Genomic DNA, 72089 nt, shown 5'->3' on the forward strand with positions numbered 1-72089 from the left:
ATCTATCCATCTCCGCCTTTGTCTTCCAGGTTTTCTTCTAGCTCCTCTTGGGTACCATTCTGTTATTTTCTTAGTCCATCTGTCATCATGTCTTCGAGCTATGTGTCCTGCCCAAGACCATTTTAGTTCTTTAGTTTTGATAAGAATGTCCTTTACTTGAGTTTGCTGCCTAATCCATGTGTTTCTCTTCTTATCTAACAGTCTGATTCCCAATATAATTCGTTCCATTCTTCGCTGTGTAGTTCTTAGCTTCTCTTTCATTCTTTTGGTGAGTGCCCAAGTACGATATCGGAAGGCCGATATCGTACATTACTTCTTCAGAACAATTCGGATAGATTTTGAGAAAATATGTTTTAATGTGCACTGGTGTGCAAAACTTAAGGACCAACACTATTTCTAAAGGTTACAACCACAAAATCTTTACTTAAAGTACTCTTTACTGATGAGAGTAGATTCATTCTCAGCAGCGATTCTGGACGTCAGCTAATCTGGCGAGAGGTTGGCACACGGTATCACCCTGCAAACAACACTGAAAGGGATAGATATGGCAGTCGAGGTGTTCTCGTCTGGGGAGGCGTTATCTTGGATGCACGTACACAACTCCAGATACTGGAAGGCGGTACTGTAACCGGTGCACGCTACTGTACTCAGTTTATCCTTGGCGTCTGTTCCGAGGTGCCATTGGCCCAGATTTCGTATTTATGGATGATAACGCCACACCCCATCGCACTGCAGCTGTTGATATGCTTTTGGAAAGTGAGGATATTGTTCGTATGGATTGGCCTTCCCGTTCCATCGATCTAAATCCCATCGAACACATATGGAACGCTGAGGGGAGACGCCTAGCGGCACGTCCATACCCACTAGAAAATGTTCACCAGCTGAAGATGGCGCTAACAGAGGAATGGACGATGTTACCGCAAGAACTTGTCAACAACATTGTTCTAAGTATGGACAGGCGGTGCAAAGCCTGCATCAACATTAGGGGTGGTTATATCTCCTACTGAGGATCACCTCTTCCCTTTGTTCCATCTTTGGCAGTGATGCATCTGTATCATGGCAGCCAGTGCTATGTTGCCATTTTTGAATAAAGTCCCTCTGTACCGTTTTGTTTCTGTTGTTGTGTCGGTGTTGTTTCCTTCATCATTTCTGTACCTCATGAGGTTCCTTTGGTATGATTTTCCCATATCCAGGCCACTCCTATGAGAAGCTACAGGTGAAAACCTGACTGGTCCTTAAAATTTCCACACCAGTGTAGTATAGTGCACTCATGGAACATCAATCCCTAAATAACATACACTTGGAAGGACTGAATTAAAAATTGTGAGAGAAGAAAGGGATTTGTGTGTTACGAAAAGGTCGGACATAAAGTTCTCCTAAAAGCGTAGACCGGCGACAATGCAGGCCGTGGGTCCTATCGATAATTTATCGAACATTTACTTGTAGAGACAGGGAGTTCATAAGCCCACTGTAATGGCAATTGTAAGAGGGTAAGTGGGATACTTTGTCCAAGCCTGAAGACCGCATCTATAAGACATATCGAGCTTCTTAAAGCATCCAATGACGGGAAAACCGCCTGAGAACAGCAAAGGGATGTCCATGTGAGTAAATGACACTAGAACTAGGGAACTTAAATTGAAATTACGGGAAAAGAGATTTAGACTGGATTGTAGAAATTTTCCTTTTAGTCAACTAGTTGTTATATACTGGAAAAAGTTACATCTGTGTGTAGTAGCCACTCCCGAGCAGCACAGTGGTTCTAATTCATAACTTTTCCACTTGGTGGAAAAATCATGAGTTAGAATCCAGTCAATGACGAGAGGAATATTTTATACAAGGTGGCTGAATTAGTCGGTCTCAAGTGAGGGCTTCATGATTTTTTCTCCCGAAAACTAGTTTTTTCCCAAATAAACAGGAAACAGAAGCTTGGGGAAATTTGAAGGTCAACTAATAGGTAATTACTGTAGAAGGAAAAAGATAGAATAAGCTATTTTGTTTACTGGCGAGTGCAGCAAACAAAATAGGCCACTTTATACTAATACCCTTGTGAGTAGCACAGCTGGTAGAATCACCTTCCTCCCCACAAAAGACCCGAATTCGACATACTGCATCACTCTAATCTCCATATAAACTTTCCTACCACGTGAGATAGAACCACTTTGGTCTAGGTTTAAAGGGATCCGACCGTACACATTACTTATAGTTCAATGCCACAGTAGTTAAGATTTGAGTGACAAATAACTACGAGAGTTCTCAACTGCCTTTTTAAGAAACAGTAGGTTTTTTCTTTTTTTAAAAACAAAGTAAAACGTTTTATACAGGGATACATATCACATAAATCATTCTATTATTAAAAATATGATGCGTCATTGTCTTGTAGCAAAGCTAAGAAATCCCGCCTAGAAATAAATTTACAGTCCTTTGAAGGTCTCGGTAAGAAACTGAAAACAGTTGACGTCACGACATTGCGTAGTCCTCTCTAAACTGTCATTTAAGTAATATTCCGTGATAAACCAAATAAACAGACTCCCCACTATTATTAGTTTTCCTGACAAGCCATTCACAATGATACCTTACTTCCTTCTGTTTGCTGTCTGCATCGGATTTGCCGTTTCTGCAGATGTAGAAGAAAGAGAAGATTACATGAACGTCTTTCAAGCATGGTGCAGTAAGTACAGTATTCGTCTACCAAGAAAAAAAATTCTTTCCATTGAATCAAAAATGTTTAACAGTAGAGGGATTATTTTTATTTATTCAGTATGTTTCAGAAGAGCCAGAATATTAATATTCAGTTATGTTTATCCTTTTAACATTGTCATGCTTTTAAATTGTGCCTCCAATGATCGTATTATTACTAGTTTTGTGTATACTGTATATACATATACATACAAGATGTAGCCGTATTAAAGGGGCCTAGGTTTAAAAGAGTCTGAAAAGTTGTACACTTGATATTTGAGTTACGGGGACAATAAATTAAATTTGGCAGTCAGCTAGGTATTACATGAAATGGATTTGAGGTCGATTTTCTGGTTTCTGGATGCAAATCCCAAGTTTCCGAGAGAAAAAACCATGCTACCCTCGCCTTAAACCGACTAACCTTTTGATAAACCTTAAACCGTTTTGATAAAGGCCCCTAAAAATCCCTGACATCATTGTTGTGACTCGAACTCAGGTCTTTTCCATCCTGTGTGGGGAGGACGGCGATTCTACCAACTGTGCTACCCACAAGGACCCACGAGGACCCTCGCAGAGAGAACTGCGAATATGATCACCCTCTTCCCCACATCCAGTGGGAAAGGCTTGAGTTCGAATGTCTGCAATTACTCGAGCTATTTTTAATGGCTTTTTTCACAACTTGTCTAAGTTACTGTTGTCTTAGGCGAAGGTTGCGTGGTTTTTATCTCCCGGAAGCTTGGGAGGAGAAGAATGATGGATTTCCCCATTACTTTGGAAAGAGAAGAGGTACAAGTACAATGGAAGGATAAGGAGAGGAATTTATCGCTTTTTAGGAACTGACTGGATATACGCAAATGCCAAAAGAAAAACGCCAATAGAAACAGAAAGTATAAAATTTAAGTGTAAAATTTATTTTTTTTAAATTAAAATTTATAAATGATAAATAATACTGATAATTGTATAGCTTTTTGAATTTCTGGGTTAGCTAAGAAGATAAACCTATCAATTATATATAAAGAAGAAGAATAAACTGAGCTCTCCATAACAGAAAAAAATGAATTCATCATGAAATACGTAATATAAAAATAAAGCTTTTCAGAGATATTCCAATGATTGTTAACGATGCAATAATAAATTGTTTTTATTTCCTTCCACGACCTTCAGAAGAATTTTAATAAATATATTTAAGAATTTTTTTTTCTTCAAACAAATGACAAATTATTAAGAAATAAACTTCTGAATTTCCTGACGTTTGTTATATTTTGTTCTAGTTAATGATACAGATAGAATCCAAAGAGCCAAAAATTGCAGTGCTAATGACTGGAGAATGCCGGTGAGTAAGGAATATAACTGAAAGAACAGTTTTTCTTTGGTTTTATAACAACAATAATGATTCTTTTTAACACACCGAATTCGTCAAACAACTACCCCAAATGATGTCAGATATTATAATGGAGATCCTAAAAGACAATGTCATACACACGATATGAGAAGCATCGAGAGCGATGATATAAAGGCATTTTGTTAGATAGCATTAGCATTAGCATTAGTAGAGGCATATGATGCAAGAAAGCAAGCTTATGCAGCATCAGCCAAAAAAAAAACCCACTCCCATTTCACCCCACCGTTCTTTCAAAATACCTGTCCAGCTATCCAGATAAAGAATAATTAGATTAGGTTATGTTATTCCTGTAAGCTCCTGTTATAAAGGCCCAGAGAGCAAGATTAATTTTAACTTTGGTGGCCTAAATTTCTTTGAGGAGTTTAGTGTCATCCAAAATTATTCCAAGATCTCAGTGAGAAGTTTTTCGGATGGCTTCGCTTTTGATTATATAGTTCTTAATGTTGTTTTCAACACGTTTCTTGGATAGACATTTGATTTGATTAAGTAAGACCTAAGTATTGAAGAGAATTTTCAAAGTTTGCGATAATTTTGGAGATTAGAACAACGCTGACGCTTCAGTATACTGCCCATGTCCTCACAGAGCTCTATCCAAACCAACACCTTCAGAGGGGGAATTAGCTTGTTGGCAAAATGACCAGCCAGACTACAATTCAATAGCATATACTTGGATACCCAAGGAAGAAGAATTGATAACCATACACGTCTTCCTCCCAGAGACATCTCTGAGTTTGCTCCAGCACTTATGGAAGAATTGTTTCTCTTTCTAAACATGGAGACGATTTGACTCCCATCATCATCATCATCATCATCAGCAGCAGCAGCAGCAGCAGCCATTTTCAATCCACGGCAGGATGAAGACCTCTCAAGCAACTTTCCAGTTCCTTCTGTTTTGTGCAATGGCCATCCATTTACTACCCACGAACTCACGAATTTCATCTGTCCATCTCCGTTGTTGTCTTCCAGGTTTTCTTCTAGCTCCTCTTGGATACCATTCTGTTATTTTCTTAGTCCATCTGTCATCATGTTTTCGAGCTTTGTGTCCTACCCAAGACTATTTTAGTTCTTTAGTTTTGATAAGAATGTCCTTTACTTGAATTTGCTGCCTAATCCATGTGTTTCTCTTCTTATCTAACAGTCTGATTCCCAATATAATTCGTTCCATTCTTCGCTGTGTAGTTCTCAGCTTCTCTTCCATTGTTTTGGTGAGTGCCCAAGTTGCATTTCCATAAGTCATGGTGGGGAGTATACATTGGTTCATTATTTTACGTTTCAGACAAATTGGGATATTGCTCCTCAGTATGTGGCTATATTTCCTGAATGCTATCCATCCAAAAATTATTCTTCTCTTGACTTCCAGCCATTTATCATTGTTACAGCTAATAACTTGTCCCAGATATGTATATGACTCCACCTTTTCAATTACTGCTCCTTCAATCATTATTTCCTTTTCCGTGGCATACTTGTTCATCATTACTTTTGTTTTAGCCATATTCATCTTTAGTCCAAAATTCTTACTAATTCTGCATAACTGATTGAAATTTTCCTCTAATTCTTTGGGATCGTGGCTTATGACCACAATGTCATCTGCAAATCGTAAATGGTTTAGGTACTTTCCATTCACATTGACTCCTTTCTGCGACCAGTCTAATTTTCTGAAAGCTTCCTCAAGGGCAGCAGTAAACAGCTTCGGAGATATTGTGCTTCCTTGTCGAACTCCTTTCTCAATTTTAATTTTACTACTGTCTTTGTCTAGTCTAAGAAAGGAGGTAGCATTCTCATATATTTTCTTCAAAATCATAATATATGGGGTATCTATGCCTTGTCTTTCCAGTGCCCAAAACATTGCTTTATGCTGTATAGTCAAATGCCTTTTCATAATCTACAAATGCCAGGCATGGTGGTGTTTTATATTCATTTGCTTTCTCCATTAGCTGTGATATTACGTGAAGGTGATCCATAGTTGAGAATCCTGTCCTAAAGCCAGCTTGCTCTTTCAGCTGATTCTCATCAAGTATTCTTTCTAATCTGTTAGTAATGACCCTTGTGAACAACTTGTAGATGTGGGATAACAAGCTAATTGGTCTATAATTTCCAATTTCTGATTTATCTCCTTTCTTATGCAGCAGAACTATGATTACATTATTTCACTCCTTAAGCGTCTCACCTTTTCTAATGCATTTTGTGAAGAGTCTTGCCAGTTATTGTGTTATGTCTCTTCCTCTCAATTTTAACAACTCTACAGTAACTTCATCATCTCCCGGGGCTTTCTGATTCTTCATTTTCTTCAATGCATGTTCTACCTCATTAGGAAGAACATCGGGTATGTCGTATGTGTTGCTAATTTGGAATCCATCTTCCCCACTGCTGGCATCATTCCCTCGCTCCTTGTATAATTCTCTATAGTAGTCTTCTGCTATTTGAATTGTGCCTTCTCTCCTATTTATAAGTACGCCATCGCTATTCTTCAGTTTCAGTATCATTTGTCTTTCTGTATTACTGCTCATGGCTGCTGATTTAAATCCTTTGTTTTCCCTTAATGCTTGTTCTACTTTTCTTGTGTTAAATCTTCTTATGCTCTCTGAATCTCTCTCTTTCTAATGGCTTTGCATAACTCAGTATACTCAATTTTCTCCTTGTCAGTGTTTTTCTTGCTCTTCATTTGTCGTCTTCGGTTCATCATGACAAGTGTTTCTTGACTATTTTTTCTTCTTTGGATTTCTTTTTACCTATAGGATTCTTGGGCTTTATCACTTTCAGAAAGTTGTAATATTCCTCGTCGATATCTAGGTCCTGAGCAGTCTGCAGAAGCTCAAACTTGTTCTTAAGTTCCAGTATATCCTGCTTTTCTCCTCTTCTGTTATCTCAAAGACCTTTGCATTATTTACTCGAGTCTGTTTTTTCCTTTCTTTTCTTACATCTGCGTTTATTTTATATTTACCTTGTTCAGGACGGTAACACCATTCACGATATATCTTTTGTTAGTGAGGATGAAGTCGATTTCATTAGTTGTTAATCCATTTGGGCTCTTCCATGTCCACTTTCTGTTCACCCTTTTCTTGAAAAAAGTATTCATTACGGACATTCTTCGAAATTCTGCAAATTCCACAAATCTTTCACATCTTTCATTTCTTTCACCAGTTCCAAAATTTCCTACAGTTCCCCTTTCTGCGTTGTTTTGTCTCTTTCCAATCTTAGCATTGAAGTCCCCCATAATGATAGTGTAGTGGGTTTTCTGCTCATCTAGAAGACTCTCAATTTCTGTGTACATTTCTTCAACCTCTTCATCGTCATGGATCGATATTGGTGCATAAATCATTATCCTTTAGCTTATACCTCTTAGAAACTCCACCTTCACTCCTTTCACCATTTCCATTGGTGTACAGCAGATTTCCACTTGATAAACTTATAAGTGATTCATTTCTTCTTCTTGTTTCAGCCTCTACTGGCGTCAATAAAAATTATAAAAGATCAGTAAAAGAGCTTTGGAACATGCAAATGTCCGGTCCGACGTTTATAAAGCAAAAAAGTATTTTTGGCTTTATAAACGTCGGTGTTATTTCAAATTTGTTGTAATATTTATTGCAATAATTTTCAAAATTAATTATACTTTTAAAAATGACACTTTCTTGTATAAAAAAATTTTGTTGTATAGATTTATTTTCATATTTTTATTTTATATATTTATCCTTCGTGTTATTTATTATATAAAGTTATTTTTATGCGTTTATTTTGGAAATGCAGTATTTCACAGAATGTTCCACGACTCACATGCCTGAATCGGGGGAGTCCATAGATGCAATCACGGCGGATATATGCAATGACTGTGAGAAAAGACAAAAGGCAAGTGCAAAATTCTGGAATTATTTCTTATATTTATTTAACTATTTGATTTTAATTATTTTTTAATTCACTGAAAAATCTTAAAGTATATCTTTCAGCTCAAATCCTTCGAATTATGTTTCCTCTGTGCTATACGCGGAGTTGCCAATTCATTCGGGTACATCAAAACGATTACAACTATTAGTACTTCCCTTAAGGCCTCAGAACAGCCTGAGTTCCTCGTGGCATGGACTTTACCACAGCGAAAACTTGCCACAGGGATGCTGGTCCATGTTGATTCAATTACTTCTCACAGCTGTTACAAATTGGATGATGCCAAAAAGTTCCTGCCATCTCATCGCGCAGTGTTCAGTTGTATTGAGATCTGAAGACTGGAAAGATTCACTCTCACATTCCTGAACTACGGCTGTACATTTCTAGCCTGGTGACGTGGTGCATTATCTCATTGAAAGACCACACTTGCAGATGGATGCAATGCATCCATGAAGGGATGCGCCTGGTCGGGAACAATTTCAGAATTCCAGATAACCTTGGCATCCAGGGACTCAATGTGTCCCAACAAAACACTTCCAAACTGTTCAAATATTTGGAACAGTGCCGGAATTTGCTTTATTTGATATTACAAATAATCATAAAGTGTGATTTGTTTAAGATAAGCAAAAAGCACATCTAGATTGGCATTGTTTCCCAATAGGTGGGTTAGTGATAAAGGTTGTTGCATTTGTGTCAGAGAGAGGAAGGTAGTATTTCTGATGTGGGAATAATATGAACAGTCTAAGAGGATATGTCGAACTGTAAGTTGTGATGAACAATATATGCATAGTGGAGGATCATCGCCTCTAAGCAGAAAGAGGTGCGTCATATTATAATGATGCCCCTCTTTCTGCTTACAATATTTGCCAGTATTACTTCTTCATGCCTGTTTTTACTGAAGCTGGAGTTCCATAGTTGTGGTTCGTGTTTAATTTCAAATAATTTATTGTTCGTATGTTTCGTCCAAATGTTTAACCCACTGGTCTCTACAGATATGTCGGATATGTGTTTGGAAATCTATATAGGGTACTCGTTAAGATGGAGGTGCGCTGCTGTTTGGGTATTTGGTTGCCTGGTCTGCTGTTTCGTTACCTGCGATGCCAGCATGCCCTGGAAAATGACGAGAGGAATTTTCATGAGCATATTTCAAGTGGGTGAGTTCGTCCGGTGATGGTTGCATGGTTTTAGTCTAGAAAACCGACCAAAGAATCCAGAGATAATATACTGACACTAATAGCCTCAGTTGCTTTGGCACGTAACATGCACACACAAGCCTCTTCCCCATCAAGCGCCAAATTTTCCTTTCTTGATCAATGATCGCTGTCGCATCAGGTCACTTTAATACAGAATTAGAAAATGAGAAAATCATAGCAAGGAAAGCAATTTTCTTCATGTAAACTAAATTTATTTTAATGTAGTCATTTCTCAAGTTTTCTTTATTCGCAATCGTTCTATTATGGAGTTGGTAAAAAAAAAAAGCAACAGGGCAAAAGAAGGGAAGATTTTTCGAGTAAACACGGCATATAAGTCGTAAAAATTATTTGATTCTTATTTATTTATATATTTACTTTATTTATTTTTATTTCAGGTCTTCATGTGCTACACCTATAAATTAATGAGAGTGGTAAGCAATATTAGCTTAAATTTCTTAAATTTTTAATTGGAATTGTTTCAATTTTATCGTAGCTATGTAATAACACTTAACGAGTATTTGTAGGAGACGTAATTAACGGATATAATGAAAACTGTAACTGATGCATCATAAACTGTAGTAATATTTTGTAAACTCTAAATAAAAGTTGCTCTAATCTCTAAATATAGTCTAAATTTCTCTAAATTAGTTATTTATTATTTACTTCAGAACGTGACAGAAGAAATGAAAGCCCAATATGCAGAATTTTCGGTAAGTCGAACACTTATCTTATTTGCTGCAATAAATACATTAGTCAAAACTTCCCAGAAATATAATTAAGATATTACTCTCGTGTTACCCTGTTACCCTTGCATTTTGCCGCATTAAAACATGGCTGCCACTTTTCTGACCATCCTTGAAGTCTGTTCAAATGATTCAAATTTAGAAATCATAAAATTTAAACGATAATGCTCTAACAATTTTAACATCAAATTCAAAAATTTCAGCCTGAATGTGACAAAAAGGCCAGCCCCCCTATTTTCTTGGAGTATTTTTAAGGAAAGAGTTGGTGAAGAATTTAAAGAAAATTAAAGTATAGTAAAAGAATACAAAATTTCGAATAAGATTTCATAAACTAATAATAATTCCCCTTTTTTCATTCTAATTCCATCAGTCCTATGACTGCAGGACTGATTGAATTAGTGCGGGGTTATTCATAAATGCTGGCGAATAAAATACTTCAGATTTAAATACAAATATAGCTTAATACCAGGTTGTTCAATAAAGATTTTGGAGTAAAAATGTTGGTGTTGATCTGTCATTGAAGTTTTCAGTTTTAACCTTTTTTCTTTTTCTTTTCAGAAATGCTATAACATGGCATTATGGGATAGAGAGTCTTATTAGAAAGGTTTGCACTTTTACGTTTTATGAGTACGTATGGTGTACCAACCCATCACATGCGGGGGATGCTGTAATTGGACTTTTCAATCATTATTTGAATATAATTCGAATTGTTTTCTTGCCTATGCACAGTGAGAGAATGTTTCTTAACATATTGTATTAAACTTTTGCAAGTTTAATAAAGATTTTCAATGTTTTTCTTCAAAATCTTGTCAATGATTCCTTTTATAATAAAATTTGATTTAAGTTGACTGTACCTTCCATGGGTACACTTCATTTTGATATAACTAAAACAATGGATGCAGATTTATGAAATGGAATGATAGCCGGATTTATAAAATTAATCGTAAAATGTTCTTAAATCTAATTTAATATCGAAAAAAAATTTCACAAAACATAAAGGATGTGCGTTACATATTCGAAGACACATTTCGAGATGACAAGGTTCTAAGATCAATAATTGTAATTAGAGCAATCCTGAGTGTTGCAACTAAAACTCTGTATACTTCAGATCAATCCGTAATGAAAAGTTTAAAATTATGGAATTTATCGAAATTAATGAGTATTTTATGAAAATAATTCTCCGTAGTTTGGCATCATATTAGCTCGTACATTTGTGAGAGCAATTTTTTAGCAGCGAAATAGAAAATAAACGAATAGAAACCAAACTGACAATCATAATTGTGACTATTGTGGAAAAAAGAATGGTAAATATACCACGATACCAAGGGATTAGCTTTGTGATATACGTATTACATACAGCAAAAATGAGTTATGCTTGTAACTCTCGATTATCCTATGGTGAATTAACCGGGGTTTCTCCAGTCTACCAAATTAATAAATCGAATAACAAAATCATTCCGTTATAGGTTGTTTGTTTACATTTTCTAAAGTTCTTTGCATAATTATTATTACATCTTTTTACTACAAATATAAATTAATCGAAAAATATCTTTTGATTTTTATATATTTAGATTTAGAACAAAACTACTATTGGTGAAATTCTAAGTAGACCACACGCACTCTTCAAAAACTTTATTTTTATGATATACTACGCAGTACTTCATATTAAAGTCCACCCTACTCCCCACACTCACTGCCACCACAATGGCCATCGCTACTATCGTTACAGTAGAGGATGGAAACCTTTCCTAAGTAGGTTACATAGGTTCGTCTTCACTGAAAAGATATACTGAACAACAGAACAGGACAGGTTTCTTTCTTTTCCTGTTTTTTTTTGACGTCTTTAGAGTAAAAAAAGAATAAAAAGTCATAGCAGGGGGGGGAGTTCGAAATGATGTTATTGGGACTTTGCTTCTGAATAATGTTTCATGGCGCAGACACTGTAAGAATGATTCATTGTGGTGGAAAGCGATGGCCACAATCGAAGACGAAAAATCAGATCCTGAATGCCAACTCAAATACAATATCACAATTGCAGAGAGTTCCCAGAGACAGAAGAACTACTTCGAAAAACTGCACATGGTCGACCAAAGGTTATACAGCAGATGACCAATTGTCTCTAATTGTCACTAAATATCAGTAAGTGACAACACAGCAACTCTTGGGGGTAGAGAGGGGTTTGTATGCAAGACGATCCAAAATTTGTGTTCCTCCAGCCTCGTCAGTAAAATAGCTTGTTTCTGTCGGTGACGTGAACATATCAATTGGAACTAAGAGCGATGGTCAAAAGGAAAGTTTTTTTAAAATGGCGTTTGAGGAGCAACTTACATCTAACTTACCAATGGTATGAAAAACAAAGAGATCAGTATAAGGACAGTTTGTTTTAACACGCAAAAATGCAATCAAGGTTATAAATAAACTACCTAATAGACCAACTGTTGGGCCTGATTGGTTTCCTCTTTTTATTATTAAAATTTGAAAGTAATGACAAATCTCATTGCAACGTGATCTTGCACATCAAATCTGCCTACGACTGAGTCTCGACCACAGTCTTAATTCACACTGAAAGTAGGAACACCACTTCAGAATCACAGAGAAGCTACTGCGGATGTTAAAAAGAATCTTACGGCCCTGACCTCATTGCCTCACATCACTAATTACATCGTTACTAAGAAGGTCTTCTATAAGAAACTTTGGAAGAAACTTTGGTCTAACCAAAGTTTCTTCCAAATTTATCGACATTGTCCTCAGTGTGCTGGACTACATATGGAATTATAAATAATTGTTTTTATGAAAATTAAATTTTTAACGAGTTGTTTACAGTTTCCTTGTTCTTTCCACATTAGGACTGAACGTTAGAAGATTAATAACAGTCTTCATTCCTCAGTTATATACCCTTGAACATTGCATTAATATCAGTTGATGAGGAAACTCCCAGAACTTAACACTTTTGAGAATTTCTCGAACACATTTATAACAACAACCAAACAGTGTATTTTTTAATGTTTCTGAGAGAGCACTGTATAAAAAGAAGATATTATCTTCCACACTATATAAGCATAAGGGGGAAAAATTCTTAAATCTTTTAGTAGGTCTAGGATATGAATGAAACCTGAAGCCCTATACTGCTGACTCATAATGTTGCAATACTGTTTCATTTAATGAGCAGTATCGTAACGTTCAAGGATATGTTTTGCTTTGATACCTACTCACCTCGTCTTTTCGAGCAAAACGAACACATGGAAACTCGTTCCGAATATTTTAAGATATGCTAATCACCGATATTTCTTCAACAAAAAGGAATCCAACCTTTATTTAAAGTTACCTCAAATACTTTATATTTTGAATATCAGGTTCCATTCTGGGTCATCCACAAATTCTTCATACGATTCAAAGAGAAATTTCGCATTACATTTAATTAATTCATTCTAATAAATTGTAATTATTTCTCGACTCTGCTTTAACTGTTATGTACTTATGCCCTTCTAAAATTAATGTAAGGCATTTTGCAGAAATCTTAATAACTCTAAACTAAATTCTGGGTTCGGTTCTCAGAGGCAAAATGAGGTACATCTACGCCCGGGACAGCTAATCAATAGTATCCTTGCTCCTCATCTAAGCATACCATATGAACTTACACCATTAAATCCTTTTAAATTTTGAACTCTTTCTAGATTTGTGCTTGAGGTAGATGCACCAGTCTAGAGCAAAAATGCCTTTGTCCCGGCAATTCTAACGAAGCTGAGAAATTAGTATTTATTATTAATATTAGTATTGCTAATGGTAATATGATGCAATTTATAAAGAATCAGCCATAATAAAATTATGCACTTCATCCTTCCATCCCCTCTAATAATCCTTCCTCAAATATAGAAGAAGAACTCTTTATTGCATACAAAACGCACACGCCGTACATAATACTCTTCATGGCTACAAGCCAGGGGTTATATTCAAAGTACCCACTTCCAACAACATCAGATGGAAGTTTGTTTCAACAATCAATCACTCTCCGGCACACTGAAAGGAAATTTTCGCACAACCATCTTTTTTTTTTCCAATTTCAGTTTTTATATATCTTTCATGTGTTTCTTAGAAAAAGTAAGATACCATCAACATTTAGTTTATCAACAAATTTAGGCCTTAAACACTTCAAACAGGTCTTCTGGCACGTGCCTACTTTTCGGAAATAAGTCTCTTCGCAGGTGCCTAGTTTCCAGAAACACGTCTCTTCGCAGGTATCTGGAAACAGGTGCTGGCAAAGGATATTTTTACCAAAAGTACTGTTCAGGCACTTGCTAAGGGTACTTTTCTGCTAGCAACTATTCTAGTGTACATCCGTTCCAACAGATTCACATCCTTCTTGAAATGAAGTTTTCCAGACCTGTAGGAAATACTGATGATGGGGCCTTACCAATTCTTTATACAATGTAATGGCCACATATCACTGACAGAGCTCCGTGAGCTGTCCTAGAAGCCTATCAGCAATGATCGGAGAGTTTCACGTCGGACTGTATGATTATCCCTAGGTCTCTTCCAGTCTACACTACCTTCAATTTGATATCACCCAAATGGTCTGTTGTTCTGAGATTATTGCATTTATCACTATTAAACCTCAATTGCCATTTTTCAACCTATATGTCTGCTTAACTGATCCAGATCTTGTTGGAAAAGCATAGCATACCCCCATTTCTACCATTCTACCCTTCCTACGTTTGTTATCATCGCAAACTTAGATATTCATCTTGATATATCTGCATCAATATCGTTAATAAACATGGAAATCATTAAAGAGCTTAACACTGAACCCCTGAGGGACTCTACTAATAGCAGTTATCTATGAAGAACGGCGGCCATTAACAACCACACTGTATCCTGTCACTTACCCATCCCTTTATAGCAATGATTTGCTCCTAATGTCACACGGCACCAATTTGTACAGCAATCCATCGTGTTGACCAGTATAAAAGGTTACAGAAAGCGAATTATATGGTGAAAAAATTATTTTTTTGTATCGCAGATATTTTGTTACTGCGTTATAGTAGCTAATGAGATTGGTCAGAGAAGATTTGTCCTTAACAAATCCATGCTGTGACTGCAGTATAGCTGCATTCCTGTCAAGATGATTCTGCATAACCTCTCTGACCACTGACTCAATTGTTTTCCTGGAACATAAATTAACCTCAGAAGTCCATAATTACTCACTTCGCCCTCTGATCCATGAACAGGGTAGACATTTGCCCATATCAAATTTGCAGAGACCTGTCCGAATCCAAGGATGTCCTCGTAACGCTGCCAAAGGTTTCTATACCTATTTTGCTGCTTCTTTTAATATAACTGGATAAATTCTACCAGCTCTAGTTCCCTTATCCACTTTCAACTTCGATAATTTCTTTTTCGCTTTCTTCTGTTATTATAAAAACATTTGGCTCTCGGTTATAACTTGATGCGCTACTGTTAGTATCCCTGCATCTAAAAAAACACCTTCAAGTGTGAATGTGGATGCAAAAATATTTATTCAGTTTCCCAGCAACCTGATCATTAATAGTTTTACCATCTATATCGATCGTACGAATGTGCCTCATTCCTTTCATTCTAGAATATTCCCCAACTGAAGAAACTCTTTTGAAATTTTTCACACTGTAACCGAGTTAGTCGGCCTCGAGCGACAGTTTCATGATTTTTTTCCTCAGAAACTTGTATTTCTCATTAAACAAAAAAAAAAAGAAAAAAAAAAAACAGACAAACCGATCGTAAAATAAACATAATTTCATGCAAGACGCACTAACACCTCACAACCTGAACTGTCTCGGTACATTTTCGAAATAACGCTTTCTTCAATTTAGTAAACATGGACTGTACTTGATACTTATTTATATTTCATAGATGAGAACCACACCCTCGTGGATGGCACAGTTGGTATAACCGCCTTGTTCCACACGCTGGGTGAAAAAGACCTGAGTTCGAATCCCGTCAATGATGCAAGTAGTTTTTATGGGCGTTTTCACAACGTGGCTGAGTTAGTCGTTCTCAGTCGAGAGTAGTATTGTTTTTCCCCAGGAAACTCGGGATTTTTGTCCAGAAAACAACAAATCGACTACAGGACATACACAATTCAGACATATATACGATGCAATACAACCTAAGTTGATGATGCGCCTAAAACCGTACAATAACAGCATGAGAAATACTTATTGACATCGCCTTGTGTTATTTCAGAAGTGGTGAATCATGCTTGCATCAGATATCTGCATCTTTTCATTTGCCTTCCGTCAATAGAAAAGTCTGGACAGACAACACGTGATTCAGAGAGACATCGAGGAAAGAAAACAAGCGTTATTATAAATTTATTTATTATTATTTTTTTATATATATGCAAAAATGAGAAATCTGAGTACTGCATGCAACATTATTATTATTTTTTTTATTCATTACGTAAAGCCAGTGCTCTAATGGCCACGCCTTCGATAATACTGCATACGAGTATTTCTTATTTTAGAGAATAACATCTATTGATTATAGAGGGCTAGTCATAGACACAAAAAAAATCTAAATTTCGCAGTCTTTACTGCCAATTTTGGATTTTTTTTAATTTACACTGCTCGACAAAATTAAGAGAACACGTAGAAAAATGGTGTAACTCGGGAATCTTGCGATGAAGCAGGGCAAAATTTGGGAAGGTGGTGTACCGTAGAATAATGATAAAATGAATAGACACCGAGAAACTTCGGACAGGTATAAGGGACATTGATAGGGGTTGTATAAGAATTACCAAAAAAGGTCACATTACAGAAGTCGATAAAATATGCTCGAAAATATAGTCACATGACATTAGTAAAGGGCCTGACAGCGGTGAGCCATGCTCCATATCAGGATGTCTATCAGATTCTGCGGCAGAAAATTCCCATTCTTCCACCAATGCTGACCTTGGCTCACCAAGTGACCGAGGAGTTGGCTGTCGGCGTGCAATGGGATGCTCAAGGGCGTACCACACATGTTCGATCGGATTTAAGTTTGGTGATCGTGCTGGCCACAATAGTCATTAGATATCTTCAGTTTCAAGATATTCCACCACCATTGGATATCTTCATTTTCAAGACGTTCCTCTTTGAGCTCTAGTTGCAGTGGCGTTGTGTATGAAAAGAAAATCTGGGCACTGCACACTTAAAAAGAGTCGCACATAGGGTTCGAGTATCTGTTCTCGGTACCTTTGAGCAGTTAAGGTACCCCTATCAAAAACATGAGAGTGCGGGCGTTGATCATTATTTCACCCCACACGAGAACCCAGCCTCCACCGTAACTGTCCCTTTCTCTGATGTTGGAGGAATGCTGCCACATTCCTCGTTGTCTCCAGATGAAATAATATCTGGAATCTGTTTGACGACTAAAACGGGGTTCATCACAAAACGGAACTGTATCCCTTTTATTCAGGGCTCCAAGTCACATGCTCATGGCACCAGTTTCGACGAGCTCTGCAGTGGTTTCGGATTAATGGGATACAAACCATTGGCTTCCTTGCTTAGAGTCCACTTGTATTGAGTGTTTTTAACACAGTCCCGTTGGAAATGTTTTCATCGTGACCGCATCAACCTAAAGAGACAGTTGATGACAGGACATCGTAGGGTTCCGTCTTGCTGTTAGAGTCAGACAGCGATCTGTTCTTGTTAACGTAACCCTCGAGCGACCTTGGCCAGCTCTTCTTGTAATGATTCCTGCGTCCTGAAACGGCTTCCATAGTGCCCAAAGGACATTCCGTGACCAACGTGCCACCTCCGCCTGCCGGGCTTTAAATCGTCCAACTGCTCGCCATCTCAAAGAATCATCTAAACGACGATGATTTACCCTCTTGAATACAAAAATTTGGCTGTCCCACTGAGCAAACTAAAAATCGGGAATGAAGTGATGTGGTCGCAACCCGTGTTTTTATAGGTATGAATAATTTGCATAATGTGCGACTCTGTAAGGTGGTAGGACAATTTCTATTAGATACTCGGAATTCGCATGCCAGGATGCAGATTATATCAACTATTCGCCTTCAGTGACACTGTTCGCAATAAAATATTCATGAAAAACATTTTGTTTTGTTAATTTTGTCAAGCAGTGTATTAAAGAGGTAAAGTAATAATTTGGCTCTATCACCAACATCTCTATTGGGATGTTGGTGATAGAGCCAAAAGACTGATCAAAATTCTGCAACTTGGAGTAGGTCAAGTGATGATTTTGTCTGTTTAATGAAGCCAAAGTTCTTACCAGGCGAATAACTGGTAAGGAATTTGCTCAATTCTCATAAGTTTTTTTTAATGAATTATCAGATTAAACAGTTTCATTACGAGCAAAAATTTCTGCTAACTACAAAAGGTCATACCTGTGAGGTGTCAATGCTACCTAAAGTCAAGAAATTATTGAAATTAACAAAATTAGACAAAACATGAAACTACAAAAACAAAAAGTAAATTTAAATTAACAAGCAAAAGCCGATACATGCCCAGAGAGAGCAGTAGCACAGAATCCTGCAAAAATAAGGCGCAATTGGTGCCCGGAATAACGCAAAAAAGTATACCCAAATACCAGAAAAAAGAGAAAATACTGACACTTACTATGAGAATTAAAAATAACCAAAAAAAAAGTTTTGTGGAGTCACGGTGTCAACTGTATCGTGGGGGATATCTTCTATTACGAATTCCTAAACGTTCGCCTTTCTGTCTAGCCTGCTAAGTGCATGCGACGCTGAATTCTAGAGGTGCTTCTAGAGGTTCTGGAGGTGCCAAGACAAGATCTCAGTTGTAATCTAGTAACACAGATACGTCTGATAAAAATATTTTTAATAAATAGAAATTTTATTATTAGATTATGAGTCTCACTATACTTCTAATACGAAAATATTCCCTGAGTTCCATTGCTTTTTTTACAGAAATTGGGAATTCAGTGCGAAGACAATTGCAAATTGGAGACAGCGTTGCAAGTGCGCTAATTATAAGATAGCTAATCACATTGTGGGTTACAAGTAGACAATCCAGTAGCGCTGTGACCTTGTCTACTTTTACATTCTGGCTCTCTAATAATAAACAAGAAAGTGAATTTAAACAAATCAACGATAAAATAATTTGATTCCTGCGGACAGAACTCATGTGGACTTCAAAAAATCAAACATGTCCATCCATATCGCTACTATCCGTGCTATTGCGATCGAACAAAAAACAATCAAAAGTATCAGAATTAAGGTTACTGCGATATAGAATAACAGAACCGCTACCATTACTTCTTATTCTTTCTTCATCCTGCTCGATGGAATTATTTTTTTGCTATTTAACTTAATCCAATGGAAGAAAACTCTGGTTCTGGATCTGAAAAACTATTGCCAGTAATGACTAGTGGGGAATTCATTTACAGTTAACAATATGATCATCTAAAGTATTGTTGACATTGGGTATTGTCTTTTCTAGATGGCTGGTTAATAATATACAGGGTGGGAAATGTAAATAATAATGTTCTTTATTGTTTGTTTGGAGGAGTTATTATGCTATAGGGTTTAGGTACATCAGCAACTGAGGCCATATTGCGCTGTATATATCATGTCTGTAATATGTTCTGTGGTCCATTTGCTGTTTCTGGGCGAACGATCCCAGTTTTCGGGAGAAAAAACCATGTTTCCATCGCTTGAGACCGACTAACACAGCCACATTGGAAAAGACTCATAAAAATTCCTCGCGTCATTGACGGGATTCAAACTCAGGATTTTTTTTTTTTCCATCCGTGGGGGAGAGAACGGTGATTATATCAACTCTGTTACCCACGAGGGCGTTTGGAGGGTAAAAAAGGGTAAACATACAAAGATGGCCGTTCATACAAATATGAAAATATAAAACAATTACAAAGATTAGTTTTGCGGTCCAATTGGACGAACTTAACGTGTTCTTTGAATGACAAACTGGAGTCTAATATCACTGGCAAGAATTTCACAGATCCAGTAGATGGAATTGTGTGTAGTGATACTAAGATGAACTTGGATGTTTTTGGGATCTCATTACATTTGGTACGGTTGACTTTGCGAGGTTAAAAAGAGGTCCCATCGAATAAAAAATTGTTGATATGGCATCGAACGATTAAGCCTCTCTTAATTACTGTAATTGCTGCGACTCATTCTGCTCGTTTTCGAAATGTCTGCTGTTGTCTGCACAGCTTCAAACTGCATACATCTCGTTCACTACGTTGGGAAGAGTATCCGGATACTTTTGTTGGAGTACTGTATAAGATGTTCTAAGAATTCAAATCCAAATTTTTTTTTTTTTTCAAAGTTATCGACGGTTATACGATATATAGGTGTCCAAAAACTGTCATGCTGCAATAAAACTACCACTAATTTCTTCTTTTAAAATGTCAATAATTATAACTAAAAATTCATTGTCAGAGAACTTAGCTGTTTCTTGTATCGCGATGACTAGGTACATCTCCATTCCACTGATGGCTTCTGAGTCATACTCCACCTTTCTTTTCTCCCACTAATAATACGACATGGAATTCATCAACGCCTACTTGAAAAGGTTTCAAAAGATGTTTGCAAGCATCGAAGCGTGTTTCTCTTTGTTGCTCAGTCAAAAACGTTGTGATTCACAGAGAACAAACCTTTTTTGAAGTAATGCCTCTTAAGAACAGCGAAATATTTCCTTCACTAATATTCAACGCAGCCGCTGTTTTTTGCAAAGAGAATTTATATTTCCCAAAATAAGATCCTTCATGTTCACAATCCAGTGGTCCGTAATGGAAGTGGTAGGCCTATCAATATACTGCAGTCCTCGCGGTTAACACAGTGATTATAATCACCCCCACGCCTGATATCAGAGGCCGAGTTCAAATCCCATCCCTTCAATGACACCAGGAACCTTTAAGTCCTTTTTGACTCCGTGGTCGAATTAGTCGGTCTCAAGCATGGACAGCAAGACAAAACAAGCAAACCGACCAGAAAAAAAAAAAACGCAATTTATAGACATAATATGCATTGGGGGATGAGGTTGTTCTTTAGTAATCCTAACATTATAATATGTTTCATTAAGATGCTGCAGATCTAAAGTTGTTTGTCCACTTTTAACCACCTGTACCCATAAGTTACATTTTGTTTCTAAAACGTATGATCGTCACATTGCTTTGGCATTCTTCCGTGGATTTCTGAAGGCTTTAATCTGTCATCATTTATAAAACTTATAAAATTTTGATAAATAATTTATAAGTTTTAAATCTTATAAGGAAGATTCCATCTTTATAAATAAACTACTCACGTGACAACAGCTCAATTATAAAACTGACGTTCAATTATCGAAAATAAATGAAATAAATAGTGTTTAATATCCATAAATTTTATCACAAATACAATTCCTTTACTTTTTTTGAATCGCCTTTGTATCTTTGTAGTTAAATCATCACACCTGGCCTTCATCTTTTCAAAACGTACTTGCCACCAATTCTTAAGTATTACTATGTTATTTCGGAACCTTCATATTGTAGAATGAAATGATTCAATACATTAGTTCAGCTTCGATGAAAGACAGCGTGTATTTTGTTTCGTTTAAATACCCTTATTCATTGTATACAGGGAAAATACAGGCCTATGCTTTCTACAGACCGGAACAACTCCTCCAAGAACATAATTCTTCCACGAATGACGACACTACCATTGAAACGCACTAAACGACGAAAGAATAAATAGTAAGAATAAATAGAAAGAATAAAATAAGCACATAAGAACTTGACATTTTCTTTTCAGACAGTGACGCAATTTCTTTTTCTTTTTTTTTTCTTTTTAATGATTTTAATACTCTTCTCGGTCATGTGCCGGTCCTAGAACTAAACAACATAAACGTTAACAGTTAACAAACTTATTTTTGTTATTTCCATTTCAAAAAAAAGCTTAGAGAATACTTTTACGTAATATACGTAATATTTTTGTTTAAAAATGGACATCTGAAATTAAAATCTGAAATACGATTTTCATTGGAAAGATCACATGTTTCACAAGGTTAGTTCACGTTCTGACTGAGTACAAACAGCAAGAATGCTGTTGATAAAGTCTTATGTGCTAAAAAGTTTTATAAGCTAATACAAGCCTTCTTCTTATAAGCTAATATAAGTCTTCTTCTTGTAAGCTAATAGAGTCTTCTTCAACATGCACGCAATCTTTTCTTCGAAATCTCGAAATTTAACTCGTTCTTCCAAACAAACCATTTTAACATTCGATTTTCGAATTGTAAGACCTTGCAGATTACAATTCGATCTTAATTGTATAAGATAAGATAAGATAGGATAAGATCTGTAAGCTATCGATAAGTTCTTGTAATATAATCCCATCTTACGTTTGTAAGATGTGCAAGATCTTACACGCAAGATCTCTTAGTTTTAGTGGGGAAAACCTCTTTCATCTTTTTCAAGGGTAATGTGCCATACTTCAATGATTCCTCTAATATCTCATTTCCCGAGGAGCAGCTCTCAGTTAAACTTACGAAAGGATGACTCGGCGAAACGACGTATCCACTCATTCTGGACGGCATTGTGTGACGTATGACTTGAAGAAACATCCGTTCTACAGTAGACATAAATAAGGTGCAACAACACGCATCCCTTTACTTTCGAAGATAATCTAAATTGACAAGATATGAAGCTTTATTTTGCACTACTTTTCCTCGTCTTCGTGGGGTACTGCTCGGCCCAAAACATTGAAGAAAGAGAGGACTACCTCAATGTATTTGCACCGTGGTGTCGTAAGTAGGATACGAAATTTTATTACTATAAATCATTGGCGAACGTAAGTTGCTGTCGTTGTTGTTGTACTAGGGTTTTTAGGACATAATTAGCTTTTTTTTTTCGAGACTAGCGTTCACAATACACTGTCACCTCATTACCTTAATCACCTCATTACTTTGTATGACCCTATAAGCGTGATAGCACTAAAACCACAAGTTTCGGGTCTAGTATTCTGCCAAGTAAACTTTAAATACTGTTATTCTGGTTTCAGTGATGCATGAAGATGTTCAGCTGGATCAAAACTAAAACAACAAATCACACTTTAACTCAGCAAAAACCATCTTTATGATTTATTTAACGCTGCTACATTAATTTGGAGAAACACCTTATTTTTAGGCAAAGCATTTCAAGTCATCAGCGTTTGGCTACAGAAGTGGCTCTCTTCAAATCTGTATCATGAATTTATTTATACAAAACAGAATTCTAACTGAATTGACTCAAATTAATGAAGAAACTTATTCAGCTGCTAGACGTTAAGGACGTATGCGTACTACTGAATTCAACTTCAGGTCGCGAGAAGTTATGGGTACATTAAGACTAAACTAAGTAAACATAAGTTTACGAAGTCATATGAAGATCTAAGAAAACTTTTTCTACTAAGGGAAAAAAATCATAGATAATTTAGAATTTGAAATTATAAAACTGTTAATGCTATTTCGGTGTTTTTAAAATCGGGAAAAGTAGAACTTATTCTGTTGTGTATTTTGTGATGTTGTTGTTGTTGTTATTAAGGGGCTACTAAGGCCAAATTGTGTATGTTCATTGAAAATTCACAAAAAACATATTGTTAGGTTAAATTACATACTTCTGTACAAGCCACTATATTTTAGATATAATAAAAGTTCTTCAACATTTGCTTCATTTCCTAAGAAATGAGATAAATCAGGTGATAGATTCAACGTGGAAAGTGACTGAAAACTGTTTGACCTGATGGTTGAATGTAAAGGACAGTCAACCAGAAAATGACGGACCGTAAGTTGCGTCTGACAGGATGAGCACTGTGGTGGGTTTTCTCCGAATAATAGAAACAGGTGAGTATGATGAGTGTGCCCAATTCTGAGTCTTGCCAGTACCACTTCCTCTCGTCTGTTTCGTCTGAAGCCAGACAGCCACAGCTTTGGATCTTCTTTTATCTGGTAAAGTTTATTGTTGGTGTCACTTTTCCCGGTCTGTGACCATTTGTTGTAGCACGCTTTGCGTATGACAGACTTATAGATAGAGAAAGGAACCTGAGGATGTTGTGAGAGAGCTGGTTGAGGATGTTTAGCGGCAAAGTCAGCACTTTCATTTCTCGGAATGCCAGAATGGCCAGGGATCCAGCAAAAACTGATTGACTGATTGGACACACTGCAAGCGAATAGCTGGGAATGAATCTGTTTCAATGTAGGATGAGAAGAGGAGAAATTCTTCCTTGTGGCAGCACTAAGAGAATCTGTGTAAATTATGGCAGATGAGATGGAAAGCTCAATAATCTTACTAAGCGCTAACTTAATGGCATATAATTCAGCTGTGAAGACGCTGCAAGCAAGCGGTAGTGTGGCTAAACTTGTACATAAAGGAAAAACTGCCGCAGCACCTACTATACTCTCAGTTTTGGAACCATCCGTATAAATTTTACAAGCATGGTTGTTCATAGTAAGCATGAGCTGAATGTAACTGTCTGATATTGCAGGGAGGTATAATGTTTTTCCCCCACTGGAGGAAGTGTATATCTTGAGGGACAGACACATATGTCCAAGGAGCAACAGGTGTAGTTGTGTCTTGGAAAATTTCATTTAAATTGACATTCCAAGTTTGAACAAGCTCTTTGATCCTGAGCGAGGCAGGTCTATTTTCATTTGGCTTGCTCTCATAGAAGGATTCCCAACGAGTATTATAAAGATACTCCCAACTTGGGTGCGATGGTAGACTCTGGATCTTAGCAGCGTAGTGCAACAGTAATGTTTTCTACGCAGGTGTAATGGGGGATCATGAGCTTCAATATATAGACTTTGGATCGGAGAAGTCCTGAAAGCTCCCAGCGCAGTCCTCAGAGCACTGTGATGGATCATATTTAGCCGTTTTAAAATAGTGCTCCTGGCAGAGTCATACACTGGATAACCATAATCTAGCCGTGAACAGATTAAACTTCTATAAAGATGCAGCAAAGTATACCGATCAGCTCCCCATGACATAGATGAGACCGATCGAAGTAATTTCCAATTGTTTAAAAAAGTTCTCAAATAAGTGATGTGTGCTTGGAAATTAAGCTTACTGTCTAATATCAGACCAAGAAATCTGATATTAGTAGCATGTGGAATTGGAGTATTGTTTATTTGTAGTTCAGGTTCGGGATGGAGAGATCGTTTCTTACAAAAGTGAGTGACAGTGCATATCTTTTTTGATAGTTGATAGCCATTCCGTGAAGTCCAGGATTCTGTTTTGGTTATGGCAAGTTGGAGTTGCTGTTCGATGGTATTCATACTTTGAGACTGACAGGAAATGGTAAGATCATCTGCATATGTATAAGTTTGAACAGTTTTTGAGATATCTCGTGTCATGCTGCTAAATTGGATTGAAAACAGTGTTGGACTAAGTATTGATCCCTGCGGGACTCCCTCTTCCTGAATGTGACATGTAGAGAGTACGTTTTTATATCGGACCTGAAAAGAACGCAACTGCAGGAAATTTTGAATTATTTCCGGCAAATGGCCCCTAAACCCCAGATGGTAAAGGTCCATAATAATATTATGACGCCATGTAGTATCAAATGCCTTTTCAAGATCTAAATTGACCATGACTAGATGTTGTTTCATGGCAAAGGCATTGCGGATATGAGACTCGGCTTTAATGAGCACATCTAGGGTTGATCTATTTTTTCGAAAGCCAAACTGATAGTCTAGAAGGAGATTCTCTGACTCCAAATTAATGGATTTAGGACCAGGTGGGAAAGTGGTGATGTTGGAGCTGTGACGAGGAAATATATTCCCCAGGTGAACTATGCATTGTCAAAAACCGTGGCATCTTGGTTTGCGCTTTCTGTGTATACTTCTTTTTTGTTAACAGGACATGGCTTACTTAGGGCCAAATTATATGAGAGAGAGGATTGGAGATAGATCCTTGGAATCATGTAATTTTTTTATGTCGAGAGTATGAAGACTAAAGGCAGACTTTGATGGCGCATGTTCCTGGCTTATCGTTTAATACAGTACATTTACTTATTGCAAATCGTGACTGTTTTAATTCATTTCAGGAGTTTTCAGCTGCTGTTTTTTTAAGAAGAACTGTTCTTAGAGCCTTTCTTTGAGAGGCAAACATGTTGACTGGATTGTCTTCATGGACTTTCACTATTGGTTTCTACCTCTGGCTAGCAGCTGGAGTGCTGGACCTGATTCATGGTGTTGTGTCTGGTGCTCTGGTTAGTTGTCTTTTGTGCTGCGATCATGAATACTCCCTTCTGGATTCTGGGGTGCTGGACCTGATTCATTGCATCGGGTCTGGTGCTCTAATGGTTCTATTATCCATGACGTATAGTTGGAGATTTACTGGACAGTACCTTTATTGTGTTTGGAGGTTGCAGTGCATGTAGAACAGCAAATGAAGAAATATTCAGTCGAACTGTGATTTTTGAAGTTTATAGTTGTGCCATCCAGACTATTGAATATTATTATTGTTTTATTATTTTTTTTCCTGTTGGCTCCCTGGTATGGGCAACCCGGGGACGGGATTGCTGGCATTCACTGGTATTGCACTACCTCCAGTCGGTGCCGGATTTCGTGAGCGAATTGCGCTACAGTAAAATGAGACCCAGGAAATTCAACATACTTTTCCAGGCCTGCTTTGTAAAGACTATATATTTACAAGTTCTCAAGGTAGAGTTGGCCTTATGCCTGGGAGTTACCCTGATTAAAGAACACACTTACACAAACACATACATGAGTGTTTAATGATATGTACAGAGCATATAATTATATGTAAATATATCTTTTATATAAATCACGTATATACTTTGATGTACATAATCTTGAGACTGTATATTGTGTGTAATTAATGAATTAATGAAAAAAAAATTACTCCAGGATGCAAGTGAGCCTAGTATGAACCATTCTTTCGGAAATTTTTCCCATGCAGCTCGTAAGAGATATTGGCCTGTAATTTTCAACACAAGAAGGATTTTTTTCCTGGTTTTGGTAAGGCGATAATGTATGAATGGCGCCATGAAGAAGGATAGGCATTTTCAGAGAAGATCCGATTATAAAAAATTAATAGGGTTCTCAAGTCTTCTCCAAGTAAATGCTTTAGCATATGTAATGAACTCCATCTGGACTTGCAGCGCTATTGGAAGATCTGTTTAATGATTCTTTAAATTCGATTAATATAAACGGTTGATTGGTTGTACGGGAATGAGCGGCGCGTAAAGAAGTTGATTTTATACCGTTCTGCACTTACTTTGATGTTCTGGAAGGTGGACGCATAGGTAGCAGAAGCTGAGATTTTTGCAAATGATTCTGCTGATGCATTTGCAACTTCTTCAGAAGTAGAAATGTCTTTCCCTTTCCAATGAAGTACCAGAGAGGGCAGCCGAGCAAATTTGCCATTTAATGCCTGTATTCTTTTCCAGATGGCCCGTGTATCCGCGTCTTTGGTGATGGTTGAGACAAAAGCAATCCATGAATCCCGTTTCGCTTTCCGCCTAACTTGTCTAGCTTTTGCTTTTAGTATTTTAAAAGCAATTAGGTTACTAGTGGTGGGATACTTGCGGAAATTATCTCGCTTTGTTACCATGCATGAAATCATGCATGGTAACAAAAGTAAACTGCATAACTCGTACTACATATACAGCGACGAAATTTTTGTAAACATCTTGATGGAAATTGGCCATTTGGAATGATGACATCCCACTCCACCGTGGACTACTTTTGCAATGAGGAAGTAAATGCATCCGCTTTTTAAAGTCCTACTAGATAACTATAAGATTAATTATAGATGGTAAGAACTTCGCAATTTTCTCATGATTCTGCAGAGTAACGGGTATTATTTTTCTCATCCTGCGACGCAAGATGACGGTTTACGATGTCAATCCATCCACTTGCCAACCTACCCGTATAGAAACACAACCCTCTTTCAAGGATATCAGTCATTTATGATAACTCAGCACAAAATTCAGCTAAACGTCTTCATGCATCACTGAATCCAGAATAATAGTATTTCAAGTTAACTTGTAAGATTACTAGACCAGAAACTTGTGGTTATAGTGATATCACCCTTATAGGGTCATACATACAAAAGCAATATAGAAAATTAAAAAAAAGAGAGACAAAATTATACAAGAATAATTATTGCACTCTCATTTAAAAATATAAATGAAGTACCCTTTTAGCTAAAATTTTAATTGTTGAAATGTATTTAGCTTTTTTTAGCTTTCTTGCCATTTAAAAATTATCGTAAATCAAACTCAATTATTTAATATTTTCATTGATCGCATAATAAATTATTAATATCACTATGTTTTTCTTTGCCTTCCTATAGTAAACGATCAGGTGAAAGTCCAAAGGGCCAAGAATTGCACCAATAGCTTTCCAGAAGAGGTCAGTAAATCATTTAAATGAAAAATTAAATTGGTCGAAATAGATTTGTTAACAGCCATTAAGAAAATTATATATTCATATGTTTTATAGTATTGTTTGGTGAATCCAAAAACAACACCCATTTTTGTCCATCACGTAGGACGCTTTTTATTAGTTATTTAATTGTGTATAACGTTTGCATGCACCCATTTATGTCCTTGTATATTAATCATTCCTCTCATACTATATTTACACTGACGATTTTTTATCAGCTTCACATTTTTACTGTTATGCCATCAAGTAGATTGGTTAGGGATTTGTGCCGAGCAACTAGTGACAGGAGCCATCAGTATTAGCCTCTAAAAATTTTGTGTACTATATGGTTCGGTTGACAGTTTTGAGTTCATGAAAAACATGAGTTTAGAGGAATAAAAACCCATGCAACCCTCAATCAAAACTAACTCAATCATAATGTGAAAAATCCCATAGTTCCTTCCGTCTAAGTAAAAAGTACTTCTTGACTTCGGCCGATAACGGGAAGGAAATTTTTGCCTTATCCACTGTGTGAGAGAACCCAGAGACACTATCAGTACGCTGCTCTCAAAGACATGGCATCAACAGGGCACATAAAAGTAGCATCCAAAGAAATAGAAACAGAATTAAGAGGATTTTTTTTAGGCGAACATGGAGTGGACCCGTGGAAGTTTATTGTAATTAGGATAAATATACATATTCTAGCCAAGTGACTTACATCTAGATCTGATATGCCAGTACTTTCCGGCATCATCACACTTCAAAGAAGAGACATCTCAACGATCTACAAAATGGGCAACTAGGCTCCAATCTAACCTCTTTGAAGAATCTAAACAGGATGTTTTCGTCCATTATAATTGAAATCCTAAACAGATTTCAAATTTACTATGAAAAATTATGTTTAAATTAATTAGAATTGTTAAATGTAGAATTGCCTGTAGAATTGTTAAATTTCAACAAGCGATGCAGTTACAATACTAACTCCAACCCATACACTGGTAGCATCTAACCAGGAAACTGTAAGCTAACTCTTGTATCTACGAGTATGTTCATCACAGCAGACTCGCCACAACTGTTTTGTGCGTGCAGTGTCATATTGTCATAAAAATTGTGTAAGTACGTTTGTTTTATTTTTTATTCACCATTCCTCTCGAGTGTACTATGCTGTCAAGGGATGAGTCCTGTTTCTTTGGGCTGCTTGTAAATATCTTCACAGTATATGAAGTTAAAAGTACTCAAACATGAATAAATAAATCAATAAATAAAAAGAATATCATATGCATTATGCTTACTTCAGAATGAAACTCTAAGTAACTTTATTATAATAGTCTCGGGAACTCGGAGACTTTTTCTTTACTTGACTTTATTGTCTTCAAAGGTTCAACAGAATGCAAACAGCTCCAAGTTTGCAATGAATGATGTTTGCAGATCTTTCATTAACCCTTTTCTCTCAGAGATTTGTGTCTTATGAGATGATTCTGTTCAATTTTAACAAAAACAAGTTTCCGGAGAAAAACCATGCTACCCCTCGTCTGAGACCAGATAACTCAGCCACGTTATGAAAAAGGCACATAAAAATTCCTCACATCATCGGCGGGACGCGAACTGGGGTCTTTTCCACCCAATGTGGGGAGAATGGTGATTCTACAAACTGTGCTACCAAAGAGGGCAGGATTTACGAAGTCTTCAAACCTAATCCTCTGGAAAATGCCTGGGATCTTTTGTTTTGAACTTTACGAAGATGACTGGGATGTTTTGTTATGAACTTGGTCAAGAACTTTACGAAGCCAGATTTCTTCCTCAAAGAGAAATTGTGTTTATTACCTACTAAGCTGCTGAACAACTTTTTGGCAGCATGACGATTCGATGTGAGAGTTGTATAGCAGTGAAAGGTGATCATACTCCCCATAATTGCTTGTATAACTTCTCATTAAGGATGGTTATTATTCTTTGATGAAGCACGTTCATTATGTTTTGATGGGTTTATGAGTTGTTCATTTTACTGAAATCTCCTCAGCTAGTAATGAGATTGTTTCTAAATATGGGTAACTTTCTTAACTTTTTTGTATACAAAGTATATATGAAAATGGATTTTAATTATTCAATTGCAGTTTTATGGAACAAAATTTTAAAGTTATTTTTGTAAACTAGCATTGCTAAATATGGAAAGTAAATTTGCAAGTTTTTATTAGAATAAAAGCGGCGAATTTTTAATTTTAATATTTGCTGACCAATGTAATTAAAATTGTAGAAAAGATGTCCTTCCAATGCATTTATAGTTGATACGTTGCTATACAAATACAAAGCTGGAACAAAAAGGCTGAATATTTTTGTTTTCTTCCAGGCAACTCAATTTTTAAAAGACTGTGGAGCCAAATATATGCCTGACTCTGCAAATGACATGGATACGCTGGGTACTGAAGTATGCAAACAAACTTGCGACATTAGAGAAAAGGTAAATAATCAACCTTGCAAAAAATACGCGTAGCGCCATTTTATAACAACATGGCTACCTTATTCTTTTTTTCATATTATTAAAACTACATCTTTGCAAATTGGCTTTGATTAGCATCAAATGTCTAGTTTAACAACACACGTTAAGCATTAAAACTGAAATAATTCAATTATATATCATATTAAAATGTAAGCGATGTTCTAAAAACAAAAATATTATTTTTCTTTAATTTCAGATGTACATGTGTTTCATATATAAGATTCTGAAATTGGTAAGTTCTGTCTTTTATGCTTCATTTCATAGCACTTACTCATACTAAGTTCAGTTAGCACTAGGATCACGAGTACCTCTGCAAATCCTGGGGATCCGCACAGGTACTCGGAGAATCCATGAGTAATGTTCGAAATTTATTATAAATAGATTTATTATATAAAGATTTAGAGATACCAAGATTTATTGTACAAAATAACTTTTGTAATATTAAACTTGTAATATTGTAATTAAACTTGTAATATTAAACTTTGCTCGGTGGCTACAGGGCAGAAGGTTGTCGTTAATGGTTATTCTTCACATTGGTGTAACGTCAGGAGGGGTCCCTCAAGGATCGGTTCTTGGACCACTATTGTTTCTCATTTTCATAAATGACATCGAGGAAGGCATAAAAGGCGTGATGTCAAAATTAGCAGACAACGTAAAGGATAGTAGAGTCGTTAATGATTAGTGCCAAGCAGCGCGCCTTCAGGATGACTTGAACAGACTTCAAAGATGGTCAAAGAAGTGGCAGCTGTGTTTTAATGCAGCTAAATGCAAGGTCTTACACTTGGGAAATAGTAATATCTGCCCGTATTGTAACTCCCAGAGTTACATTACGGACAGATATGAGGTTTTCTGAACAGTGTAAATAGGCAGCCAGGAAAGCCCAAGGTATTCTATCGATGATTTATCGAACGTTATCCTGCAGAGATAGGGAGGCCATGATCCCACTGTAAGACCACATTTACAATACTGTGTTCAAGTATGGAGACCTCATCTGAAAAAAGACATTGAGCTTCTTGAAAGGGTTCCAAAGACGGGCAACTCTAAATTGGCAGAAGGACGAACGTATGAGGAAAGACTCCGATTATGTGGGCTACAAAGCTTGGCAACCAGGCAACTCAGAGGTGACCTGATTAAGGTTTATAAGGCTCTGAGAGGAGTTAGTAAAATTAATGAAGGCGGAATTCTCACTTTTATAAAGAATTCCAGAAGTAGGGATCGTCAATTCAAATTACAGGGCTTGAGGTTAAGGTTAGATTGGAGGAAGTTTTCTTTTAGCCAGCGAGTCATTGATTGCTGGAACAAGTTGCCCTCGCAGGTAGTTGATGCTGACAGTCAACTGGATAGCTACCTGTGGAAGGAGGGAAGCATATAATTTGCATTTTGTTACCTACTTTGTTTAGTTTTTTCACCCGAAATATAAGATTATTAAGAAATTTCCTAAAATATTTTGAAGTGAAAAAAGAGTGTTTCAATTAGTACCACTCATGTAATGAGGCGAAAGTGTAGCATTGTGCTTCTTTGATTTCGCAATTTCTTCTTTGCTTCTCATCGCTGCAATTCGATATCAATGGTGTTTCTTACACTTCAATGTACCATGATCAGCTCTGTGTAACCAGCCCACAGTCTATCAATGCCATAAATCACGTTGAAGTCGGAGGGAGGGACTGCGTTTAAAATGAAATTTTCCATTTTTTATTTGATATTGCGATATATGCTAATTTTTTTGAACAGTGTATATGTGCAATGGCTATATATATATATACTTTTATTGTGGATTTTTTTTTACTTTAGGAAATGACCGAAGAAAAGAAGAAGCAATATAATGATATACAGGTAATGCATTGGATTATTTTTTGTTCCTTTATATTTCTGTAAGATAGAATTCATTGCCAAATCTCATCGTATTCGTATATATATAAAAAAAAAATTAAAAGTTCTCTTTCAGTCAACCGATCAGATGGGTAGCTAACTGCTGAAACTTATTAAAGTTATTGGAGAATACATAAGTTATAAATTACTGTTCTTTAAATAAGAGAACATAAGCAGTCATCCAAATCACCATTAAAAATATAGAAAAAATCGATGAAATCAGTTCAGGGATTACTTAGGTGTCTTTTACTCAGAATAGTGACTGATCGTGGGATTATTTGCTAAGTGTAGCAGGATTCCTCCAAAGAAATGTGAAAGCATAGAGAGAGGGTCTATTAGACTTATATCGGGGCTCTGAATAGGCTCCTCCATCAGTATCACATTATCTTCTCGAAACCAAACACTGAGCTTTTTAACGGTGGCATTATTTTTTTGGAATCAGTAGCAGGCCATGAAATTTCATCAGTTTTGAAAAAAAAAAATACTGTGAATGTCAAAATATGGCTCTTTTGCATGGTATTCTCCGTAAGCCCAACACCATACCAAAAAAACAGACCACAGCCATCTGACTGATACACCGTGTTTTCCAGTTTGTACGGTGCAGTCCTTTTCAAAATGTTTTGCGTGTTGCAGAAAATCGTAGTTGTTTCAATTTGATAAAAACGTATAATTAAACTCGTTGTCTTTTTTTCCGTTCCTCCAAAAAGGCAAGGTCCTTTATGTATAACACTACCGTATCCATTGCTATATACTGTATTAATGTCTGTAGCCGATAGCACCTCCATAGAATCTCTGTTAATACAAGATTACATGAAAAATGTGCACTGACCTGTTCCTGTAAATTCCCAAGTTCCTTTAATGATTCTTTGGCAACTTTGGCTGCAGAAGGACACTCCCATTGTCCAACTTACTTTCAGTGATCACTGAATTGTGATCACCCATCCAAAACGGAATTTGCCTCGTAGCTTGCATTATAAAAAGCCTAACAGCTTCGTACGCTACAACAGTGGTAAGTTGCATCTACTCATGCAAGCCAAAGTGATAAGGTAGCAACCATCGGAGGTAGTAAAGATATCACAGAGTTTCAAAAGGGTGTGATTGTGGTAGCTCGTACGTTGGGTGCTTCCATATCGGAAACGGCACGTCATGTCGGTTGCTCATGGCGCAATGTGGTTAAGGTATACAAAAAAGGTGTCGAATGGATCAAACCACCTGCCGAAAACAGAACTATAAAGAATAATGCAAGGTCGTACAGTGTCATACAGTGACCTGCTCAACGGCAGGTCACTGTATGACAGTTGGCATCTCAATACAATATGGGGGAAATAGAAGAACAATATCCCAAATGATGATGCGCCGCACACTCAGACATATGGGGTTCCATAGCAAACGATTCAAGAGATACCCTCTACTCGTCCGCTGATCATCGTCGACAACACGCTGGTTGAATACTGGAAGACTGGAAACTAGTTCGAATGAGTCCAAGTACTTGATACAGCACACCGATGGAAGCAACACGAGTTCATCGGCCCATTGTTCACGGCGCCCACTATCCAGGCAGGTGAGGGAGCTTGCTTAATATGGGACATGTTTTACTGGCAAGAACTAGATCTTCTGGTGCGTATGGACCAACGTTTCACTGGTGAGGTCTACCAGCAGATTTTAGGAGACCATGTGTACCATGTCATGTTGCATTTTTTTCCCGGATAGAAACGGGACCTTCCAAGACGATAATGCGCTGTGTCATCGGTCGGCAATGTGCAGGAGTAGTTCGAGGAACACAGTGAAGATATCACCCATCTTGACTAGCCTCCAAATTCGCCTCAATCCAATTGACCACCAGTGGAATGCTTTGGAAGTGCGGTGAGACGTAGGGACACGCAACCATCATCTATTCCGACAGTGTGGAAAGCCTTGCAAGCAGCTGCTGATCCCTACGGATGTCTCCAGACATCTAGTGGAGTCAATGCCTAGGCGAACAGCGGTTGTTATCTGTACAAACTTTGGCCCAACACGGTATTTGATAGTTGGTCATAATTCAGTGATCGCTGAGTGTATAAACAAGGTACAACACCATGGCCACTCTGAAAAATGTAATTACTGAATTTTAATATGATTTATTGAATAAATACACCAGCAGAGCGTTCTGAAAGTACTACTGTTACAGAGTGATTCAAAATTCGAGCAACCCAAATATCAGTAATTAAAAAAATATTTAATATCAGATTATGTAATCAAGTAATTATAATAACCATAATAAGTACGAGTAATTATTAAAATTATTTGGTAACTGTGAATCCGAAAAATCCAATTTCCTCGGCTTTAATTTTCACATACTATTTTGAACAAAAATTTCGTTCAATTATAAACACATAAAAGGAAAATTATAAACAAAGAGAAATTATAAACACACAAAACACCAGAAATTATAAACACATAAAAGTTCATAAAAGGAATATGTCAGGATGGCTTCGCCATGAACGAATTGGTAAGGATGAGTTTGTGTGAAAGTGTAACCTTATAACCGCTGTTCTGTATACCGAAATATTAGTGGTGACACCAATGTAGTCTTGTAATAATAGTGTATGGTTTGGTTTAAAAAAATGAGAGAAATCGACTTTTCATTTTGGGTTGCGCAAACTTTGAATCACTCTGCAGAAAGTACAGTAAGGAAGAGGCATATGAAAATCCGCTCTCTGCCATACTCTTGTTTTTTTTTTTTTTTTAATTAGCTCTCTCACTTTCTCAAAAAATCCAATTGAAATCTCTCCCGTTATGAAGAAAAAAATTAACGAAAGCAAGAGATAGAAGGCAGTTGAAATCCTGCATCACCACAATCATTACAGACCAGCGAAAAAAAGATAGAAAGCAAGGAATAATCGCAAAAAGCCTAGGGTGGGAGTGATCAAAATGTATTTATATGGAATTTACTTAATGTAACTACTCAAAAAAAGACTCAAACTATTATATTATGGCCACCCATAATTTCTTATATATGCATTATATCTGTATATTGCGTGTGTGTTCTCTGGTTGATTTTCCTGTTTTGCTGGACGAAAAAAAAACCAGTTTCTAGGGAGAAAAAAACTTTCTATCTACCCCTGAGACCGACTAACTCAGCCACGGAGTGAAAAAATGCCCATTAAAGTTCCTCGCGTAATCGACGGGATTCGAAGGGGCCTCTTCCACCCGGTGACGATATCACTGTGCTACCGGGCAGACCACGAGTGATTACAGAGCTGTTACCTTAACTTCTGTTTCACGGAAAATAATGGAGTCACTAGTTAAAGAAGAAATGCGGGATCATCTAGACAGGAACGCAGTTATATTACAATCAGATGGATTTGTCAAGGGGCAATTTTTTCTGACCATTGGATACTGTGATACAGTAACAAAAGAACTAGATGAAAAAACATAATTTTGATATGACGTACTTAGATTTCTGAAAAGTTCAGTTGGTATAAATCACCGTCCTCCTCACACTGAACGGAAAAGATCTGAATTCAAATTCTGTCGATGATATGAGGAAATTTTATGGTCCTTTTTCACAAAGTGGCTGAATTAGTCGGTTTCGTGCGAGAATAGCATGGTTTTCCCTCCCGGGAACTCAGGTTTTTTAGTCCAGCGAAGAGAAAATCGACCATAAAACACACGCAATTTACAGACAATATATATATGGTGCAATACGACTGTATTCGCTGATGCGCCCAAACCCAACAACAAACAAATCAAGCTTAAATCAAAACTAGCTTTTATCTTCATAGTTTAATAATTTCAGTTATTCGGATATAGAGTTCAGACAATTTTAATCTAAGACAAATTTTTTAACGCAAATGGCTGAGCTGAATCATGCGAATATTATTTTTAACAAAGAAAAAGCAAATTAAATAATGCTAATTAATGTGCTATGTGCGTCATTAATAGCGCCAGATATGTAAAAAGTATATTTCGCAGTGTGCAATATACACTCAAGAAAGGAGAAACCACAAAGAAAATTTAAAAGATTAATTATATAACTTCCCATCATATTATTGTTGTTTCAGAAACAATGCCTAATTTCTGTGTTTTGTATGAATAGATGCTTTGTATCTTTATTTAGAGATTATATTCTAATTAATTACTTTAAAGAAATTTATATTTATCTCTTATATCATACCACATGGTATGATATAAGATAATAAGAGATAAGTCATCAATTGTAATGACTGTCTGATTTCTTTCAGAAATGTGTAAACGAAGCCATTTTTGAGTAAACCGTCTCTGGAGCTACTACGACGTTGCAAGTCAAACTGAGTAACTATTTTTATGAGAAATGTATAAACTGGGTTCTCGTAATCACTGATTTATATATGAACTGAGATGTGAATCCACTACAAAAAATATCACTAACCCTGAATTTGCTACTAAAAAAGTTTTTAGAATATTAGCTCCATGTGGAAATATTTACACCTTGTTACATAATCATAAGAAATTGTCCTTAGGAGAAATCTAAATCCCTTCAAAAATTAGATTGTTTTGTGCTCGTTGATATATTTTTACCATATTTGTAAAGGATGGAAATTAAATGTGCATAAAAATTTAACAGGAATAAAGTAGAAGCAACATACCTGACCTTTACTGGGTTTTACCTTTTAAATATGACACACACACATTTGAATGATATATCACTGTGTTTCTCGACGTACTAAGAAAATATAATTACAACTCAAATTATAAAATTTGAAACCTGAAGTTAAGATATAGCCAAGAACTAAAGTCAAAGCACAAAGAAGCTGAAACTTGTGTGACAATACTAAGATCACTCCATGAAAATATTCTGTCAACTGGCGTGTTTTTGTTGTTTTTTTTTACGAAAACTGCCGGGTTTTTTTTCTTTTCATATAGCTCATATATGACCACAGACTTGTGTTTAATAGTATGGTATGTTCCAGTATTTTCAGTCCCAAACACCGGGACAATCCTTCACACAGACAGTTTAATATTTTCTTTCAGTTCCCAGCTACAAAAATTAACAAGGCAACCAATGTTAATTATTTTTTGCAAAATCTCTTCTTGGCAGTTACCATAGGTTATGATTATTCCATTTCCATACCGTGTAGAACAGGGCTAGATTAAAGTCCCGACTACCCGGAACTTTTTCCACTATGGCCTAGTTAATGGGTCTCATGACTTCTCGTGGTCAAGTTCTCCGATAATTCATATATTTGATATCAATGTATCCCCTTAATTAGGGGCTTTTCTATTTGTTTTGACTGAGCCAACTGTGAATGCAGAAAATGATAAATTCCTGTTCTTTAATAGTGGAAAAGATACACAGGAGCTTGGATGTGCCCTAAGTTCATTTTGATGAATATATAACATCGTATATAATTATTTAAATAAATTCAATTGGTAAACGTGACAAATAATTAAAAAAAATGAAATTTCTTTATTAAAAAGCTTTAAATCTGAGACACTTCCAAATTTCCAAAAGAAGTTTTCAAAAATGTTAAGATTGTCACCGTGGATTGGAACCTTGTAATTGACAATGACCACCTTAACATTTTGAATGAACAGTTCGCATTGGTTCTAACATTCGCCCGAATTTTAGAATAAATGAAAATACTATAGACCCATTGTCCTGAATTCCCTGTATGTGTGTGTGTTTGTGTGTGTGTGTGTGTGTGTGTGTGTGTGTGTGTGTGTGTGTGTGTGTGTGTGTGTGTGTGTGTGTGTGTGTGTGTGTGTGTGTGTGTGTGCTGCGCTGGTGAACGTGGGTTCGTGACATACAATGTTAATACTTCTGATGATTATCTGCAGTACGTTAGGATTATTATGTGACAGGCATTTTCAGATCTGGAATATCTTTTTCCGGTGGGATTTCCTTTTCTTGTTCTATTTTGTTTCACAGTGGCCACTGAATGAATACCTTTGGCATCACCTGTATCAATACATGAGCGAGTTCTACTACTACCCGTAATAATGCTCCCGCTTTAGCAGCACTTATGACTATGATTTTCATATAGTCACTGATGTCGCCTGTTTTTCCCATGACACACCTTCAATGACTCGCCAAGGTACTTCAGCTCCTCTTAGAGATCTGTTCACGGACTGGAAAGTTTGAACGCCGGAAGCTTCCAACAGTTTTGATCCCATCTGAATCGCTTATCATATCGTGATTACCGATTCAGACACTGATTAGTCGATGACCCAAATTTGCTGTTGGCCACAACGGCGATCACCTCTCGGCCTCCTGGGCAGTCTGTCCCTTGGTCTGTTTTACCACTTGATCCAGCACCATCACAGTATTTCATTCACAGGTTGCACAACGATTATAATCACTGTCCTCCCCACACTGCTGCGTTGATGTCTCTGATACACTATATCCCCTGTTACCCTTCAGCTTTTACACAATAGCAACAGCTGGCGTGGCTAATAAAATCTGGTGAAGTAGAGTATAGGCCTATTTATCAGGTAAGGTTAATCTATTTCTCCAAATTTCACACGATCAGTTCATTACTATATAAAAATAGCCATTATTTTCTATTCTTTCTTAGTCTCATTGACAGATATCGAATAAAGTGTGCAAAAAATAGATACGAAGTATGAGTAAGACGCTCCATCATACAATGACGTGATAAATTAAAAAACATGTCAATTAGAGAGATGCGTGTTTCGTGCTTTGTTGTTTTGAATGAACATCAAAGCAACAGAAGAAATTATTTTTGTTAGCTGAAAATTCCATAGCCAGTTTACCAATTTTGTTGGACGGAAAATTCTAATATCCAGGAGAAAGCCATCCAATCCTCGTTCGAAATAAATTAACTTGACAAGTTAATCAAATCTGGAATATCTTTTCTCACGTTTCTCCCTTCTCAATATGAATAACGAAAAGCAAGAGCAGTCATGTTTCGCAAAAATGAACAGGATCCATTGAACTAAAAGGGAATATAATAAGGACTATCTATCATTGAACAGTTCATAAAGTTAATATGGATTTTAAAAGTTCATTGCTTTCTTTTATGGGAATTCCACACCTTCAACCAAAAGTGTTTTCTAAAGGGATTTACTTGACAAAGATAAAAACCAGAAAATCTAAAATAATTGTATGACACGCAAACCACATTTCATATTTCTTTATTTATTCAACTGCATACATTACAGAACCATTGGCTCCAGTTACAATGCACGAAAATAGTTCAGATGAAAGCATCAATAATGCGTAAATCTAACAAAATGTAATTTTCCAAAGTAGTTTACAACGATTACACAAGGCTCTTTGAAAACCGAACTATCTTGATCATGTCTGATTGCCTTAAAAAATTAAGGTGAATAGCTTATAAATAAAAGAAGTCAAAGTCTTTTACACTGAGGCGCAGAAAACTTTGATAAATACTTTTAATACAAAAAGATAAATATTTTTGCATTACAAAAAAGATTTTTCACATAAGGTGATAATTCATGACTATATAATATTCAAGTTTATCCAGATTTCATTTTTAATTAATATTTGAGCACCTATTGGAAAAGAAATGCACATTTAATAGGTATTACTCTATGATACTGCAAAGTTGCGATAATACATCAACGTTATTTACTAAACCTAAATTAAATTAAATTAAACTAAATTAAATTAAAAAATTTAAATTTAAAGGTACCTTTGTAAAGCAGCCGAAAAGAACTAACGAAAGACATTTTATGGGAGCATGGAAAAATAAGAAACCTTTGATAATATGATAGTCTGTCATGGTTTCAAGGAAGGTACCAGAATCTTACTGCTCCAAGAGCATTTGGTAATGAACATCTATGATAAGCAATATTGTGAGAAATCAATGCTTTGCTCGTATGAATTAATTTTATGGTAGTGCATTAGACAGAGTGGTTCTTAAACTTTTCGTTTTGCTCCCTTCAAATTTAAAGTCCCCACGCCCCAAGATTTTTAAGATATTTATCAAAAAATATATATTTATTTAAATGAGCTTGGTTCCAATTTTATACTGAATGATACCAGAAAGAAAAGTTGTCTTAGACAAACATTCATCTCTCTGTATTTGATGGGAATGTACGGTTCAATATTCTGTTGAGTGATAATTCGTTTCTTTCGAAGCAAAGCGTTTTTACAAACAAGAGAAAGGATAAGTATTGGGAATGAGGTGCCAAAAATGCGTTGCAATTGTCCAATACCCAAAGATTCACGCATAACGCTGCCTTTATTGCATTAGTAGTTCTGTTGGAACCAACAGATTCCTTGGATTATTGAATACCATGGATTAATGGATGACTCGGAATATTGGATACCGAGGATTACTGGCCAGTAAAATGGATGAAAAAGGTGATAGGCAACCCTCTATTTCCAGATCCATCCTTCAAGTAGATCTGGAAATCGCTCCCTGGACACATATGATGTCTGCAAAAAATATCGTCTATAGCTTTTGCTTATGCTACCATTATTACTCATAATGGACCGAATTGATGTTCAACTATAACCGTTTTAATCTCGAGTCCAAAGAAGGCGGAGAGAGATCATTCTGACTGCCGACCCCCACTTCGGCAACCCTTACAAATATGAATTCCCTGAAATATGTTTCCGGCCAATATTCTAAAACCTTAGTCTTCTTTAAGTATGCAATCGGATAAATGCTGTGAGAACAACCTTTACAGAAAACATATCTTAGAAGACACTTATCGGCTGATGAATCTCTGAAGGGCAGAATCACCTTAATAATGAAACGTCTCTTGAGTTTTCATGGCCATCGCAGACATTATAATCGAAAATAGTTGTATATATTTCTTATATATACCGTTGTATTTTACAGTAAAAAGTGCCGGTACATAAAACGAGTAGCCCTCTATCTAGCTCTCTTCACAACTGATTAATGTTCAGCTGAACTTGAAGCCCTCTTGCCAGGTCTCCAATCTTCTATGCGAGACCTTTCTAGCAGTGGCGGCTCGTGACTCTGATGTATGGGGTGCTGCTTCATTAAAGTTACATTAAATTGGCAACCCACCAATCGGGCATTGACTCAACCACTGGGAGCAAAATGTGAAACTGTCTAGCGCACAGTTCCGCCTACGGTTAAATTTCAAAACGATTTCGTGTTTTTATCCGTTTATTATTGAAATGATTATTGCAAATAGTTGTTTACCCATGAACCAAAGGCCCTAGGCTGTGGTTGGGCATGGATAGCATGGGCTCTGTTTAATACTTGTATTATATAAAGCAATTATTTATTTATTATTATTGGAAATAGAGGATGAGTATACTATACGCGGGACCTGTTAAAAAATATTCATTGCATTGCATTGTTCTTCACAAAATTTCATATAACTCCGTTGACTGTATAATTTAAAAGCTGGGGTGCTGCAGTTCAGCAGTGCCTACCAACGAGCCGCCCCTGCTTCTAGTTTAACTAATTCAGTCTCTGTCCGAATCCATATATACTTCTGTATATGTATTTTTTAAATGTATTGTCTGCATACTGAATGTATACCCTCCTAGTCTATTGGCCTCCAAGGGGGATGATCCCCAAACCAGGGAAATAAACAGATAAAAAAAATACTTAAAATAACTAATTGTTAACCACTGTATCTATTAATAGTTGTACTTCTGAGTTTGTACAATTTCAACCTTTGAATAAGTGTTCTCGGGTCGAGCCCACATGTATTCGATATACGTGTGATACCTCGCACAGATTGTAAATAGCATATTCTTCTGACACATATCCAACCTTACTAGTTCGCATTTGTGAATAAATAAACATAAGATGCAGTGGTCCTTACTTATACAACAATGGTAATGTTACTCGTGAATTCTTCGGTAATTGGATAATTTCCTCTTATTCGTGGCCACCTCGGTCCCCAAACTTTTCATCATTCGACCATTTTGGGGATACTTATTGGAAAGTGTCTTTGAAAACAAAAACTAAAACAGAATACTGACCTGCAGATTTTAGTCAACCTTGGACAACCATAGTAGAAGTGTAAATTTGTGCTAGCGAGTTGATTCCTTTGAGCATGTTTTGTGGTTGTGACATCATACACTGTTATGGACATTACCAACAGATCAGTGGCACGTAATTTAACACAATATTATGTTCTACGAATTCATTTAGCTGAAAAAAAAGTAAATGTTCGGTTTCACACTCAGCTAAGATAACACATAGAAAAAATGATATATATATAGAGAGAGCACTCCAACTTATATACAATGAAACAGTAATGCCATACTCGAGAAGACAGCTGGAAACCACCCCAACACAAACCACTATAATTAAAATAGGAAGTTCAGATCATTGTCCAAATCCAACACAGGCATGGCATTATAAACATCCATTCTCATCAACCGGATTGCACAGTGATCAAATTGATGCGAGGCACAGAATTCTGTTTTATTTTAAAGGAAAATCAACCTTTATGAAACACTCATAGTTTCAAACAAAGAGTACACAAAACAAACAGGTAATGAAATTTCAGATATTTTGTAGCCTGCACTTTCGCCACAAGTCTTTATCATCACCATCCGTCTAGCCCTTACCATCAGAGCCTTTCATCTTACCACCTTTCCCTTTACTACCAGGGCCTTTTCCTTTAGGACCAGGGCCTTTTCCTTTAGGACCCGGGCCTTTTCCTTTAGGACCAGGGCCTTTTCCGCTTCCATTTGCAGCAGCAGCAGCAGATGGTGGTGATGCTACAGTATCGTCAACAGGTTGGCTTTCAACTGCATCAGTATCCTTCTTTTCATCCAACTTTGCTTTGGGTTCTTCTGCTGCATCAATATCCTTCTTTTCGTCCAACTTTGCTTTGGGATCTTCTGCTGCACCAGTATCCTTCTTTTCGTCCAACTTTGCTTTGGGTTCTTCTGCTGCACCAGTATCCTTTTTGTCCAACTCTGCTTTGTATTCTTCTGCTGCACCAGTATCCTTCTTTTTGTCCAAATTTGCTTTGGGTTCTTCTGCTGCATCAGTATCCTTCTTTTCGTCCAACTTTGCTTTGGGATCTTCTGCTGCACCAGTATCCTTCTTTTCGTCCAACTTTGCTTTGGGTTCTTCTGCTGCACCAGTATCCTTCTTTTTGTCCAACTTTGCTTTGGGTTCTTCTGCTGCACCAGTATCCTTTTTTTTCTCCAACTTTGCTTTGGGTTCTTCTACTGCACCAGTATCCTTCTTTTTGTCCAACTTTGCTTTGGGTTCTTCTGCTGCATCAGCAACGGGCTGAATTTCGACAGCATCTTTCTCTTTCTCTTCATACATCGCCTTTGATTCTTCTGGGCTGTCTTCAACTAAGGGGATTTCAATTCGAACACTATCTTTATTTTTTTCATACTTACCCTTAGGTTCTTCGGGACTGTCTTCAACCTCAGGGCTTTCAATTTCATCGCTACCATTATTGTCTTCGTACTTTGCCTTGGGTTCTTCGGGACTGTCTTCAACCGCCGCAGGGCTTTCAATTCCATCGCTACCTTTACTTTCTTCGTACTTGCCCTTGGGTTCTTCGGGACTGTCCTCAACCGCCGCAGGGCTTTCAATTCCATCGCTACCGTTACTTTCTTCGTACTTTCCCTTGGGTTCTTCGGGACTGTCCTCACCGGCCGCAGGGCTTTCAATTCCATCGCTACCTTTACTTTCTTCGTACTTTCCCTTGGGTTCTTCGGGACTGTCCTCAACCGCCGCAGGGCTTTCAATTCCATCGCTACCGTTACTTTCTTCGTACTTTCCCTTGGGTTCTTCGGGACTGTCCTCAACCGCCGCAGGGCTTTCAATTCCATCGCTACCGTTACTTTCTTCATACTTTCCCTTGGGTTCTTCGGGACTGTCCTCAACCGCCGCAGGGCTTTCAATTCCATCGCTACCGTTACTTTCTTCGTACTTTCCCTTGGGTTCTTCAGGACTGTCTTCAACCGCCGTAGGGCTTTCAATTCCATCGCTATCTTTACTTTCTTCGTACTTTCCCTTGGGTTCTTCGGGACTGTCCTCAACCGCCACAGGATTTTCAATTCCATCGCTACCTTTACTTTCTTCGTACTTTCCCTTGGGTTCTTCGGGACTGTCTTCAACCTCAGGGCTTTCAATTCCATCGCTACCGTTACTTTCTTCATACTTTCCCTTGGGTTCTTCGGGACTGTCTTCAACCGCAGGGCTTTCAATTCCTTCGCTACCGTTACTTTCTTCGTACTTTCCCTTGGGTTCTTCAGGACTGTCTTCAACCGCCGTAGGGCTTTCAATTCCATCGCTATCTTTACTTTCTTCGTACTTTCCCTTGGGTTCTTCGGGACTGTCCTCAACCGCCACAGGATTTTCAATTCCATCGGTACCTTTACTTTCTTCGTACTTTCCCTTGGGTTCTTCGGGACTGTCCTCATCTGCCACAGGGCTTTCAATTCCATCGCTTCCTTTACTTTCTTCATACTTTCCCTTGGGTTCTTCGGGACTGTCTTCAACCGAGGGACTTTCAATTTCAGCACCCCCTTTATCGTCTTCATACTTTGCCTTTGATTCTTCGGGACTATCCTCAACTGCAGGGCTTTCTATTCCATCGCTACCTTTACTTTCTTCATACTTTCCCTTGGGTTCTTCGGGACTGTCCTCAACCGCCACAGGATTTTCAATTCCATCGCTACCTTTACTTTCTTCGTACTTTCCCTTGGGTTCTTCGGGACTGTCCTCATCTGCCACAGGGCTTTCAATTCCATCGCTACCTTTATTGTCTTCATATTTTCCTTTGGGTACTTCGGGACTGTCTTCAACCGAGGGACTTTCAATTTCAGCACCCCCTTTATCGTCTTCATACTTTGCCTTTGATTCTTCAGGGCTGTCTTGAACTGAGGGGCTTTCAATTCCAGCGCCACCACCATTATTTTCTTCATACTTTGGTTTGCAACTGTCAGGCTGGTCATCAACCGCGGGGCTTTCAATTCCATCGCTACTTTCCTTTTCTTCATACTTTCCCTTGGGTTCCTCGGGATTGTAGTCAACCGCCGCAGGGCTTTCCATTCCATCGCTACCTTTACTTTCTTCGTACTTTCCTTTCGATTCTTCGGGACTGTCTTCAACCGCAGGGGCTTCAATTCCATCACTGCCTTTACTTTCTTCGTACTTTCCCTTCGATTCTTCGGGACTGTCTTCAACCGCTGGGTCATTATTTCCATCACTGCCTATACTCTCTTCGTACTTCCCCTTGAATTCTTCGGGACCGTCTTCAACCGCAGGACTTTCCATTCCATCGCTACCTTTACTTTCTCCGTACATTCCCTTGGGTTCTTCGGGACTGTCTTCAACCGCAGCAGGGCTTTCAATTCCATCGCTACCTTTACTTTCTTCGTACTTTCCCTTGGGTTCTTCGAGACTGTCTTCAACCGCCTCAGGGCTTTCCATTCCGTCGCCACCTTTAGTTTCTTCGTACTTTCCCTTGGGTTCTTCGAGACTGTCTTCAACCGCCTCAGGGCTTTCCATTCCATCGCCACCTTTAGTTTCTTCGTACTTTCCCTTGGGTTCTTCGAGACTGTCTTCAACCACCTCAGGGCTTTCCATTCCATCGCCACCTTTAGTTTCTTCGTACTTTCCCCTGGGTTCTTCGGGACTGTCTTCAACCGCCGCAGGGCTTTCCATTCCATCGCCGCCTTTAGTTTCTTCGTACTTTCCCTTGGGTTCTTCGGGACTGTCTTCAACCGCCTCAGGGCTTTCCATTCCATCCCCACCTTTAGTTTCTTCGTACTTTCCCTTGGGTTCTTCGGGACTGTCTTCAACCGCCTCAGGGCTTTCCATTCCATCGCCACCTTTAGTTTCTTCGTACTTTCCCTTGGGTTCTTCGGGACTGTCTTCAACCGCCTCAGGGCTTTCCATTCCATCGCCACCTTTAGTTTCTTCGTACTTTCCCTTGGATTCTTCGGGACTGTCTTCAACCGCCGCAGGGCTTTCCATTCCATCGCCACCTTTAGTTTCTTCGTACTTTCCCTTGGGTTCTTCGGGACTGTCTTCATCTGCCGCAGGGCTTTCCATTCCATCACCACCTTTACTTTCTTCGTACATTCCCTTCGGTTCTTCGGGACTGTCTTCAACAGCCGCAGGGCTTTCAATTCCATCGTCACCTTTATTTTCTTCATACTTCCCCTTGGATTTTTCTTGACCGTCTTGAACCGAGCGACTTTCAATTCCATCGCCACCTTTACTTTCTTCGTACTTTCCCTTCGGTTCTTCGGGACTGTCTTCAACCGCCGCAGGGCTTTCAATTCCATCGCCACCTTTACTTTCTTCGTACTTTCCCTTAGGTTCTTCGGGACTGTCTTCAACCTCCGCAGGGCTTTCAATTCCATCGCCACCTTTACTTTCTTCGTACTTTCCCTTAGGTTCTTCGGGACTGTCTTCAACCGCCGCAGGGCTTTCAATTCCATCGCCACCTTTACTTTCTTCGTACTTTCCCTTAGGTTCTTCGGGACTGTCTTCAACCGCCGCAGGGCTTTCAATTCCATCGCCACCTTTACTTTCTTCGTACATTCCCTTCGGTTCTTCGGGACTGTCTTCAACAGCCGCAGGGCTTTCAATTCCATCGTCACCTTTATTTTCTTCATACTTCCCCTTGGATTTTTCTTGACCGTCTTGAACCGAGCGACTTTCAATTACATCAATATTTTTTTTGGCTTCATGCTTTTCCTTGGGTTCTTTGGGGCTGTCTTTAACTGCCAGGCTTTCAGCACCTGAGGGGCTTTCAATACTTGCACTGGCTTTATTGTCTTCATATTTTGATTTAGATTCTTCTAGGCTGTCCTCAAGACTGGGGCTTTTACTCCCGTCACTATTTACTTCATACTTTGGTTGCTGTTCTTTTTCAAAAACAGAGGAGACTTTTACTAGAAGCTCTATTCCCGTTTGCTGCAATAATACAATAAATAAATTTATTTTCTATATCTATTATTGTATGAAGGTTCATGAACTTAATATTATCTAACTCAATGTTTCTCTACGTATTCTGCGGGGGGGGGGGGTTCCCTGCCTGATGACAACGCTTTCTCTAGGGTAGGGTCACAAACTAATTTACGAAATTAAATTTTTACCCTGGTGCCGAAATGATAATGAAAACACTTTTAAATACACACTTTGAGCTTATGGCTTGCTATTGATTTAAGGTAATCATTATTCATATATTAAAATAAAAAATATTTGTAAATTTACCGTACAATACATGTACAAGAAACTACAAATTCCACATCACGTCAATTAATGCTAAGAGATTAACATAATTAACATTGATTTTTAAATTTAATAAATGGTCCAATAACCAGTGATTTTTTTTAAAGAAAGCTTTCACCGGGATAAACCTATCACAGATTTGGTTTGTTTTCGGTTGTTATGGCGACTAAGGCCATGATGCACCAAGTTCACAGATTTCTAAGAAATCTGTGATTTCTAAGCCTTTTGCAGTTATTCTCAATCATCTGAAAATAACTGCAAAATGAGGGTACGTTGAAGAGCATGTCACATGCTTGGATCCCACAAGGATGGGAAGTACATAATTACTGTCACCATTTTCAGAGTAGTGATGAGAAACGTCTCCATCTTATTATGGGGGGTTAAGCTACTAATTTCCAGTTGGCTGACAAGCATCGTAGAACTATTTATGTTTGGGAAACTGTGCTTGTTGTTTGCCCATTTCAGCATCCTATATTTTGGGCAGCAAAACTTTGTTTCATTTGGATTGCGGAAGCCAAAGCCTATACTGCTCCAGTGTATAATATCGACGGTTAGACAGCTGTTTTAAACATCGATACCCGACTGTAGTTTTTGGCTGTAACATATAGGAGGTGCTCTTTGGATAGCAAGCACTGACTGATTTTTTTTTCAGAAGCACTTGCTTTCGTGGGTAGCACAGTTGGTATAATCACCGTCCTCCCCACAAAGTCCTCGTGGGTAGAACAGTTGGTAGTATCAACGTCCTTCCCACACGAGGTGGAAAAATCCTGAGTTCGAGTCCAGTCGATGGCGTGAGGAATTTTTATGGGCCTTTTTCACGTGACTGAGTTAGTCGGTCTCAACCGAGGGTAGTGTGTTTTATCTCCCGAAAAGTTGGGTGATTTGTCCAGCAAACCAACTACACAACACACACACACACACAATTCACAGACATTAGAAACGGAACAATATGCCCTAAATTGCTGATGGGGCTAAAACAACAACCAACCTTCAGAAGTATTTGACGGATAAAGCCCAATTTGACATCAAATAATGCACTTTCGTCTTTATGACTCATAACAGTAGGAGTTATTTTGGTTTCTAACGATGACGCTATTATAGTTGGCGTTTGATTAAAGGAGGAAAATCCCATCGCAATTTTATATGAGTTCAGGATGACATTTAACTATTTTAAATATTCAGCCAAATCATTGTAAGTCACATGTTGATTAGGGCCTCTGTATTTCCAGGATTTACTGATTACAGTAATGTTCTGAGGAGCTTAATATTATTGAGAAATCCTTGAAATTCAGACAAGAAAGGATCCTCCTGCCTTGTCGAACTCCTACACTTCATTTTTTGTTCAAAGATTTGTTTGCGATATGGAAGGTTACTGATCTGTACCTCAAGATATATTTTGGAAACTGAAATATATATCCGCTGATACTAAAGGAATTTCCAAGAACATTAAAGAAAGTACTAATATTTAGGCTATCGAAGGCGATTGGACTTCCGCGTAGAAAATTGCGAGTTCAGATTTAGTGCCAAACTCATTTAGACTTCAAGACTGAAGAGCTGGAAGATTAGTATTAATATAGTATATGCTTCCTTCCTATTAACTGGCCACGGGTCCTTCAAGAGACGTCTTCTAGAGTTCGGCCTAGTCAAGGATGCCCTCTGTACCTGCGGAGAACCTGAAGACTGGGACCACGTGATGCACTCATGCAACGTATACTTAGACCTAAGAATACAACTACTCCTAGACCTCCACACTACATCACTTCGGCCAGAAACCAAGTTAGTGGAATCTAACGATGCTTTCCGTGCACTAACCACTTATGCAAACGAGGTCTTTCATCGTCGCTGGCATTACCTGCAACTCCCAAACACTACTCCTGGATAACCTCCTCCACAGCAACTGATACCCAGCACCGGAAACTTCCAGTCATGAGTCCGCTAGGTTGCGGAAGTTGACTAACTGAGGAATTATGTGCTCCGCTTTTTACCTTAATTTAGTGTGGATTAAAAGTGTTAAACTAAGTGTATTTGGTATCAGTGGGTACCTCTCTTCTCCAGCTTCTGAAACAAGTACCAACAGAAGACTAAAGCATGCAGGTAAATATTATTTCTAAAGATTAAAACTGCGAATACCTGATCGGACATTTTCTAGTTCTATATTCGCAACGTGTCCGCTTACCGAGGGTAAATCACTACAAGGTCATACCTCCTGCTGTACTTCCCCTTAATAGCTGGGCAGAAAGGCCTTAGTAAAGTTACACTAGCTCACTATACTTCTTTTGCCCTCAGGGAAAGAGCGACCTTAAAAGCCAAAGGAAAACACGTCTGGATTACAAAATATGGAAAAACAGGGATCAGAAGCAACTGATCAAATATGTAATATATGCCAAAAAGTGAACAAATACGCTATTAAATGCACCGGATGCAAGGCGGTTATTGGGAGGTGTTGCTCCTCGGTTGACATATCTCGATTTAATCGATCTAGAAAGAAGAAATTTCTTTGTCTAACTTGTAAATCCAAGAACGAGGACGATGGGGGTGAACAGGTAAATAAGCCATCTAAAGAAGCGTCTAGCGAAGGCGAGTCGGGCGATGACGCCTGCAGCGAACGTGAGCCTACGGACTCCTCTCAAGGTATCTGCTCTAGGATACCCGAAGAACCAATTAAATAAATAAATAAATAAATATTCATTTATTGCAAATACAGCAAGCCCACCACAGCACATGGCTAGGGGCAGATAAGAATACAAAGGAATGATATAAAGTATATGTACATAGCAAGTTTTATATAGATATTAACAATGGTTAGAAATTTTAGTTATGAATTTAAAAATTGCAGAACAGGGCATTTAGCTTTCAGCTGCCATTACTGGTTGGGTTATTTTTCTTCATTTCATCGGAGATCTGACTCCTGTAGGCTGCAGAGTTGATTAACCTGTTGCAATCAATGTTGTGATGATTTATGAGGTGAAGAAATGCATTGGGGAACATTCTGTCCATTTGTTTGAGCCTGGAGAGGCTGGATTTGAATCGCTGGTTTCTTGTATTTTCCCTGTTGGGGGCAGCTATTATATTGCCTAAATTTGGTGAATCGCATGCAGAGGTGATTATCTTTGCAAGAAGCATGACTCCAGACTCGTTGATCATCTGTTGCAGAGGCTTTGTTTTTAGGTTTTTATAAAGCTGTTGCCTCGATATTGTATGGGGAAAGCGAAGCTTCCTATTGAGCCATCTAAGAACCCAATATTCCAGGGCAAGGAATTTCTTGACGGTTACTTGGGGAGCACCAGACCAGATTTCGGAAGCATAGGACAGAATGGGAAAGATGCATCTTTGAACATGCTTAATGACTGTTTTTCTGTCTTGAATCGCTGCTGTTTCTTGTTTGATTAACCATTTTGCTTTTTGAATTTTTTGAGCAACATATAAATAGTGGGCATTAAAGGAGAGATTTTTATCAAAAACAACTCCAAGGTCTTTGTGAGCGTAAACATTTGGGATTGGGACATCTGCAATTTTTATTTCTATGTGGTTGGGTTGTTTCTGAAGGGAATAAGTAATTTGAGCAGATTTGCTTGCATTTATATTCAGATTGAGATCTTTCAGGTACTTGATGATTTCACAAATCTGTGAGTTCGCATCATTGATAACTTTGCGAATATCATCACTGGCTTTGGAGGTTATAAATAATTTTAAATCATCGGCATATGCCAGTAGATTTGGATTTTCTTGTAGAAGTGGTTGAAGAGATGCTGAAAATATTGTACTGGAGAGAACGGCTCCTTGGGGAATGCCTGTTGAGGTTGTGACGAGAATATCGTCAGTATTAGTGGGGAAGAGGAGAAGTCTGCGATTTAGGCTGTATTGAAGATAGGAAATAATCATTGTGTCAACGAGAAAGTGATTTTTTAGTATTTGAAAAGCTTTTTCGAGATCTATGTTGTCGAAAGCACCTTTGATGTCAAAATAAAATACGTCGCATTGTGCCTTGTCTTGAAATGCAGTTTGGATGCGTACAATGGTGTCAGCTAGGCTTGTTGTTGTGGAGCGCCCTCTGGGACCAAAATGCATATTGACAGGTGCTTTGGCGAAGATTGCATGTTGAAGATATGGGAGCATGATTTTTTCAATAATTTTAGTGATTATTGACGAAACAGCAATTGGTCGATGGCCGGAATGGTTATTTCTGCAAGCTTTTTTAGGAATCAGCGTAATCCTGAAAGTTTTCCACTGTCTTGGAAGGAATGGCTGGCAGATGCACCTGGAAATGATATGCACTAACGAATCAATGATGTATACGCTGGACAATCTAATAATAAAACCAGGGATGCCGTCAGGGCCTTTACTACTATCAGGGCGTATTTGGTTAACTGCATGCTGAACTGTATTTTTGTTCACAAGTTGGCTAACTAGCAGGGCTTGATCCGGAGACACATGTTGCACTTTGTCTGCTTGTTCATAGGAATTAAATGCTATAAATCTGTTTTGTATACCTTCAGTGAAAATGTCAGATCTGCTTGTTTTCATATTGCATCTTATCCATTCAACAACTAGATCATGCTGTAAGGTAGCTGTTGTTTTTGTAGAAAGTGCTCTTTTATTGTGCTTTAGCGTGGACATAACATAATTTTTGTATGACTGAATTTTTTTGAGTTGAAACAAAGCTCTGCTCTTTTTATATTTTATGTGTGCTGATGAAGTGCCGTATTTCTTCCACTGCCTGTGGTATTTTTGCTTACTTTTAAAGTATGGTTTCAGGTGGGATTGGAACCAAGGTTTGGAGTGAGAAGATATTCTAACAAGTTTGGATGCCGACTCTGTTTTCAGTTGATTCAGCCATTTTATAAGAAGAAAGGTGGCGTCCTGTATAGGAATATTTTTGAGAGAATCCCATGGGTAGTATTTTAAGAGCTGCAAAAACTTTTCTTTCTGAAGGTATTTAATTGATGATATTCTTTTAGTGATTTCCAGAGGGGGGGGCGATGATTCCTGCAGCAAATTGTTGCTTGCAGTTCTATACTTTTGTGGTCAGATTGAAATGTAATGTTCGTACTAAGTTTTTCATGCAGTGGAAAGTTAGAGTATACAAGATCAAGCGCTTGATTACCTCTTGTAACAGGGACATTGATTTTGTTTGCTCCTAGAACTAAAAATGAGTCAGACAGCAGCTTCATTTGTAGATTATATTTGGGCAGGGGAAGGTTAAAGTCGCCCATTATAATGATGTTAGTTTGAGGCTTAAGAACAGTGGTGATCCAGGTTATTACTTCATTAATGATGTCATCAGTAGGTCCAGGCGGAATATAAATATTATAAATTTGAAGCAGAGATTCCTTAACTTGAATTAGTGGGGAAATTCTTTCAAAGTTGAAAGTATTAGAGTTGTATGTGTTCAAAACTTTAAATTTGGATTTTAAAATTATTGCTGCCCCACCACCTCTACGATTAATTCTTGATGTCATGAATGGCGTGTAGCTGAGATTCTTCGGCAGTAGGAAGACATCTTGTAAAGATTCCTGCATCCACGTTTCAACTAAACATATGATGTCATGCGATTCTTCAACCATTAATGAAATAAGCGTAGATAGTTTATTTTTTATGCTTCTTACATTTTGAAGAAAAATGCTGAGATGGATATTTGTGTTAGAAGGATGTTTGCAAACAGATGTATTGGATGGCAAGTTAAATGATGGATTAAGATGAGAATTAGGAATATTATTCTCTAGCTATGCAGAGAATTCAGCAGATTGAGAATTAGTTGGTAACTTTTCACTAGGGTTGTTGACCGATCCTCCAATAGCTCCATAAAATGGCATGATGAGTAGATCATTTGGCCAGATATCAGGATTTAGATATTGTTGTATGTCACAATCCTTTAGCTCAATTCTAAATGATGAATATGTGGGATGTTTCGTTCTTATTTTGAACGCTCTACCTGGAATTTCTAACTCTAATAGTAGTTGGTCCATCTGCTGGGAAGTAGTATTCGGGTCTAGCCTGCTAATAAAAATGTTATTATTTCTAAGCGTCGAACTATTTCTGTTTCTAATTTTAATACAAGACTGCACATTTCTTGTTCCTATTATGCTTGCATTTCTGTTGTTTTTGCGAGGAAACTTAAAACCTGGGGAGTTTGTAAGCAAGCCATTATGGGAAGGCACTTCAGGATATTGCTCAGTGCGATAATTTTGATAGTGCACGTACAAATTGCTTGGTTTTTGTTGATTACTAATAGAGGTGGATATAGGTTGTCTTCCTGTGTCAACACGTTGCGAGGAAACACGATTGTGTTCTCGGACAGAAAGAGAGCTAGAGCTTGATTTTTGGTATCGCGGAGCTGTTTTTTCTGGAACGAATTCTTCAGCATCTGGGCTGAGGGCTGGAACTGCAGAGGTCTGATGAAAAGAAGGGTGAGGCACCGGATGGCTTTCGACCATAGCCTTTAGTTCGAGAAGCAAGTGGTAGAATTTACATTGCTGATCTTCAATACGAAAAAGATGTTGTTTAATATCTTCATTTTCTCTAAATTGTTTCCTCAGCATATGTTCCAGAGAGGCAGATGAGCGATCATTGTTTGGGGCTGTTGAAGGCAGGGGGGACAGAGAGGAAGCGTCATCCGTTTGGGCGGAGGCATCTTTAGTTGACTTCCTTGTATGGTCTGAGGGCTTAGGAGATTGTACTATTTTGACGGGGGAAGACGAGGGATGGTCAACGTTGCTAAGGAGATCAGCATCTGTTGGGGTATCTTGGGAATTCAGCTTATGCTGATTAGGAGACTGTAAGTTTGCATTCCCCTTGTTAGTACTTTTGCATGAAGGGCATCTGAAATTGTTTTTTAAATTACTGGATTTAGAAAAGTTCTTTATTAATGAACATGCATCACAAAAAACCATACTGCAAATTCCCTTGCAGATAACCCAATTCCGTACTGTTTTTTGACCGACATTGCATGAAACCGCTTCTTTGGGTGGCATGTTGAAGAGTTGAGAATGGCTTTAAATATTAGCAAAAAGAATGTAACAAATAAGCAGGTGAGCTGTTATTGACACAGCAGGGGATCGAAGAGAAGAGTATTAAGCCTGAAGAAATAACAAAACAGTTCGGACGTGGGAGTGGCGGACTGCAAAATTGCTAGAGGGCTGCAGGACTTTAAGCAGGAACACTGTCAAGGTCACGAACAGCTTTGTGTCAAGGTAGGAATTTCAGTCAAAAGTCAATAACGTTGCTGTTTGTAGCTATGCTAAACAAAGGCTCAGATACTAACGTTGCAGACTAAAAGTTTAAGCTTAAATAAATAGTACTTATCTTGATGAAGACTTCATAAAAACCATCTGAGTTGCTTGATAGTCATCTATGGAACATGCCAATACATAGATTTTATAAAGATGCCATTTAAAAACTACTTAAAATCACTATAAAGCAGGAGCTGAATCACACACGTCTAACACCTAGGCCACCTGGCGGTTTATGTCATCGTGACTCGATAACGGAAATCCTCGGGTGCGAGGCATGTCCATATGACTGCGAACATCGGAGACTTCTCAGCGGAACCCAAGACACTGAAAAAATTTCAAACCTCGTTGTACAGCGAGTTGCAGAAAGCCCTCATTACAATGGAACTGGGAAAAACCAACACTGCGGCTCGGAACCCTACACGAGCAATCATGAATATTACTTAACAGAGCTCCTCTCTCTGATGTACAGAGCCCTACGGGAGATCCAAGAGGAGAACAATGAGCTAAGGGAGCAAAACATTAAAATCAGTAGAAGTCAAAAGTTATTAGAAGAAAATTGAACACACTATTAGCGCAGTTACAACTAACAGATAGAAGAATTGACACTGTTGTACTAGCTATGAAAAAACAAGAAAATAGGGCTCAATACAAGGATGCGGATAAGGCACGGACAGATCAGCATACACAGACATCCAAATTACAGAGGGATACGAAGGGAAAAGCAAGGAATGATAAGAATAATAACTTTAAAAAATGAGGGAGGCGAGTCACTACTGCGTCTAAGAGTGTCAGGATCTGAAATCTCCACTGAGAAAAACTACACGACTAGGCCAGAAACAAGAATAGACTCCGCCAAAGCTAGTCCCCTCTCCCTATCAACCCATGACAACCCCCAGAGCACATTGACGACTGAAATAAATACTGGGTTTACTAGACAACCTACCTTTGCGCAGATTGCGGCAATTAGCCCGAAGGCACCACAGCAAAACAAGACGAGTGAATCTGCCCCATCGATACCCTCCCGCGCAAATCAATCCATGTTTGAGAACAATCTCGCGGACTATAGGGTTCAAAAAACAAATCAAATCAATTATGAGCACAATAGAACCGAGACCACAACGAAACGTGTCGCCGGACACAGTCAGAGGCTTGCCGATAGATTTAACATATCCTCTGGTTGGTACAGAGGAAAAATATTTATCTCAAGACTCAACCCGCAGACAGGTCCAAATCTTATTAAAGAAAATGTACGACAGAGGATCAGGGATTGACGTAGAGGTCAAGCAAATACGCACCAGACATCCTGCATATTCCTCTTTCATACTCTCCTGCCCACTAAATAGTGAAGGACGGCTCTTGGACAGAAACATCTGGCCAGTAGGAACGCTAGTGAAAACATACAGAGAAAGGGCTGGGAGGTCCACAATTAGGAACAGCACCGCGAACCTACGAAGAGCCCAATAGCAATCAACAGTCAATTTTTCTCTTGCAAAAGAATCGAACCAGATTATTATCTTCTTGCAAAACGTAACAGGCATATCGAATAAGCTTCACGCACTACAAACCTTACTACTCAACTCGGAGAATGATTGCATATGCTTAGTTGAAACATGGCTCCATAATAACAGACACCTGGACGCCCTTGCACACTTCTCCGGTTACAACTGCATCGCAAATGGAAGAGAGGGTAAAAGAGGAGCCGGTGTAATGATTCTTTTCAAGAAAGGATTCTCAGTAGTCAAAGAACTCGAGGCGCAATCGGAAAATTTCGAGGCTATCATTGCCACTTTTGGTACGGAAACGAGGAGATTGCAATTAGGCGTAATATATCTACCACCGGAGCACACTAAAGAAAACAGAGCCGAGCTTCTTACGTGGCTCACCTAAAATCTGAGCACGAACACAGACACAATTATAATGGGGGACCTAAATATGCCACTACCAAAACATCGGGAGGCAAAAAGCGAGTTGGACGATACAATGAAAGCTTTAAACATGATCCAATTGAAAACACCAGCAACAAGAGGAACTCAGTGCCTAGATCTCATATACTACAATACCCCAGATATAAAGTTGAGGAATAGCTACATGAAATTCACTTCGGATCACCAACCACTCACGTGTGAAGCCACTTTAAGAAGAATCCGGGACATCCGTCAAACTGAACCGCATCCAAAAAGTAATACAAAGATAATTTTCTCATCAAAATATATTAAAAGTGACGTCATTCTGAAACATCTGATGGCATATAATTGGCAAAACCTATACCTTCTGGGCACTGATGATGCCTTATCAGCGCTCTCACAATCACTCATGCATATGGCTGAAGAAGGAGCATCTAAGGAAATAAAATTATCAGACAGGGCAAAGCCCTGGTTTCACAGTTGAAAGTAATCTTCAAAAATAAGCAAAAATTGTTCAGGAAATGGAAAAGAACTGGGCATCCAGAGGACCACACCCGCTACAAACATGAAAGAGCACGTTTCATGAAGGGGAAAAAACGGGCACACATAGATATGGCTAAAGCAAAACTAAAAAAAGGCAAAAGAATTGTCAGCAAAAAAAGTCTCGCGCATAAAATGACTGAGACATCCTTTAAGGAATGGACCGAAGCCACTTTCGGAACACCCCTCAAGGAAAACCAAATTGACAGCGAAGCAAACAGTAACAGGATACAAGATGTAATCAAGGGGTTTAAGGAATCTATCAATAGTAATCGGATGGTCACTAACAACGAACATCTAAAGGAAATCAGTATTAGCAGAGACAACTTAAAAAGTACAATCAACAGCCTCCCAAATAAAGCAACGATTGGGCCAGATAATTTCCCACTATTTATGATCAAAATCTGTAGCTGTTACATCATCGATGTTCTACTACACATATTCCAGAGAATTTTGATGGAGGCGAACTTCCCGAAGCTGTGGAAAAGCTATTTTGTAAAACCTATTCCCAAAATAAAAACCCAAAATCTGTAAAAGACTTCAGACCAATCGCTATCGGATGCTCTTTGCAAAAAATCTTTGAAAAAACAATCCTGCACATCATTATCGAGCATTGCTTTAAGCACAGGCTAGAATACCTGCACTCAGTACTTCCACATTCCATTTTAGCCTCCATAGAGGAAAGACCACTACCTGGGCCGTAGCCCATCCGTAGATTTTGCCTAATGGGATCATAATTCTTGTTCTATTAGAGTTCACTTTTATTTTATTTAATTAAAACGCAATTAAAACTCACAGCACAAAATGAGAACAATTAACACAAAATTCGGCCACTTAGCCTCCCATCAGAAAAATTAACTTTGGCCTTAAACTTTGTCCTGTTAATCTTAATGATGAGAGTTGACGCCCCTGCCCCGGGGAAGCGGACCTCCACTATCTAGCATCAGACGATAACGTCTTTAAAAGGCAGCTTCTACATATTTGTTAAAATAGGCAAATAGTCTTCTGTCTTCAAACAAGACCCATAGTCCATCTCTTACCGACATGCCAACTGAATTTTCCAAATCAAATCTTAAATCAGCATAGTTTGGGCAATCTAACATCACATGTTCAGATGTCTCTGGAATTCCACACTCGCATAAGCCACTATCACGCAACCCCAACTGGTGCAACCTCAAGGCAAGTCCATGGCCTGTTATCAAAAAGGTTGCATTCAAACCGAATTGCAACCAATTTTTATTCCTATGGTTTATAAGATCTACTCTGGGTAGAAATTTATAGGTTGGTCTACCCTTAATACTATTGTCCCACTGATCTTGCCACTTATCCATTATCATTTTTAAAATTCTTTTCTTTTCCAGCTTAATATCACTTATCTGATAAGTTCGATCTTCAGGGCAAGATGATATTCCAAATAACGTATTTTTAACATTATTTTTAGTATAATAGACCAACCCATAAAACAGTACCATATATTGAGCTGGTATTTTGCCTGAAAGCACCTGCAAGGCTTCAGAGGAGACGGTTCGACATGCTCTAGTAATACCTAGTAGAGCAAATCTCTGAGCCTGAGTTAAGTACTTTATAATAGTAGAATTCTGTACTTTATGTACCCAAGCTCCGGAGGCATAGGTGATTATAGGCACAAACACACAATCGTATAATACGTTCACTGCTCGTCCTTTGATGCCCCAATCATTCCTAATAACCCTCCTGAGCTTGGCATACAATATCGAAACTTTTTGTTTTAAAAATTTTGCATGCTCAGTAAATATCATTCGCTCTTGTATTCTCATTCCTAGATATTTTGTTACTCTCACATATCGAACAGTCCAGCCCTGAAGCCTCACTGTGGGGGCTCGGTTCATGCTAAGTCTTCCTTTCAGAAGCATCTGAACAGTTTTGTTCCTTGATATCATTAATTTATACATATCAGCCCAATCCACTAATTGTTCTAAAACCAATTTTGCTCTATTTTCAATTTCAGAACGGGCATTTCCCCGGACAACCAGGACGAGATCATCTGCATATGCAATTTTATCCACATTTTCTACATTTACTTCTAAAAATTCATCTAGTACCATATTCCACGCAAAGGGGCCGATCACCGAACCCTGAGGACAACCTCTATGTACATTTCTTTTCACTTCACTATATTTAGTTCTTATAACTATTTCTCGATCTTCAAAATAACTTCTAAAGCACTTAAAAAGTACTTCTGAACATTCTGATTTCCTAATGCGACTTAAGATACCTTCCCACCACAATCGATCAAATGCACCTTTGAAGTCAATGAAAATCCCAAGAGCGTACCTTCCATCACAAGCCTCGACGGTCTGAACCAACTTATAAATTGCTTCCTCTGTAGACTTACCCTTTTTGAAACCGTATTGGTTTCCAGAGGACATATTCATTTCATTATATTTAATCATAATTCGATTCATAATTAACCTTTCATAAGTTTTAGCCAGAACCGACAAGAGTGCAATAGGCCGGTACCCTCCGGTTTCATTTAATAACCCATCAGTATTTTTAACCAGCAACTTTATTTCAGCTGTTTTCCAACTTAATGGGAAGGTACCTTCTTGCATACATTTATTAAAAATCTGCACATATAATTCAGGCATTAAATAAAAAACCTTCTTCATTACAATTACTTCTATTTTGTCAAGGCCCGGCGACCTTCCATCCTTTGCGCGGTCTACAGGTTCTATTACTTCATTCATAGTAAATTGTTCTTCCACAATATTTGACTTATAATTTTTATTCCCTTCCAACATTTGCATCTGATCCCGACCCAGTTCTCCAGTGTCCATCGGGAAGAGATCTTCCAGGATCCTGCTTACAGAATCTTGCCAACTTATAATACACGTATTCAAATCATCAGGCGTATAAACTATGTCCTGCATGGCCTTTTTATTAGTGACCAACTTAAAAATCGAACTCCATGGATCTTTAGATCCCCGCTCTCCAACGAACTTTCTCCAACTATCTTGTTTTGTCTTATTTAACAACCGGACATAATCTGCACGAGCTCTCTGATAAACATCTTTATACAAGCTACATAAATAACTATCACCTGATCTTCTAACACGTTGAAAATCCCTTCTTTTAGAGAACATATTCTTCCTTTTCTCAGTCAGTTCTGCTGTCCACCAAAAAACTGGCTTATTAACTTTAAAGTTCTTCTTCATAACTTTCACACACACATTCACAATAACTGAGGTCAAGGTCTTAACACAATCCTCTGCACTCTTATCAGTCCAAGATATATCACTGAACTTTCTAACACATTCTTGTTCAAATCTAGACCAATTCACATTTTTAGTCTTAAACCTACCAGTGTCAATACCAACCCTGCTCTGATTCTTAAAACCTAATTCAAAAGAGATAGTGTTGTGGTCACTACTAGTGCTATTTAATACCTTCCAATTTATGACATTCCTAATCACATTTCTCGTAACCAAGGTAAAGTCAATATATGACTGTCCATGCACAGAGCTAAATGTCGGAATATGTCACATTATATTGGCCACCTCCATTCCGGTAACAGCAAGGAATTCCTCGAGAACCTCACCTCTCTCATCGGTCCCCTCACCGCCCCACAACGGAGAATTAGAATTTGAATCTGCGGCCACTACAACCCTACAGGAACCCAATTCATTATACACCATTTCCAAATATCTTACACTACCATTAATATCGTCATTTGGCGGACAATACATAGAAACAAAATAACAACTTCCAAAACTTCCCAATATTTCACAACAAACATAGCATTTATTACACAACTTTGTAACCTTTGTTACGACTAAATCGGGATTCCTAATTATTATAGCAGCTAAAGGATTAATTCCTTCTTTAATAATCCTATAATGTTTTGGATATCCTATTATTTGTTCCTTCAAAGAATAAGGTTCCTGCAAGAGTGCAATAGCCACATCATTTCGTTCCATATACATATTGACTTCTAATGCAACAGCCTTCGCTTTTTGGGCATTTAGTTGCAATATTTTTAATCTATCAGCCATAATGTATTTTCCTTTTATATAATTCTAAGGCCTTGACATACTCCTGACAATTCTTGCTTGTTGCAACATGGACAGCCCCCACACCACGCTTAGTACAATTACAACATTTTGGCTCATTAACCTTATTCTGACAATCTTTATACAAATGTGAGCCCGCACAGTGTCCACACACCACCTCTCTTTTACAGTATTTTGCAATGTGTCCAAAATTAAGACATCTATAACATTGAGTCAGAGCAAAGATTTCCTTGAACTTGCAGGAGGACCACCTTAGAAATAGCCTAGATTTGTTGCACAGTATTTTCCAAATTTCTTGAACCACCTGAACAATCCAGTTATTCATATTTGTTACTTTACTTCGATTGATGGTAAGAACCTCGACTCCTTCTTTAACCTTCTTTTCACTAATTCCTAGATCTTTAAAGTTCTTTAGCCATAGTTGTTTGCAAAATTCTTCTTTTTGCATATCTTCTTCAATATCATAAACAACTATTTTTGGTACAGCATACTTCAACCCAATTTCTTGTATCTTAGTACATGATTTAATTCTTGCCAGGTCCTCATTGGAGTCTTTTTTTTTTTTTTTTTTTTTTTGATTTGGTAGTTGTTGGCGCATCGGCTTCTGTGGCCATATTGCACCTCCCAAGGTTTTTGCAGTACTTTGATCCAAGCCCGAGGCGGGAATCGAACCCGCGACCTTTGGGTTGCCGGGCAGGTACTTTACCCACTCGGCTAGCCCGGTCGGCAAATTGGAGTCAGCCTCAACCAAGACGCCTCGATCACGAATCGTCCTAATATTATGAACTTTAATACTTGACAGCAATGGACGCACTTCCTTTAAGATTTCTTCCTTAACCTGCTCACTCGTTTTAAAACGCTCTACGTCGGCCTTAATTATTAGAACCTTCGGAGCTCCTTTCTCTTCTATTACATTCTTTTTAACAACATCTGCGTATCCTACACTACTGTCTTTCTTAGTTCTTTTAAGTCTATCTTTCAATAGTAAATTTTCAGTTTGAACTTCGTGCATCTTTTTATCCGAGGCATCCCAAAACTCCATTATAGTTCTTACAGCAGCAGTCGGAACTTTACTCACAGGATTCCACAAAAAACTATTCAATTGTTCCCTTGCCTTATAGATATGCTCAAATCCCTGAGTCACTATTTCTGGAACTGTCTCTTCCCTTCTTTTCTTTTTCTTACGTTTCTCCTTCTGACTTAACTCTCCATCAGAGATAGTATCCGTTATTCTTCCCGACACTCTCTTCCTTGACTTTCTTTTCTTTGACGTTGTACTCACATCCACTAAAGGACCTGACAATGATATTAAATCTTGTTTAACTGGTGTTCTCTTTAGGGTAGATCCTGCAAAAATCCCTATCTCAGTTAATTCTTCTGCTTGTGTTAACACTTCACGTGCTATCTCTTCTTTCTCGTCCTCTGTCATGTCCGTTGTTGCCGCCCTTATATCTTCTTCAGGTATCTCTTCTTCTGAAGAAGACGACATTGTATAACTAAAAGAATATATTTACAATTAAAAACTAGACTCCAAATATGGTGAATAGTCAACTATATACATATATACACAAGTCCGTTAGAAAGCTAGGAGCTATGATCCACTCAAGCCAAAATGGAAAATTTAAAAACGCTCGAACTTCGTACAGCGTTAAAAACACACTGCCCAAGTTAAACGGGCAATGGTACCAAAGGCCTCTCTAGTTAATGCTTGGACTAAAATTGAGCACAACTGTGCAACTCAAACCACGTCCAAAGGGCACAGAAATGCTATACCAACTGCTTTAACAAAACGTGCGAGGGCACGGAAATGCTTCAGAACACTCAGGAGAGGAAAAATACACCCCCTCCTGATTTAAACGAAAAAACAAGAGCCTCGTCCCCTTATCAAACTGCTCAGTTTAGCTAGGTAAGGGGTTACCCCCTCACCTACCCACCCCGGACCACTTGGAGGTATGAGCAGCAACGGAAACTTTCAGTTTCAAGTATAAGGAGACTATTTGTATCTCAAGACACTTGTGACTCGCACAATAAGCACCTACTAATCAGTAGAGTCAGTCCTTATACCCCAGCATTGCCTCCGGGGCTCAGTACTTCCACAGAGATCGACCATCACCAACCTCATGGGGACACTGCTAAAGGATCCAGCAAGCAGCAGGTGGACGTAGTCTTTTTAGATGTGGCAGCCGCGTATGATAACATATCCATCCCAGCTCTCATAGTCATTCTGCGGGACTACTTGCACATTACAGGAAATGCCCTCCATTTATTAAAGAGTACTCTTCGGCGCAGACAAATTGCGGTGACAAACGAAAACATGTGCGTAACGTATGAGGTTGATAAAGGTGTCCCGCAAAGCGGAGTCTTATCTGCCACACTTTTTGCCATAGCCCTCGAACCGTTCTTAGCCCAGAACAAGAAGCACTTCATCACATACGCCGATGATATAAAATTTTTTATTACCTCAGGAAATCAGAAATCAGCTGACTACCACAACCAAGTGGCTAATACTAAAATAAAAGAACTTCAAGAGTATCTAGATTGTATCGGGCTGCAGTTGAATGAAAAAAAGACGGCACAAATGACTTTCACAAATAAAATAAAGCCAAACAAAATGGAAATATTTGTGAACGGCATCCTGGTCCAAAAGGAACAGTCGCGCGTTGATCTTGGTCTCAAGTGGGACGAAGGCCTGACCTTCCGCCCGCACTTCGCATACATCCGTAACAAAACATACGCGGCCCTTTGGGCAACCAGGCAGGAGCTCACCGGTATCAAAGACCCCGGTCTGATGAAGCAATACATCAACAGATGTGTTACTCCTATTCCCCTATACGCGGCACAAATCTGGTCTTCAGCTCCCGAATGCAGTATCAAAGCATTTCTAGGACTGGAATACTGGCTCTTGAGATGGCTGAACAGAATTTCAGCTAAGCCTTTTACCATCTCAAGAGCTATACTATACTCCAATTTAGAGGTCACACCCTGGAGACAAATAATCACGTCAAGAAACATAATGACCCTCGCTCACCTTATCTCACTGTTAGGAAAGTTGAACTGGAGAAAGTCAAGTTGCAAAGAGAGGAAGTTAAAGAGTTGCAAATGATTAGTGGAGTTAGGAGAAAGATAGAAACAACAGATGAATTTGGCAGAATGTGGTAGAAAGATTTTAAACCAGAGAAGATCGAAAAAAATCATGACAGTAACTGCGATTTTCGAGTAAACTGGAAATATCTGGATTTTCTTCAAAGTCGACGTTTCGATTTTGAAGAAAATTAAAGCTTGAATAAGCAGATTGTGATATCGTTTAAACCAGGGCTTGTCAGCCTTTTTTGTAAACTTACCATTTTAAAAATATTGGAGTTATTGTACAACCACCCTAATAAATCATAAATTATATCAGTGTTTTTATGTACCTGTAATTAATTTAATTTTTTTATGGGTTTAAGTATCATCTGGCACAATTAGATGAATCACCAGTGGTACGCGTACCACAGTCTGAGATTCTATAGTTTAGACCAGCGATTTCCAAACTGGGAGGCGCGGACTAGTGCAAAAGGAGGCGCAAAAAGTTTAACAGAAATGTAACTTTCATAACATAACATAATAAATAAAAAAATATATACATATAAATAAACTTTCATAACATAACATTAAATTTTATAACCTATTTTTTAAAGCATTTACCGCCACCTATCTCACTCTAACTAATTTAGTGCGTACTATGTATGACATATATAGGTAGATTGCAGAGTATAGCATTAGTTGCATGGTTGAAAATACGGTTTCAGCGGTGTGCGTTTGTGTTTTTTATTGTTTTTGGCGTGATTACTTATTGATAATAATCATTAGTAATTTAGAAGTTGTATTTTTTAAGAATATAAAGTTAATTCTAATATTTTTAGACGAATGGATAAATTTTTGACTGGCTACAAGAGAAAAAAAATACACTAATAATGAAGATACTGATGCAAGTAAAGGTAGTGGGAATACAAGCAACAGGGACCTTGTTCCCTGTTGCTTGTATTCCCACTTGTTCCTTGATCATGGTCCTTGAGGTTGTCACAGACATTCTCTCAGATATGCCAGATAAGCTGTACTTGCTATTTGGGAGTCTAAAACGCTGATGGAACTGATATTCGGGTGACACTCAAGTCAAGTGGACCCAATTTCGGCGAAGTCCGGACGGTCTGTGACAGCCAAATCCTCTGCTTGCACCTTCACGATGGTGGGACTGTTAGTAATCCTGTGTATAACCTTCATGCACAAGTACATGGTGGGTGACCACCCAGGTATGAACCAACGTAAGCAGGAGTCGAGGTGTGGCGTCCACACCACATGGAGGAATGCCGCCCCTATATGTTACCAGGCAGTACTAGGTGGTAGATGACTCATCAACCGGTGCAATACCACCACTTTCCTTATTGGAGGCTTGAAGTGGTGCAACCCATGTTTAGTCTCTAGAGCTAAGTTCCGGTCAACCCTTCCCTATCTCTTCCATCATGCAGTATGATTGATGACTTTTGAGGCTAAGATGAACATCGTGGCGAGATCTAATATTTCTTACATTTCGAGGGTACAGCCCTAAAACGGTGTTCGCAGGCCGGCCGCTAGTTAGTACACCGGATCGAACCTATTGGTAACTCTCTAGGAGGCTTCCGGATCAGCTAGTGCCTAATCTTGTCTTGCTACCTCTACTCTGCCAGATAGTGACTGGAGGGAGTCCGAGTAGTGTGTATGCGGGGAGCATTGTCGAGGCCACGTTATGTCAAGGATCTGGGTATATTCTTACCATGTGTACGCCATATCCAAAAATTTCATTACTTTATACAGCATGTCCCAGACACTTTTTCTTACTATTGAATACACCATGAATTGTCAAACTAATAGAGCAAGCTTATCTGCGAAAAGATCTAAACCTCACAAGCACTTCCTAATTCATTTCACCAATATACGTAGTCTCAATTCTAATCTCAACGATGTCCATTTCCACTTGCAGTCTGCCAAACCACATGTACGTTTTCTGACAGAATCTCAGTTATCGGTTGATTCAACTACTGCTCATCTCAGATGCCCAAATTATGCGCTGTACTATTCCTTTCGCCTCAAAGGTGGTACTTGTGCATATTTCCATTCTGATATTCCCTATCAGAGACGGCAATTTGGAATCTCCTCTCTTTGATCTTCTCTGGCTTAAAATCTCTCTACCTCATTGTGTCAAATTCATCTGTTGTCTCTACCGTTCTCCCAATTCCACTAATCACTTGGAGCTCTTTGACTTCCTCTCTTTACAACTTTACTTTCTCCAGTCCAACTTTCCTAACAGTGAGGTAATTTTCCTTGGTGATTTTAATGTTCACAACTCCGGCTGGCTTCAGTTTTCTAGTCACACCGACACAGCTTGTCGAGATGCTGAGGCTTTTGCAATTACTAATGACCTTGCATAGATTGTTCATTTACCTACAAGAATACCGGACAATCCTAATCATACAGCCAATACGCTTGATCTTTTTCTCACAAACAACTCTTCTAAGTACACGGTCGAAGTGAGAGGTCCTTTAGGCACTTCAGATCATAACTTGGTGATTGTCTCTTCTCCAATGGAACCTTTATCTCATGGCTATTTCCAACCTCGTGTTGTTTGGCATTACAAGAATGCAAAATGGGATGACATGCGAGACTTCTTTTCTTCTTTTCCCTGGTCGGATTACTGTTTCAAAACTTCTGATATCAACGTTTGCTGAGATCGTGTCAGTGAAATTATTCTTGCAGGAATGGAATCCTTTATCCCACACTCCACTTTAAAATCTCGTCCTCTATCTAAACCTTGGTTTTCCATTAAATGTGCTAAGGCTGTTCAAGAGAAGAATGTTGCATATCGTAATTGGCTCGATTCAAATTCTTCAGTTTCATTTTCTTCGTACACTAAAGCTCGCAACAATTGTAAAGCAGTTATTAATCAGTCCAAACTAGAGTTTGAACAGGCTAAGAGTAGAAAACTTCCTTCTTGCCCTAATGGTAGCCGAGAATTCTGGTCTCTTGCCAAAGCTATTGGCCCCAACTTTTGCCCATCTCCGCTTCAACCTCTGTCCAAACCAGATGGTTCTGTTGTCACTTCAGCCAAGGATAAAGCTGACCTGCTAGCATCCCATTTTTCTTCCAACTCACGTATTAATGATCTTGGTAAAACACCTCCCACCATTCCCAACACGCTCCATTCAATGCCTCTTGTAGTCTTCCGTCAAAAGGATGTCAGAAGAATTTTGAAGAATCTTGATGCTAAGAAAGCTCCAGGTCCCGATGGTATTTCTCCACTTGTTCTCAAAACCTGTGCTCCTGAACTTACTCCTATTCTTTTTCGCCTTTTTTCACTTTCATATTCCAAAGGTGTTTTTCCTTCTGCTTGGAAATTTGGTCATATCCAGCCAGTTCCTAAAAAGGGTGACAAATCCCTCCCATCCAATTATCGTCCAATTGCAATTACTTCTACTCTTTCTAAAGTAATGGAGAAATCAATTAACCGCCAACTCTTAAACTACCTAGAAACCTTCCGTCTGATCAACGATCGCCAGTATGGATTCCGTCAGTGTCGATCCACTGGTGATATTCTGGCTTATGTTACCCATTTATGGACGAATTCAATGGAAAGGTTCGATGAAACACAAGTAGTTGCTCTTGACATCTCAAAGGCTTTCGATCGTGTTTGGCATAAAGGTTTTCTAAACAAGCTTCCATCTTATGGTTTGCCAACTGTTTTTAGTAATTGGTTATCCAGTTTTCTCTCTGATCGTTCACTGAGGGTAATGGTAGATGGCTCTCTGACTTCCAACTTCACTAATGCCGGTGTCCCCCAAGGTTCAGTTCTTTCCCCCACTCTTTTCTTCTTGTATATTAATGACCTTCTTCCATTGACTGGAAATCCTATCCATAGTTTTGCCGATGATAGCACAGTGCATTCCACTTTCCATTTTGAGAAACCTTGTCCTGCTCAATCAGCTTCAACTTCTCGAAAATCTGCTACCAATTCCTTAAATGCCGATCTTCAGTTAATTCTCCAGTGGGGTAAAGACAACTTAATTGATTTCAATCCTTCTAAAACTCAGTCTTGTCTTATATCTCTGGTCTCTTGCCAAAGCTATTGGCCCCAACTTTTGCCCATCTCCGCTCCCACCTCTGTCCAAATCAGACTCTATTTAAAAGTTACAGCTGTCAGTTACAGGCTCCGCAAAAACGATAAGTGTTTGCCTTTTATTTACATGATTGTTGTTTTATATTGTACTTAATACGTAATCATGTAGTTATAGTTACGCTGGTTATTTTTTATTTTAATTTAGATAAAGAGTTTTTGTGGATTTTACTTACGATAGGTAAAACCGTTATTTTTGTTCGATTTTGGTAGCCATTGTTTTTGTATATAGGGAATTCAAAGTTTTTAACTGAGGTAGCTAGGTAGCTCTAACGCATAATTATATAGTAATACGCTTCACTGTTTCTATTTCATAGTTTCTATTCAAATACTACTGACTTTTAATTTATTGAATTTATTAATTTAAACTACCATGCCCCAGACTAGAGCAGCAAAGCAACGGGCACAAAGTGGCAGGAGTGCTGTGACTCGGGGGAGAACTGAGGGGGGCGATTCTCCAACGCGTCACAGCCTAAAAAAATGTGCAACTTGTGAAATGTTTGCCGAACTCTCTGGAACGGAACATGATATTGCCATGGGGGATGTCTTTGTGTGTGCGCGATGTAAGGAGTGTAAGGAAATCAGGCGACAACTCAGCGTTGTTATGGGCCTATATGAGAGTTTGAAGGACAGGGTGGATGCCCTCGAAGGAAATAAATTGAGGGGCCCATCAAGCTCTCAGCTGCCCACATCAACGCCAGAGCTTGCACTTGGTCATCGCGCAACACAGCGGCAAACCCCAAGGCAGAATGCGCTGGTCCCACAGGAACTATTAGTTGTTGGTGACTCTATTGTCAGGGAGACGGGGAATATATTGTGTAAAAAGGATAGGTGGAACAGGACCAGGGTATGTCTGCCAGGGGCAAAGGTTGATGACGTTGTAGAGCGGATATCATCTTTCAAGGGCACAAAAGGTGATATAGTTGTACACGTTGGCACTAATGATATTAAGAGTAGGAGACCGGCAGAATTACTCAACAAGTACAGGTCACTGTTGAAAAAAAGCCGAGAATTAGGGTTGAATTTGAAAGTGTCTGCAATTCTGCCCAGACACGATAGGAGGGAGTATATGATGAGAGCCTTGTCGATCAATTCGGCCCTGGAAAGATTGTGCAAGGCTCAAGGGGTAGAATTTTTTTCAGCCTGGACTGTACTTGTTAACAGGAGAGATTGCTTCTACAGGGATGGGATACACTTAAATAGAAAGGGTGCAAGAATATTTGCTGATGCTATCGAGGCAGTGTTAGATGGGTCGGAAAACTGCTAGCTTGGGGGGATACAAAGACTAATAGTTTAACAGTAACCGCAGGCAGAGGTGAAGGTGATTCTTGCACAACTTCTATTAGAATAAGAAGCGACCTGGAGCGAGGGGTGTTGGGGGTTTCAGGGACGGATGGCAGTCATCGTGGAATAGTTGGGTATATGGGATGTGTTAGGGTAACATGGAATAGGCAGAGGAGCATGTATGCTTGCATGTATACCAATGCTAGAAGTATAGTAAATAAATTTGATGAATTTGAAGTGTTGGTCAAGACATCAAAGGCGGATATTGTTGGGATAGCAGAGACGTGGTGTCACAAAGATATAAGAAATGCAGAACTGGAATTTGGGGAGTACAATGTGTACAGAAAGGATAGACAGGACAGAAAGGGAGGAGGTGTTATGCTGTTAATTAAGAAAAACATAAAATCAAAAGAAGTGCATCCAGTTGATATAGATGGACAGTGCACTGTTGAGTCAGTTTGGTGTGACATAAGCACTGCAAAAGCAAAAATAAGAGTAGGAGTGTGTTATAGGTCTCATGACTCGAATGAGTACAATGAACAATTGTACAGAGAAATAGAGTGGGCCAGTAAATCAGAATGTCTTATAATGGGGAATTTTAACTTCCCAGATATTGACTGGAACTTGTGGGTTGGTCACTCACACACTAGTCAGACTTTTGTGGATTTATTGGATGATTGTTTTCTGCAGCAGCATGTTCGAGAGGCAACCAGAGAAAGTAATACTCTTGATCTGCTTATCAGCAGTGATCATTCGTGTATTAAGAATTTGCAGATAAAGGAACCACTAGGTGGCAGTGATCACAGTGTGCTGAAGTGGGATTTACTCAAAGAGGTAACTACCGTCAGGGGTAAAGGAAAGGGTTTTTGCTTCCGTAAAGGGGAGTACAGTGGGATCAACTGACGATGTTACAAACAGTAAATTCTAAGTGGGAAGCATTCAAGGAATTAATCGTGGAAGCTACTAGACTTTTCATACCGATGAAGAAATATTGTTCAAGGTTTAGGCCTAAATGGTTATCAAATGAACTAATGAGACTCGTGACAGAGAAGAAAAATGCATGGGATGCATATAAATTATCAGGCGACGCAGAAGCCTGTAGCAGATATAAGCTAGTCTGTAATCAGGTCACAAAGGAGGTTCGGCAGACAAAGGCGGATTACGAGAAATCTTTGGCAAAAGATGCTAAGAAAAACAGCAAGGATTTCTTTACTTATATAAACTCTAAAAGGAAGGGGATGAATATGATTGGTCCACTTGACATCGATGGTTCGACTGTTGATGATCCTGCTCAGATAGCTAACAAACTGAATGAGTATTTTGCATCTACATTCACACGTGAGGAATTATTACAGTTTGAAAATGGAAGAAGGTTATCAAATTGTAGCAGTGTGCTTAATGATTTTGTAATAACTGAGAGCAAAGTGGAGGAGAAATTGTTGAAGTTAAACATAAGAAAGGCACCTGGGGTGGATGGGATCTATCCAGTTATATTAAAGGAGGCGGCAAAGCAACTAAGCAAACCCTTAGCCATAATTATGAGAGCATCTTTGGACTTAAGGGGATAACCACACGGACTGGAGATGTGCAAATGTATCCCCAATTCACAAAGGAGGTTCGAAGGGTGACACGAGTAATTACAGACCAGTTAGTTTAACTTCTGTTCCGGGTAAAATAATGGAGTCACTGGTTAAAGATGCATTGCAGGATCATCTAGACAAGACTGCAGCAATAATTCAGACACAGCATGGGTTTGTTAAGGGAAAGTCTTGTCTGACAAATTTGATTGGTTATTATGATGTGGTCACAAAGGAACTGGATGCAAAAAATAATTTTGATATCATATACTTGGATTTCAGGAAAGCTTTTGACACTGTTGCGCATGGAAGACTACTGTACAAATTGGAGCAGAATGGTATTAAGGGTAAGTTGCTACAATGGATAAAAGGATGGTTAAGTGGGAGAAGACAGAGGGTGGTAATCAATGGGTGCTGCTCTTCGTGGACTAATGTTATTAGTGGAGTCCCACAGGGTTCGGTGTTGGGTCCACTGTTGTTTTGTATATTTATCAATGATATTGATGAAGGTATATCAGGCTTAATGTCGAAGTTTGCA

General features: G+C 38.3%; 2 protein-coding genes across 2 annotated transcripts; both read left to right on the forward strand.

The window, feature by feature from the left end:
• Positions 1-2529: 2529 nt before the first annotated feature.
• LOC150078101 (uncharacterized) lies at positions 2530-10615 on the forward strand. The gene is made up of 6 exons (XM_090384950.1): positions 2530-2668; positions 3948-4009; positions 7823-7921; positions 9543-9578; positions 9816-9857; positions 10449-10615. The coding sequence occupies exons 1-6, from the start codon at positions 2566-2568 to the stop codon at positions 10488-10490; spliced, it is 384 nt and encodes a 127-aa protein (XP_090241076.1). The 5' UTR covers positions 2530-2565; the 3' UTR covers positions 10491-10615.
• Positions 10616-22473: 11858 nt separating this feature from the next.
• On the forward strand, positions 22474-37225 carry LOC150078102 (uncharacterized). The gene is made up of 6 exons (XM_090384684.1): positions 22474-22636; positions 28188-28246; positions 30603-30713; positions 30949-30984; positions 32544-32585; positions 36845-37225. The coding sequence occupies exons 1-6, from the start codon at positions 22531-22533 to the stop codon at positions 36872-36874; spliced, it is 384 nt and encodes a 127-aa protein (XP_090240810.1). The 5' UTR covers positions 22474-22530; the 3' UTR covers positions 36875-37225.
• The last annotated feature ends 34864 nt before the right edge of the window (positions 37226-72089 follow it).

Source organism: Mastigoproctus giganteus, chromosome 11 (assembly GCF_048544385.1).
Source record: "Mastigoproctus giganteus isolate SK-2022 chromosome 11, ASM4854438v1, whole genome shotgun sequence".
In the NCBI taxonomy this organism is placed as follows: Eukaryota; Metazoa; Arthropoda; class Arachnida; order Uropygi; family Thelyphonidae; genus Mastigoproctus; species Mastigoproctus giganteus.

Bases quoted from the DNA above. Each gene is read 5' to 3' on its own strand.
- LOC150078102 (XM_090384684.1), top strand. From the start codon at position 22,531: ATGAAGCTTTATTTTGCACTACTTTTCCTCGTCTTCGTGGGGTACTGC. The intron at 22,637-28,187 runs GTAAGTAGGATA...GCCTTCCTATAG, and splicing joins TGTATTTGCACCGTGGTGTC to TAAACGATCAGGTGAAAGTC. The intron at 32,586-36,844 runs GTAATGCATTGG...GATTTCTTTCAG, and splicing joins AGCAATATAATGATATACAG to AAATGTGTAAACGAAGCCAT.
- LOC150078101 (XM_090384950.1), top strand. From the start codon at position 2,566: ATGATACCTTACTTCCTTCTGTTTGCTGTCTGCATCGGATTTGCCGTT. The intron at 2,669-3,947 runs GTAAGTACAGTA...ATTTTGTTCTAG, and splicing joins CGTCTTTCAAGCATGGTGCA to TTAATGATACAGATAGAATC. The intron at 4,010-7,822 runs GTGAGTAAGGAA...TTGGAAATGCAG, and splicing joins CTAATGACTGGAGAATGCCG to TATTTCACAGAATGTTCCAC.